The sequence below is a fragment of the Littorina saxatilis genome, linkage group LG10 (genome assembly GCF_037325665.1).
Source record: "Littorina saxatilis isolate snail1 linkage group LG10, US_GU_Lsax_2.0, whole genome shotgun sequence".
Taxonomy (NCBI): Eukaryota; Metazoa; Mollusca; class Gastropoda; order Littorinimorpha; family Littorinidae; genus Littorina; species Littorina saxatilis.
Window position 1 is genome coordinate 21,469,060 of NC_090254.1, and position 72,089 is coordinate 21,541,148.

The 72,089-nt window shown below is 40.9% G+C and overlaps 3 protein-coding genes across 4 annotated transcripts in view; all 3 read left to right on the forward strand.

The window, feature by feature from the left end:
• Positions 1-16,710: 16,710 nt before the first annotated feature.
• On the forward strand, positions 16,711-18,373 carry LOC138977806 (uncharacterized). The gene is made up of 3 exons (XM_070350413.1): positions 16,711-17,112; positions 17,458-17,736; positions 18,179-18,373. The coding sequence occupies exons 1-3, from the start codon at positions 16,711-16,713 to the stop codon at positions 18,371-18,373; spliced, it is 876 nt and encodes a 291-aa protein (XP_070206514.1).
• A 9,046-nt stretch (positions 18,374-27,419) lies between these two features.
• Positions 27,420-49,937, forward strand: LOC138978400 (thymidine kinase 2, mitochondrial-like). The gene is made up of 10 exons (XM_070351130.1): positions 27,420-27,536; positions 29,759-29,808; positions 33,678-33,755; positions 34,816-34,869; positions 35,365-35,454; positions 37,003-37,079; positions 41,113-41,201; positions 46,373-46,452; positions 46,783-46,863; positions 47,545-49,937. Exons 1-10 carry the CDS (start codon positions 27,500-27,502, stop codon positions 47,629-47,631), a joined length of 723 nt encoding a protein of 240 aa, XP_070207231.1. The 5' UTR covers positions 27,420-27,499; the 3' UTR covers positions 47,632-49,937.
• Positions 49,938-57,146: 7,209 nt separating this feature from the next.
• Positions 57,147-72,089, forward strand: part of LOC138978405 (uncharacterized) — a 78,939-nt gene continuing 63,996 nt past the window's right edge. The window contains exons 1-4 of one of the 2 annotated variants that reach the window (XM_070351137.1): positions 57,147-57,480; positions 61,701-61,766; positions 62,214-63,988; positions 67,718-67,778. In XM_070351137.1, the coding sequence (XP_070207238.1) occupies positions 62,377-63,988; positions 67,718-67,778 (1,673 nt within the window). In that variant the 5' untranslated portion in view covers positions 57,147-57,480; positions 61,701-61,766; positions 62,214-62,376. Of the gene's footprint in view, positions 57,481-61,700; positions 63,989-67,717; positions 67,779-72,089 lie in introns of both variants that reach the window. The other variant, XM_070351138.1, reaches the window with a different exon arrangement.

Below are 72,089 nucleotides of genomic sequence, written 5' to 3' on the forward strand. Positions count from 1 at the left end.
TTACTCCAACAGTGGTACCTGCAATGATGGGTTCCTCCGATGACAGACAATATGTCCCAATGAAAAGACACGTTCCACTGTCCCTTTGTCTATCATCTTCAACAAACTCTACCTGTCAACACAGGCCACTTGCAATATAGGGACACTTTTGGCTGGTCCAAAGTTTTTTTTATTTTTTATCTCCATCGCATTTACAGTGAAAACTAAACAAAACAAAAACAGACGTAAAAGGAAAAATGTATAGAAAGAGGAACCTGGAGAAGAAAAACAAGTAAACAAACAAAACAAAACAAAATAAAACTAAAAGCAACAAGCTCAGACAAACAAACAAAGAAAAAAACAAATAGTGGGGCTCGTATGTTGCAGACGCACTCATAAATCATTCACATCTTGCAACAAACACCATACTTTGTGATATTGTTCCTTATAATTATTTAAGGGATTTCAGATACAGAGTCACTTCAGAAATCGTTTTTTTGGTCTTTGATAGGGAATAAAAGGCTGCATTTACAGCAGACGAAATTCGTACCAAAAGCGCTCAGCAGTAAATATTCCCAACTCAGCAAATGTAAAATTCAATTGTTTACCATGCACCAGAAGTTGTCTGCTGATAACACATGCATGACATAAATACTCTTATGGATATTTTTGTGTTCTGGTATTTAATTTGATCGTTTTTAGAATTTTATATATCCGCAGCATGAAAATTCAAGATGGCGGCCTCCGCAACATTGCGTGTTTTGATTTGAGCGAAAACAACGTTTCTGAAGGTAAGTTTTCAAGAATACGCATCCATTCACCAATGTCACATCATTTTACTGTTTAATTCTCCCCTGGGGTCTGTTATTCATCGGGTGAAGCGCTGAAATGCAGAGACTTTGTTTAATCTTGCAATAGCTCATCAGCTGGATTGTGATGCTGATAGATCTAGATCTATCGGTTGAGTAAGGAAATCATGATCGCCACGCTGGTGATTTTAAACAGATTAAACGAACTTTGAATAAAAGGCGAGGAGAAAGAGATTGTTCATGGTATGATAAATGATTAGTCCTGCCTACGTTAAGGACTTCCATAAGGTGGGGAGGGGTAGAGTCAAAAACTGAGTGAGGGTAGGCCAGATAGTAGGATGACCAGCTGGAGATAAAAACACTCCACTCCCCATGTCTTTACAGTGTTGTGATCAAACTTTCAAAGACGGTAGGTAACAGACAAAAGCATACAGTGTATGCTAATCAAATGAGATAAGTGGTTTTGAAAAATGAAGAGGTACCGCTCTTTGAGTTTTACAATTTTGGTTTGTTGCTTGTTTCTCATCCTTTTGCTTATTTGAAGTTGACCGTGCATTGGTGTGAATTTTATTTTTACAGGATATATACAAGAGTTACACCACATGCCGGTTCCTGGGAACAAGCGTTCTGCATTTATTCTGGTGCCACAGAAGGGAGCCGATTTAGTAGTACTACTGTATCAAGGTTTGTTACCTAATACATCTTAACAGTAAGATATTTTTATTTGTATTAATTGGAACATGTTTGCACATCATTTGTAAGCGACCTCTGTGAATTTGATGGGTTTAACGTACGAACCCTCACTATGGTCAACATTCTGTTAGCGACTGTTTGAAGCGAATAAATGTAGCGGTCAGAAAGATTCCAGAATCAGTTGGGTCACTGGAAACTGTGTTTGTTTGTTTTTTTAACCTGAAACAGTAAGAATTATACGAATTCATGAAATACAATTTTCTTTCATTTTGGTCTGTTGTGTGAAGACTTGCTAACCCGGCTTTGACCGACTCTCTGAGATAGTAAACATTATTCAAATACATTCAAATAAAAATGTCACTTTTCATCTTTTGTGTGAAGGGTACCCCAGGCTGATTTCCTGCACCATGGATGTAGAGGAGGCCAGACAGTCTGCTTCTCATTCCAGCTGTGTTGCGTTTTTTTCTCCTCGTGAAGTGTATCGCCACATTGCCAAAGCCATTGGCCAAGAGAAGTCACCCTGTCTGCCCATTTTGCATAGCCTTACAGGCTGTGACACTATGTCGTTCTTCAATGGTATTGGGGAATCAGAAGGCTTGGGAAGTATGGCAAGCATTTGAAGACGTCACTCAAACTTTCTTCAGGTTGTCTGCTCCTCTTTGTAAGCTGAGTACCACTGACAGGGCAGCACAAGAGCTTTTTGGTGTACATTTGTAGGACAAAACCAGCAACGTACTGGGTGTAAACAGTGCTAGACGGTACCTCTTCAGTAAAAAGAGCTGCCAAATTGACCATAATCCCCTTACAAGTGAGGTGCTGCTGCAGGACATGAGATTGAGAAGAGCCATCTACCTATTAGACTTCCAAACTTTGTGGGCTGGCAGTTCAAGGCTGGAAAGTGGGAGTCATTCTGGACGAGCTTTCAAGAGGTATCCAGCGTGTGCCGAGAACTCATGAGGTGTGCCTGCAAGAAGAGCTGTACAACAAAACGCTGCAAATGCTGCTAAGAAGGACTGCAGAGCACAGCTCTCTGCAAATGTGCTTGCATGCCTGTGAAAACTGTCAGCATCTAAACTGTGCAAAAATATTATTGCACCCATTTTCATACCCCAACTCAAACTTTTATTCCTGTGTCTATGCCATTAAAGGCTCGCATCTTCGCTATCTGGCACATTTTTTTTTAACATCATCATTTACGCCGTCAAAATAAGGATACCCTTGACGTGACAAAGAGATGTGACAAAAACTTCGGGTACCTTTTAAAAAGCCGACGACAATTCCTGAGGCACAACTGGGTCACTGTTGTATACGAAGAGAAAGTCAACTTGATCATCCATCCAGAACAGGTTGTTTTATTTCGCCATCTTGCATATTTCTAGTGTTGTGCCCTTGTACCTACTGATGTATGTGTCGATCTCACGGATGAGATGTTTATGTGTCAAATTTGAGGGATACCCAAGTCAACTAAAATCCATGTATTTTAGCAATGACCAAGTGGGTTGCGTTGAAACTTTCAGGAATGTGTGTCTACGCACGAGGCGTAGTTCAACCGTTTGAGTACACTTCCAAATCTTCACGAAATAATATTTTAAAAACTGCCACAGGTTTGTTGGCTTACATCCCACATATTTTTGACTTCGCATGTATATATGACAGATGGTTGTTTCAAGTACTGCCAAAGTTTCTTTTGAGTATAGACACTTGCCGGAATGTGCTAGTTGTGTAAACACATGAGAACAAACAACGTTTTCGAAATACAGCGATTATGAATTTTAGTCGACTTTTGAGTTGATACATTACATTTTTATCAGTTTTATTTTGGGGGTACCCTTATTTGGGCGGCGGTCAAATAACCCATGTAAAGGCCACCTTTTATCTTAAAAGTGTTCCAGTTAGCCAAGTTGAGTGCCCTCAATAGCATACATTGAATATAACAGCACAGGAATGAATGTTTTCGTTTTGGTATGAAAATTGGTGCAATATATATATTTTTGCACAGTTTAGGTAATCCACAAATTCTTCAACCCTGCCACCCACACCGTCCAATCATTCTCTGCACCAACAATACATGTATTGTTTGTTTAAAAATGTGTTTGTGTTAGTTTCTATTGCAAGAGAATGTCTTGTAGCATCAAAAATGCCTAAATACCCTTTTATTGACGGCCATTTTGAAAATTGTAAAACAACTACTGATTTCTGAATTTTTTCACGGTGGCTCTGTATCAGGTTTTGTTAAGCAAAAGCAAATGTCCATTTACGCCAAATTTGCTGTTAATCACATGAAGTGAAATATGCCTAACATGCCCAACCGTTTACACTGGCGGCCATTTTGAAAAATTGTTTAAAAACTACCCATTTTTTTATTTTTCGCGATGGCTCTGTATCAGGTTTTGTTAAGCACATAAAACTCTTCATATTTGCTTAATTTGGTGTTTGTTGCATGATTTGAATGATTTTGCAACATAGGAGCCCCACTAAAAGAACAAGTCGCGTACTTAAAGGCGAAAATACAACATTTAGTCAAGTAGCTGTCGAACTCACAGAATGTTTGTTCGTTCATGGGCTGAAACTCCCACGGCTTTTACGTGTATGACCGTTTTTACCCCGCCATTTAGGCAGCCATACGCCGCTTTCGGAGGAAGCATGCTGGGAATTTTCGTGTTTCTATAACCCACCGAACTCTGACATGGATTACAGGATCTTTTTCGTGCGCACTTGGTCTTGTGCTTGCGTGTACACACGGGGGTGTTCGGACACCGAGGAGAGTCTGCACACAAAGTTGACTCTGAGAAATAAATCTCTCGCCGAACGTGGGGACGAACTCACGCTGACAGCGGCCAACTGGATACAGATCCAGCGCGCTACCGACTGAGCTACATCCCCGCCCGAACTCACAGAATGAAACTGAACGCAATGCAACGCAGCAAGACCGTATACTCGTAGCATCGTCAGTCCACCGCTCACGGCATAGGCAGTGAAATTGACAAGAAGAGCGGGGTAGTAGTTGCGCTGGGAAGGATAGCACGCTTTTCTGTACCTCTCTTCGTTTTAACTTTCTGAGCGTGTTTTTAATCCAAACATATCATATCTATATGTTTTTGGAATCAGGAACCGACAAGGAATAAGATGAAAGTTTTTAAATTGATTTCGAAAATTTAATTTTGATAATAATTTTTATATATTTAATTTTCAGAGCTTGTTTTTAATCCGAATATAACATATTTATATGTTTTTGGAATCAGCAAATGATGGAGGATAAGATAAACGTAAATTTGGATCGTTTTATAAAAAACATATTTTTACAATTTTCCGATTTTTAATGACCAAAGTCATTAATTAATTTTTAAGCCACCACGCTGAAATGCAATACCAAAGTCCGGGCTTCGTCGAACAATACCTGACCAAAATTTCAACCAATTTGGTTGAAAAATGAGGGCGTGACAGTGCCGCCTCAACTTTCACGAAAAGCCGAATATGACGTCATCAAAGACATTTATCAAAAAAATGAAAAAAACGTCTGGGGATATCATACCCAGGAACTCTCATGTCAAATTTCATAAAGATCGGTCCAGTAGTTTGGTCTGAATCGCTCTACACGCACGCACGCACACACACATTCACACATACACCACGACCCTCGTCTCGATTCCCCCCTCTATGTTAAAACATTTAGTCATAACTTGACTAAATGTAAAAAGGGGTAGACGTTCAAGACAGTGACAAGCTCGCGAGAAATGTCTCTCCCCACGTTACGTTCTCTTTCTTAGGTTCTTGGGCTTCTCCGTGTCCTTTTCTGCTGTCGACTGAACAGACGATGACCAATAACTAACTAACTATTCTGCTGTGGACTGAACAGACGATAAACAATAACTAACTAGCTATTCTGCTGTCGACTGAACAGACGATAAACAATAACTAACTAATCTGCTGACGACTGAGCAGACGATAAACAATAACTAACTAACTATTCTGCTGTCGAATGAACTGACGATAAACAATAACTAACTAACTATTCTGGTCGATAAAGATGAAAGAAAAGACGATATGGTCCCCTTGGACCAACAAACAAGTCGCGTAAGGCGAAAATACAATATTTAGTCAAGTAGCTGTCGAACTCACAGAATGAAACTGAACGCAATGCCATTTTACTCGTAGCATCGTCAGGCCACCGCTCATGGCAAAGGCAGTGAAATTGACAAGAAGAGCGGGGTAGTAGTTGCGCTAAGAAGGATAGCACGCTTTTCTGTACCTCTCTTTGTTTTAACTTTCTGAGCGTGTTTTTAATCCAAACATATCATATCTATATGTTTTTGGAATCAGGAACCGACAAGGAATAAGATGAAAGTGTTTTTAAATTGATTTGGACAATTTAATTTTGATAATAATTTTTATATATTTAATTTTCAGAGCTTGTTTTTAATCCGAATATAACATATTTATATGTTTTTGGAATCAGCAAATGATGGAGAATAAGATAAACGTAAATTTGGATCGTTTTTTAAATTTTTATTTTTTTTTTACAATTTTCCGATTTTTAATGACCAAAGTCATTAATTAATTTTTAAGCCACCAAGCTGAAATGCAATACCGAACCCCGGGCTTCGTCGAAGATTACTTGACCAAAATTTGAACCAATTTGGTTGAAAAATGAGGGCGTGACAGTGCCGCCTCAACTTTCACGAAAAGCCGGATATGACGTCATCAAAGACATTTATCAAAAAAATGAAAAAAACATTCGGGGATTTCATACCCAGGAACTCTCATGTCAAATTTCATAAAGATCGGTCCAGTAGTTTAGTCTGAATCGCTCTACACACACGCACACACGCACACACGCACATACACCACGACCCTCGTTTCGATTCCCCCTCGATGTTAAAATATTTAGTCAAAACTTGACTAAATGTAAAAAGCTGGTCTTTCAACAAGCCACCAAACATCTTATAATAACTAACTAACTATTCTGCTGTCGACTGAACAGACGATAACTAATAACTGACGAACTATTCTGCTGTTGACTGAATTGAACAGACGATAAACAATAACTAACTAATTATTCTGATGACGTCATCATGCTCCTCAGTATAACATGACCACACACATTATTTTACGAGAAGTACAATGAAATCTTTCGGCAGGTGGCCCGATCTCTGTCCCGGAAGTCATGGGATCAATTTGACGAAGTTCCAGCGACGGAGTTCCGGTTTGTGAAGAGCCTTAGTGGGTACATGCAACAATTTACGGACATGGATGGTTCTGTGAACAGCAGTCAGCTCCCGCTTGTTGATTGGTTTGTCAGACTGCCCCACATGACCGTAAGTACGGTGTGTGTGTTGGACTGAGGGGGATGGTGTGTGTGTGTGTGTGTGTGTGTGTTGGAAGGGGTGGTGTGTGTGTGTGTGTGTGTGTGGTGTGTGTGTGTGTGTGTGTGTGTGTGCAAGTGAGACAGAGAAAGAGAGTCATTTGTGCAAGGTCGTATAGTATAGTTCACTGATGTGGGATGCGGTGTTATTTAACCGGAACTAGCTTCAGTCGTACTTAGAGTACAATCATCAGTTACCCATCATCATACTCTCATATCATACAGCTCGGGTTAATATATATTCTTTTTCTGATACCATAATTAATAAGTTCAGTTCAGGGTTAATTTCAGTTGCCGTTCTCACTGTCCTAAAGTGGTACCCGCTTATAAGACAGCTAGTCGACCGGATTTTTTTCCCTTTTCTTATATCCGAGGTTTTTCTTGTCTGGAGACCTTGGATAAGAAACATATTTGGTAATTTATTTCTCATCCGATGATCTTCCTTGTGGCATCAGATTTAGACAGTAGGATCTGCGTGTGTGTGTGTGTGTTTGAATGTGTGCACAGACAGCACTGGCACGAACGTACCTACAATTATGAATGTTAATGTTTGTCAGTGCGTGTCTTATGTATTTAGGGGTTTGTTTGTTTGTTTGTTTGTTTGCTTAACGCCCAGCCGACCACGAAGGGCCATATCAGGGCGGTGCTGCTTTGACATATAGCGTGCGCCACACACAAGACAGAAGTCGCAGCACAGGCTTCATGTCTCACCCAGTCACATTATTCTGACACCGGACCAACCAGTCCTAGCACTAACCCCATAATGCCAGACGCCAGGCGGAGCAGCCACTAGATTGCCAATTTTAAAGTCTTAGGTATGACCCGGCCGGGGTTCGAACCCACGACCTCCCGATCACGGGGCGGACGTATTTAGGGGACAGAACTCACATAAAACACTGGGGTAGTCGTTCTTAGTTTGGATCCCGGGCGCAATAACTCATGCGAAGCGATCACAGTAGACACAGTAGATGTCAGAACAGATTTGTTGCTAAGTTGGCCGATAAACACGTGACGAGATCTAAGTGCGGACAGAAGGACAGACAGAGAAGGAAACACTGGTGGAAAAAACACACAATTAAATCAGAGTGAAACCCATACACCCCTTTATTTACATAGGTGGTGATGTTAGGAGGATGGGGGAATGGTAAAGAATGATAAAGAAGTTCCGTTTGGGGTCCTGCTCCAGTGCGTGAAGCTTGCACATGGTTAAGTTTGAGTGTCAAAATCGGCACACATTATGTACTAAGGAGTCATTCAAACCCGCGAACTTTCTGTTTAGGTGCCTGCCTAGCTCTTGAATTTGTCTAGATGATATTTCACCCCAACATTAAATCATATGTAAATTTAACTTGGCTCAGTTCATACTGGTAATTTCCTATATCCGAGGCCTGGCGCGTCCAGGAAAGGAACACTTCCTTTTGTGTAACAGAGGCTTTCTTGTAACCGAGGTTTTCTTATCCGGAGATTTTTTAGTGGAAAAAAAGGATACCTTTGGCAGGGAAAAATGTTCTTTCCTATAAGCGATGTTTCTTATATCCGAGTTTCTTATAATTTGGTTCGACTGTAGTTCTCTTGTGCCTCTGCACCTCTTCCTTCAGAGTCTTTCTGAGGTGGTATGCACGAAAAAGTACCTAACCTACTGGGGCCTGCATGTGCTTGGTAGGATTAGTTGAAATTGAAATGTGATTGATATTTCAACCAATCCGACCCAGGGCTTGTGTCTAATTCTTTTAGTCATGTTCTCGTGCACACATTCAATCTGCTTTCGTTTAGAACAGGGTGCTTAAATGATCTACGGCGCAATCATCATCATCATCATCATCATCATCATCATCATCATCATCATCATCATCATCATCATCATCATCATCATCATCATCATCATCAACATCATCGTCATCGTCGTCGACGTCGTATTCCTCAAGTCTCCGGTAGTGTTAATTTGCTCAGCCTGAGGTGGGGTTCCGTATAAATACCGTTCAGCAGTGAAACTAGGCCATCACTGTCACTGTATGAAGATTATTTAAACCTCTGATTTGAGTCGGTTTTTTTTCTGGTTTGTTTTTTCTCTCACTCAGAACATGGTGTTCAAGTACAACACCAACGGCGACGCACTCAGCGGAAAGACCTTAGTTGACCTAGACAGCGCAGTGCGGAACGGACAGGTCATCGTGACCTACAACGCTGTGCACGTGAATCGCTCGCAGAGCGGCGCGGCGAACCTCATGCACCTCAGTCGCTATCACTATGAGATCAGCAGGAGGCCGGGCACCTATAATTTCCAGTCAAATAGTTACTGGCTCACCCAAAAACATTCCACAGGTATGTTTTGGCAGCTGCTCGTCAGAAGAAAAAAAACTGTTTAAAAAAGTGTTTTATTTGAACAGTTATTGGTACAATACAAAAAGAAACTTTCTATGAAAAAGAACTGTCAAAGTCACATGCATCAACAGACGCATAGAATCACGGAAACAACGACAACATTTGAATCAACTCCTACTTTGCGAACAAAAAAACCCGGGACAAGCGATAAACTCCCACAAAAGAGAATGAAACGGAGAGAGAGGGAAATGGGGGGGGGGGGGGGGGGGGGGGGGGGGGAGAGGCTGATGACTGACTGACTGACTGACAGACAACACACTCGGTGACTGTTCGGTCAATAGCTAAGCGATCTTGGCGACGCCGTAGGTCGTGAGCTCCCATAGATCTATATATTTCAGGGGGGGGGGGGGGGAGGGGGGGGGAGGCTGATGACTGACTGACTGACTGACAAACAGACAACACACTCGGTGACTGTTCGGTCGGAAGCTAAGCGATCATGGCGACGCCGGTGCTCGTGAGCTACCATGTACATATTTTGGAAAGAAAGGGGTGTCATAACGAGCGGACACTCCACAAAGTTAGTTAGTTAGTTAGTTGTTGCTTTTTGGGTCCAGCGGACCATATAGGCCAAATCAGGACCCCACTCCACAAAATGCACATCGGTGTCACTGTGATGATCGCTTCTGAACACCGCTTGACATAACTGAATTTATCATCGGCAATGGTTTGCCAGAGTGTTTTTAAGAGGAGCAACTCGTCCAAACTCGTGAAACCCCCGACAGAGTTATACAGTACTATGGAATCCCCCTGTTAAGACCCCCGAATTTAAGACTTCTCCCTTTTTAAGACCTTCATCTTTCAGATTTTTTGTTCATGATATCTGTAAATGTACCCCACATTTAAGACTCCCTCCTTTTTATATTTAGTCAAGTTTTGACTAAATATTTTAACATCGAGGGGGAATCGAAACGAGGGTCGTGGTGTATGTGTGTGTGTGTGTGCGTGTGTGTGTGTTTGTAGAGCGATTCAGACTAAACTACTGGACCGATCTTTATGAAATTTGACATGAGAGTTCCTGGGTATGAAATCCCCGAACGTTTTTTTCATTTTTTTGATAAATGTCTTTGATGACGTCATATCCGGCTTTTTGTGAAAGTTGAGGCGGCACTGTCACGCCCTCATTTTTCAACCAAATTGGTTGAAATTTTGGTCAAGTAATCTTCGACGAAGCCCGGGGTTCGGTATTGCATTTCAGCTTGGTGGCTTAAAAATTAATTCATGACTTTGGTCATTAAAAATCTGAAAATTGTAAAAAAAAAAAAAATTTATAAAACGATCCAAATTTACGTTTATCTTATTCTCCATCATTTGCTGATTCCAAAAACATATAAATATGTTATATTCGGATTAAAAACAAGCTCTGAAAATTAAATATATAAAAGTTATTATCAAAATTAAATTGTCCAAATCAATTTAAAAACACTTTCATCTTATTCCTTGTCGGTTCCTGATTCCAAAAACATATAGATATGATATGTTTGGATTAAAAACACGCTCAGAAAGTTAAAACAAAGAGAGGTACAGAAAAGCGTGCTATCCTTCTTAGCGCAACTACTACCCCGCTCTTCTTGTCAATTTCACTGCCTTTGCCATGAGCGGTGGACTGACGATGCTACGAGTATACGGTCTTGCTGAAAAATTACATTGCGTTCAGTTTCATTCTGTGAGTTCGACAGCTACTTGACTAAATATTGTATTTTCGCCTTACGCGACTTGTTATATTTAGTCAAGTTTTGACTAAATATTTTAACATCGAGGGGGAATCGAAACGAGGGTCGTGGTGTATGTGTGTGTGTATCTGTGTGTGTGTGTGTGTGTGCGTGCGTGCGTGCGTGCGTGTAGAGCGATTCAGACCAAACTACTGGACCGATCTTTATGAAATTTGACATGAGAGTTCCTGGGATTGATATCCCCATACGTTTTTTTCATTTTTTTGATAAATGTCTTTGATGACGTCATATCCGGCTTTTCGTGAAAGTTGAGGCGGCACTGTCACGCCCTCATTTTTCAACCAAATTGGTTGAAATTTTGGTCAAGTAATCTTCGACGAAGCCCGGGGTTCGGTATTGCATTTCAGCTTGGTGGCTTAAAAATTAATTCATGACTTTGGTCATTAAAAATCTGAAAATTGTAAAAAAAAATAAAAATTTATAAAACGATCCAAATTTACGTTTATCTTATTCTCCATCATTTGCTGATTCCAAAAACATATAAATATGTTATATTCGGATTAAAAACAAGCTCTGAAAATTAAATATATAAAAATTATTATCAAAATTAAATTGTCCAAATCAATTTAAAAACACTTTCATCTTATTCCTTGTCGGTTCCTGATTCCAAAAACATATAGATATGATATGTTTGGATTAAAAACACGCTCAGAAAGTTAAAACAAAGAGAGGGACAGAAAAGTGTGCTTTCCTTCTTAGCGCAACTACTACCCCGCTCTTCTTGTCCATTTCACTGCCTTTGCCATGAGCGGTGGACTGACGATGCTACGAGTATACGGTCTTGCTGAAAAATGGCATTGCGTTCAGTTTCATTCTGTGAGTTCGACAGCTACTTGACTAAATATTGTATTTTCGCCTTACGCGACTTGCTACATTTAGTCAAGTTTTGACTAAATGTTTTAACATAGAGGGGGGAATCGAGACGAGGGTCGTGGTGTATGTGTGTGTGTCTGTGTCTGTCTGTCGGTGCGTGTGTGTGTGTAGAGCGATTCAGACCAAACTACTGGACCGTTCTTTATGAAATTTTACATGAGAGTTCCTGGGAATGATATCCCCGGACCTTTTTTTCTTTTTTTTCGATAAATACTTTTGATGACGTCATATCCGGCTTTTTGACTCACATGCGAAGCAAAAGTGAGTCTATGTACTCACCCGAGTCGTCCGTCCGTCCGTCCGTCCGTCCGGACGTCCGGACGTCCGTCCGTCCGTCCGGAAAACTTTAACGTTGGATATTTCTTGGACACTATTCAGTCTATCAGTACCAAATTTGGCAAGATGGTGTATGATGACAAGGCCCCCAAAAACATACATAGCATCTTGACCTTGCTTCAAGGTCAAGGTCGCAGGGGCCATAAATGTTGTCTAAAAAACAGCTATTTTTCACATTTTTCACATTTTCTCTGAAGTTTTTGAGATTGAATACCTCACCTATATATGATATATAGGGCAAAGTAAGCCCCATCTTTTGATACCAGTTTGGTTTACCTTGCTTCAAGGTCAAGGTCACAGGAGCTCTTCAAAGTTGGATTGTATACATATTTTGAAGTGACCTTGACCCTGAACTATGGAAGATAACTGTTTCAAACTTAAAAATTATGTGGGGCACATGTTATGCTTTCATCATGAGACACATTTGGTCACATATGATCAAGGTCAAGGTCACTTTGACCCGTATGAAATGTGACCAAAATAAGGTAGTGAATTACTAAAAGTGACCATATCTCATGGTAGAAAGAGCCAATAAGCACCATTGTACTTCCTATGTCTTGAATTAACAGCTTTGTGTTGCATGACCTTGGATGACCTTGACCTTGGTCAAGGTCATGTAAAGGTCAAGGTCAAGCATGTGAGTCATATGGGCTTTGCCCTTCTTGTTGTAAAAGTTGAGGCGGCACTGTCACACCCTCATTTTTCAATCAAACTGATTGAAATTTGTGTAAAGCAATCTTCGACGAAGGCCGGACTTCGGTATTGCATTTCAGCTTGGTGGCTTAAAAATTAATTAATGACTTTGGTCATTAAAAATCTGAAAATTGTATTACATTTTTTTTTTAATATATAAAACGATCCAAATTTACGTTCATCTTATTTTCCATCCTTTGCTGATTCCAAAAACATATAAATATGTTATATTTGGATTAAAAACAAGCTCTGAAAATTAAAAATATAAAAATTATGATTATAATTTAATTTCCAAAATCGTTTTAAAAACTATTTCATCTTATTCCTTGTCGGTTCTTGATTTCATAAACATATAGATATGATATGTTTGGATTAAAAACACGCTCAGAAAGTTAAAACGAAGAGAGGTACAGTAAAACGTCCTATGAAGCACAGCGCAACCGCTACCGCGCCAAACAGGCTCGTCACTTTCACTGCCTTTTGCACTAGCGGCGGACTACGTTCAGTTTCATTCTGTGAGTTCCACAGCTTGACTAAATGTAGTAATTTCGCCTGACGCGACTTGTTAAAGGCAGAGTAAGCCTCCCGTAAACCATCACAGATACGGTCAGGCTTTTACACACAGTACAAACACCATTTCATTTAAACACTCACCAATTGAGAACATCCTAGGTGCCCTCCGTAAAGAGCGAACAATTTTCAAAGAATTTATTTTTGCGTGGTTTATCTTACCCCTGAGCCATCGTGAACCCGTGTGATCCAGTTTTCCCTTTTCACAATGCAGTCGTCATAGTTAGTCATTTGAATGCGACTCGACGTGAGCTTATCTACAATAGCACGTTTTTTTATGCACGAAACAACGGCTGTGGTTCACAAGAACTCTAGCGATGGCTTTTGACTGTTGAGAGGAACGGCGATTTGCACTGATAAACCGGCCGTCGTCTGCTACGACCCTTGCGTGACCCTGCTTCCGGGCTTTTCTTTTTTTAAACTTTCACAACTTCGAATTGTTCTGATCTTGTCTTGATGAAAAATGATTAAAGAATGTTTGTGTAACAAGCTGTCAATTTATTATTTAGATTTTAAAAGTTAGGTCTAGCGCAAAAACGAGGCGCCGTTGTTGTTAACGGAACAAGTCTACGAAAATAAATTCTTTGAAAATGTCTCACGCTCGACAGAAAGCAGCCAGGATGTTCCCGTTCGGTGAGCGTTCAAATGGAAGTATGCTTGTACTGTATTTAGACGCTCGGGGAGCTCTGTGATGGTTTACGGGAGGCTTACTGTGCCTTTAAGACCTAATTTTCTCCCCCAAAAAATAGATCTTAAAAGGGGTGTTCCACTGTTTCAGGAAAACGTCTTTTGAGTAGATGTGGCAGGAACTGTTGTTTTCCCAAACTTAGCAAACTCTCTCGTTCCTGGCGGCATAATCACAAGGATCAATTTCTACATCGCATGAAACACCTTCACTAAGGCTGGCTCCATGTGTGTCTTGAGGGCCCCAAAGGGGGGGTATCATCACGATCACGGGAAGGGAAATTTTCGCTTTCACGATCACAGTTACCTTGATTTTTGTTTTCACGATCACGAACACCAGTGGCAAATCACGGTCACGGTAAAAGTCGCATGTACAGAAAGCACGTGTCAAAGTAAACACAACCACACAGTAATTCGCTCCTCTGGATCTATTGTTTATTCAACACAAAGTGACAACTGTTGCACTTTTTTATAATTATTTTTTGAATTCTCTTTCATACACACATAGAAATACATATCATGATTTGTAATCAGTAACAAGAATGTTGTTTTCATTGGGTTTTTTCTCTCTCTCTCTCTCTCTCTCTCTCTCTCTCTCTCTCTCTCTCTCTCTCTCTCTACACTCATACACATTCAACCCCCACACCCTCACTCACACACATGAATATTATATACTTGCACAATTTCACATTTCCAGAGCTAAATCTTGTAAACCCATTTTCTCAAAAACTATTGGGTGGATTGAAATTAAAGTACATGTATGTGTGATGGGTTTTTTATTTTCAACTTTGCCGTACAATTTGAGGTACACCATCGCCTGGTTCCATGGCCTTGAATAAAAAACAGGAATGCTACAGGCCAAAAACGGTTTTACCTGAAAGAAGCGCGCAGTACCAGTAGCGAAGCCACAAGCCTGAGCCTGCGAAGCAGGCGAGCCAACTAGGGGGGTCCGGGGGCATGCCCCCCCGGAACTTTTTTCAAAAAACGGTTAAAATCTGTGCAATCTGGTGCATTCTGGGCATCATTTTAGGGGTTGTAATAGTGTTGTGATCTTGTTAAAAATCCCATTTTAGCCTCCCCCCACCACCATTCAACACACCTCCAAACTGGTGAAAACAACACTACTGTGCGTTGGCTTCATTGAGACCGGCGCCCGGTCGCGTTGCGCGATATTCACACGGATCGTTTTTGTGGAAATTTTTCAACTTCACCGGAAAAGATTTGACTTTACCGGATTTTGAAAACGGCTTTATCGGATTTCCGGCAATTACCGGAAAAGTAGCATGCCTGACAAAATCCCCAACGAACATGACTTTGATCGTCTTTGACATGAGGATCAAGTGACCCAAACTGGCGCGTCTCCCCGCCATTGTTTCTGAATTTAACCCATTGTTGATATTAAAGTTTACAGGCGCTAAAATAAATCCAAGCTTAATGCAAAGAAGCGACAATTAGAATCTATGCCAAACGTGTCCACGTTGCTGGGATGAAAAACACATTTTTAGTTTCGGTTTTGGCTAAACGCAGACTCGATCTCGAGCCAGTCGAGGTCACACTGAGCGAGTGACAGCCGGACGTGGCAATGTCGACAATGTCAATGATCTCACTCAAACTCAAAGATCTTGAACAAATTTCAAGATCTTTGCCTACATTCAGAACAGTCATAGAGCAACATAGATCAACATACCTTGGTATTTCGTCTTCAGAAAGACCGACCCGTAGCCTGACCTTTCCACCAAGGAAGGCATTCTCGCCGCCTGCTTTGGTCTGGCTTGAATCCACAAAATATAACAGAAGTTCGATGACAGTACCGCTGCACGCCATTTTTGATCTTCGAATTCGAATTTCACTCAAAACTTTTGCACGAAGCCCTTCCATTGGATGAAGTTTGGTAGACTTTTGCAATTTGCCTTCTGATTGGATCTCTTTTTGTCAGTGTGTAATTGGTTCTTTTAAAGGGAAGCAATCGCTCTCAAAATCATATTTCTGAATGTGTTGTTGCTTCCCTTTCAATCGGGGTTGGCTCCTTACCGAATAGACAAGAGGATCATAGAGTGTAATACAGCTGTGAAAAAATGTACGTTGAAAATAAAATGCTTTGCAATAATGCCCATCACGATCACGAAAACAAATGACGATCACGATCACGAGACTTGATTTTTTTTTCATCACGGATCACGGGCAAAGTCCCATCACGATCACAGAAATGGAAATTTCAGCAATCACGGTCACAGAAAGGTCAAAAAACGCCAATCACGATCACGGTTTTAAACCCTTTGGGGCCCTCTGTCTTTCTTTTGTGCAAATTCGTAATGTATAACGCGCTTAGACTTTAAGTTTTTGCGAAGCGCCTTTATAATTTTTTATTGTTTTATCACAGTCAACCCCAGCATGGCGACCTCTCAACAACGACCGCCTGCCTATAACGACCGTCGGAAGGGAACCCCGGCGATTGTTTTGCAAACTAATTTACCTCTACATAGCGACCACCTGCCAATAACGACCACTGTTGGTCAGTCTCTTGAGTGGTCGTTATTAATAGGTTCAACTGTAATATTTAATCAGTGTATCAGATAAACATTAATGTCTTTTTAGCACCATGCCGTTGAGTGCCCAATACTGTGTCTGTTCAATGACAATTTCAGATGGCAAGGCCACAACACACAAGTTCAAAATAGCAGACAACATCTTCAGAGATGCCCCCCCATTGACCAACAGAGCGGGTGAGCTTCACCTGGACTCCTGCTGGCGAGCGGCAACGGGAAGTAGCCACAACAACAACAACAACAGCAACAACAACACAGGTCAACTCATCTCGGCCATCCTCAACGGCCACGCCGCACGCGTCATCGTGGATGACGTAGCTCTGACGTTGGACCAGGTGTCAGTTGCCGGAGATGTGGTGGTGTTCGGCGCCTTGCAGTACCTGGACCCTGTCGGGTCAGGAGCGTACACACGGGACTCCATGGTCGTTCACGTGGTGGCCACCTCACAGGGACAGGTACGTCCTCTTCCGTGCAAGGTTTCATCAGGTTGTAAATATCTGAAGCCGAACTGACTCGCTGCGCCAGGCAGTTCCCTGACGAGAAAGAACTAACCCTATGTCAGTCGGAGTGAAGAAGTTCAGTTGATCAGGGTTGTGGCTTGGAGTGGGTCGGAAGAAAATACGGGTCCAAACTAGGCATTTAAGACTAACGACCATAATTCGTTCTTGTATTACCTACTTTGAGTAGATGTATTGAAACAATTGTAATTTTGTCGGTTCAGACCTTAACAATTCCCAATATTGCACTGAAACGCTCACTGCATTGCATTCATTTAATTCATTGCTTCGTCCATATCTCAGGTGTTCACATGCAAAACGTTACCACAAGACGGCACCCCTTTCTACAACACAACCTCTGCCGGCACAGTCACGTGGTTTGTGGACACGCGTCAGCAGTCACGTGTCTATTCGGTGACGTCACAAGGGGAGGTTCTTCTAGGACAGGAGTCAGAGCTCTACGCTGCTGCTGCGAAAGGAGCCACGGTTCACGTCGGCATCGTGTTCTCGGAACCGAACCACTATCTTCTCATGCCCGTCTCCATTTTGAAGTTGACTTCCGACGATCACGTGGTGGCGCAGGTAAGTTTAGGCAAAAATGATGATTTCAAACTCCAAGGCTCGTGTAGTTTTTGGTCCATGAAATTCATCAACAAGAACGCTGAAGCGAGATTAACCATTCAGTCAAGCAAATGCACGCTGAAATACGTCCGCTTTCCTTTCACCTTCCGAACAAACACACACACACACCACACACGCGCGCGCATATTACTGAGAACTAAAGAAAAAGGACGGCACTTGCACTCGAAGAAAGATAATATATCTGAATCCACAGAGGGTTTCAATAAGGCCATGAATTGCACATTTTTTCAAACCTATAATCAAACAAGTTGCATGAAGCGAATATGAAACATTTTATCAGTCGGTATCATACTAAAAGTTCAAAAACTCTTTCCTCTAGCACCACGTGCATATAAATATATATATATATATATATATATATATATATATAATGTTCCAACAGGTGGAAGGACTGTCACGCCTGCCCATCATGGAGGGACGAGTGACACCTTGGCTGGACTGTGGACTGCGGGCCCTGCTGGTCACTTCACAGGGAACGGTCAGACTGTACGAGTACAGGCATCGGGAACCAGGAACTCACACCAATCTGACCGCCTTGACCATCCACTGGTTTGTCGACTCTTACGCAGACAACTAGATGAAGGCAAACTTGCGTTTCAGTTGATGTCCTGTTCTTGTTACCTTACGCTAGCTGTTAATTCTGCTGCACCCACTCATGTTGATGCTTCCCCTGCCTGTACGTTTTTATATTTAGTCAAGTTTTGACTAAATATTTTAACATCGAGGGGGAATCGAAACGAGGGTCGTGGTGTATGTGCGTGTGTGTGTCTGTGTGTGTGTCTGTTTGTGTGTGTGTGTGTGTAGAGCGATTCAGACTAAACTACTGGACCGATCTTTATGAAATTTGACATGAGAGTTCCTGGGTATGAAATCCCCGAACGTTGTTTTCATTTTTTTGATAAATGTCTTTGATGACGTCATATCCGGCTTTTCGTGAAAGTTGAGGCGGCACTGTCACGCCCTCATTTTTCAACCAAATTGGTTGAAATTTTGGTCAAGTAATCTTCGACGAAGCCCGGACTTTGGTATTGTATTTCAGCTTGGTGGCTTAAAAATTAATTAATGACTTTGTTCATTAAAAATCTGAAAATTGTAAAAAAAAATAAAAATTTATCAAACGATCCAAATTTACGTTTACCTTATTCTCCATCATTTGCTGATTCCAAAAACATATAAATATGTTATATTCGGATTAAAAACAAGCTCTGAAAATTAAATATATAAAGATTATTATCAAAATTAAATTGTCCAAATCAATTTAAAAACACTTTCATCTTATTTCTTGTCGGTTCCTGATTCCAAAAACATATAGATATGATATGTTTGGATTAAAAACACGCTCAGAAAGTTAAAACAAAGAGAGGTACAGAAAAGCGTGCTATCCTTCTTAGCGCAACTACTACCCCGCTCTTCTTGTCAATTTCACTGCCTTTGCCATGAGCGGTGGACTAACGATGCTACGAGTATACGGTCTTGCTGAAAAATGGCATTGCGTTCAGTTTCATTCTGTGAGTTCGACAGCTACTTGACTAAATATTGTATTTTCGCCTTACGCGACTTGTTAGCATTCCAGAAAGTCAGTGAGAAGGACCTTAGAGAGATTATTTTGAAATCCAAACCTACAACTTGTCCACTTGATGCATTGCCCACACCATTACTTGTTGAAAACCTTGATCTTCTGTTGCCTGTTCTCACCCAGATTGTTAATGATAGCCTGTTGTCTGGTGTTTTTCCATCATTGTTCAAAACTGCACTTGTGAAACCGCTCCTTAAGAAATCCAATCTCGATGTAAATGTCTTAAAGAACTACCGCCCTGTTTCTAACCTTTCATTTTTGTCAAAGATCATTGAGAAAGTAGTTTTAAAGCAGCTGTTAGTGTATTTGAACACTCATGATCTGATCTCGCATTCTCAGTCAGCATACCGTCCTTCTCACTGTACTGAGACTGCCCTGCTCAAGGTGACCAACGACATTCTGTCTGCTCTGGATGGTGGTGATGTGTCTGTGCTCACCCTACTGGACCTCTCGGCAGCGTTTGACACAATAGATCATGTCACGCTGCTGAGCAGGCTCCAGACCCTGTATGGCATCTCTGGTCCAGCGCTGGCATGGTTTGAGTCCTACCTTACGGATAGAACTCAGGCTGTGCTTGTCGATGGCCAGAGATCAGCCCCAGCCCCCCTTGTTTTCGGTGTCCCTCAAGGCTCTGTACTTGGCCCCGTCCTCTTCATTATGTATACCAAACCCTTGTCTGCCCTCATTCAAAATCATTCCGTTTCAAACCAGTCTTTTGCTGATGATACCCAGTTGTATAAGCCTAGTTCCCCCGCTGAGACACATGCCGCCATCCAGACCATTCAGACCTGTATCTTAGATGTTAAGTCATGGATGGTAGAAAATAAGTTAAAACTAAATGATGATAAGACAGAGGCACTTCTGTGCATGAAAAAGTCCACTAAGTTCCCAAATTCTCAACCTTCGTCTGTCCAAGTAGGCAATACCGACATCTCTTTCTCTTCTTCAGCTAGAAACCTCGGCTTCACCATCTCCTCAGACATGACACTCAACAAGCACATCTCCAACATCTGTAGGTCCGCATACTTTGAACTCCGCAAGATCGCAACCATCCGCCATACTCTGTCCGTTCAAACTACAAACACTCTAGTCTGCTCTCTTGTTCTTTCTAAACTTGACTACTGTAACTCTCTTCTCTCTGGCTGTCCACTCTACCTCCTGCACAAACTACAGAAAGTTCAAAATTCTGCAGCACGCCTGATCCTCAAAGCACGAAAATATGATCATGTCACACCACTTCGCCGCACACTCCACTGGTTACCCATCCAAGCCCGCATTGAATACAAACTGTCCACTCTCTGTTTTCACTTCTTCTCTGCCTCATCTCCTGCTTATTTCTCTGAACTTCTCACTGTATACACTCCTGCTAGACAACTCCGCTCCTCTTCTGATAGCCGCACCCTAGTCATCCCACACACAAAATCAAAAGCATATGGACAACGCACTTTTGCATTTTGCGCATCTACTCAATGGAACTCTCTCCCCTCTCACATTCGCCACTCTCAGTCAGTACAGTCATTCAAGCGAGCACTCAAAACTCACCTCTTCCAGAAACACAACTCCTAAAGTCGCAACATTTTGCCATCCTGTTCTGTAACGGTTCCATCTCTATTCAGCTTGTTATTTTTGTCTTTTGTTTTAAATTATTATAAATATAATTTTTCACTGCAGTAGTCCTTTAACTTTAACCCTTAGCTGTAAGCTAGATATGCACAAGTCATGTCGGTGCCACATAATGCTGACACACATGTTCCTGTGCATAGTTTATGGATAACGTGTAGTTGGGAAGTTAAGAGTAGAAATAATTAGTATTTAGTGTAGGAGGAGGGTTGGGGGTGGGTAGGGAGGGGGCGGGTATGGTTTACTTTGAGCAGGTCGGTTTCAGTTTTAATAAACAATTCTAGAGAATTGTGTATCTTATATTTGAGTCTTTCGTGTTTTAGACATTGATGCATTTAATAGTTTTAACGAGTTGCCTTTTGTTTTATCATTCTGGTGTTTATCTAGATGTGCTGTGTATCTTATAAGAAGTTCTTAAAAGTTCGAAGTTATTTTAGCATATAGGTTTTTTATGGTCTTAACAGTTAACATGTATTACGTTATCATTAAGATTCATGCTTTGTTAGCACTAAGCAGTTGTTTTAATCAGTCTGGTTTTCTCTTGTTTTCATCTTATGAACATTCTAAATGTTAGACTAACTTATTGTCTTGTACAGAATAACAACTGTGTGAATGGTGCTATACTGAATGAAAGAGTGTGACATGAAGTTCTTGTACATCATTGTAAAGAGTGTGAATGACGTTTTAGTTTAGATGTCAAGCGCTTAGAGCAGGTCTTTTTAACGAAAGTTTTTGATTTAGCGCTATATAAATGTTCTTATTATTATTATTATTATTATTATACTAGCTTCGTCCAAAACAAATAGAACTGCTGACGATCCAAACTTCGGCTGTGAATTTTTCTCCGTCCGTGATCAGTGTTGTAATCTTTGATTGTACTATTTGTCTTCGCTGTCCTGTTTTTCATTCGCTGTATCGATTGCCATGCAGTAAGATTTGCTTTCTCATTTATTGTGTATTTTCTTCAGTCGTACCCACACGCGCGCGCACACACACACACACACACTGACACACACACACACGCACGCACCGGCGCACGCACCGGCGCACGCACGCCGCATTGAGTAAAGTTCCCTCATGTGAACGGGGACCGTAAAAGTCTTCTGTTTCGATACACCCGGTGTCAGACTCAGAAAAGTACTTTTTACCGACTTTTGAGATGTGTCATGTCCATCTTATGTAACTAATATAGTTAATAGTGCGTTGATCTTTAAGTTCGTTGGGGGGGAGGGGGGGGGGGGGGGGGGGTGTGATCGAGGACAGAGGACTCTTGCACATAGTGTAGCCCTGCATTCGCTGATTAAGGATTGTTACACCGAATGTGAGCGCAAAGTCTGGGACTGTGTCTGCACTGTGCAGTCAACCTAAACGTGCTGATCTCTGCAGTCACGGCATGAGATTTGAGTCTTGAAAACGAGATGTTTGGGTCCGAGTGATTTGTTTCACGGTCTAGTAACTCCACTTCCCCGTTTACTTCTACTGGTCAAGCTCAATTACTTTTTGTGGTATTGTTCATACCTAACTGGGAATCTTATTGAGAACGGTCAACCCGGCTGCAAGTTTTACGATTGATTAAAAAAAAAGAAAAAAAAAAGATTAATATGCTGCCTGTGTTTGACGAACCACATCTAGACGGGTACTGGCTGTCTGATTGACTGACTGACTGACTTATTGAATGACTATGTGAGTTTCACGTTCTGTTAGGATCAGCCGGCCTATTTTGGGACTGATGTACATGTAATATACTACGTGGAAGGACACTGGACGGACAGACAAGGAGAGGTAGCGTGATATCATTACGGGGCTGAAATGTCGACTCTTGCAGCACGCGCAGTGAAGAAAACACATGACATTTTAGTTTGTGATCACTTGTCTGGATGCTCTCAAAACAAAATGTAAATAGGCTTTGCATGTTTGTTGATTAAAAACACGTTGTAGTTAGTGGCATGTTCTTTTGCAATTCATTATGTTTTTACATTTAGTCAAGTTTTGACTAAATGTTTTAACATAGAGGGGGGAATCGAGACGAGGGTCGTGGTGTATGTGTGTGTGTCTGTGTGTGTGTGTAGAGCGATTCAGACTAAACTACTGGACCGATCTTTATGAAATTTGACATGAGAGTTCCTGGGTATGATATCCTCAGACTTTTTTTCATTTTTTTGATAAATGTCTTTGATGACGTCATATCCGGCTTTTCGTGAAAGTTGAGGCGGCACTGTCACGCTATCATTTTTCAACCAAATTGGTCGAAATTTTGGTCAAGTAATCTCCGACGAAGCCCGGACTTCGGTATTGCATTTCAGCTTGGTGTCTTAAAAATTAATTAATGACTTTGGTCATTACAAATCTGAAAATTGTAAAAAAAATTATTTTTTTTATAAAACGATCCAAATTTACGTTCATCTTATTCTCCATCATTTTCTGATTCCAAAAACATATAAATATGTTATATTTGGATTAAAAACAAGCTCTGAAAATTAAATATATAAAAATTATGATCAAAATTAAATTTTCGAAATCAATTTAAAAACACTTTCATCGTCGGTTCCTGATTCCAAAAACATAATAGATATGATATGTTTGGATTGAAAACACGCTCAGAAAGTTAAAACGAAGAGAGGTACAGAAAAGCGTGCTATCCTTCTCAGCGCAACTACTACCCCGCTCTTCTTGTCAATTTCACTGCCTTTGCCATGAGCGGTGGACTGACGATGCTACGAGTATACGGTCTTGCTGCGTTGCATTGCGTTCAGTTTCATTCTGTGAGTTCGACAGCTACTTGACTAAATGTTGTATTTTCGCCTTTCGCGACTTGTGCTCACTTTCCAATACTTGTCTGCATAAAGAGCAACGGGACATTCAATCAATCTGAATTGATTTACGTTATTACCTTTTGACACTGACTTTGCTTTAGTAAAACTGGTTTTTACTTTTGTACTTTGTTTTTGGTCTCCCTGTGTGTGTTTGTGTGTGTGTGTTTGTGTGTGTGTGTGTGTGTGTGTGTGTTTGTGTGTGCGGTGTGTGTGTGACGGTGTGTATGTGTGTGTGTGTGTGTGTGTGTGTGTGTGTGTGTGTGTGTGTGTGTGTGTGTCAGTGTGTGTGACGGTGTGTGTTTCAGTTTGTGTGTGTGACTGTGAGGCAACTTTAATTTGTCGGCTGTTATGATAATTTTTTCACGGTGCCTATTAATGTAATTAACTGAACATGCAACATAATTTGACATCGGTCACTGAGCGTGTTCAACCTTATAAGATGCATGGTGTGGACTTTGCTTAATGTGGATTGAAAAAGCAACAACAAATAACAAAAACAACAACACATCGCATTCTAGTTGTGTTTGTTGTATCAGTCAAAACCACTATTGATAAACTCGAATTTCTAAAATTCTATTTTGGATACGTAAATAAATCAAAGGATTTCACATGAAGAGCTAAGAGTGATATAGAAACAATATATAAGAACGCAATAAAAGTGACAGTCAGATGCCGGACTGACAAACTGGAACTGAAGGGACAAAAACACAAGTCAAGCATGAAACACAAACACTGAGCATGTAATTAAACCGGTAAAAGTGATACGAGATGTCTAAAGCTTAATTGTCACATTCAAGGTTAGCTATCCATTTAACCACAGAAATGTTTTTAATACCCCTTAACTTGCTTAATTTTTAACTCCCGGTGACCCATTTCAACTTGACTCGGTCAAAACACATGCCTCTGTCTGAGGAAAACTAATTAATAGGGACATGATATTTTTAAAATATATAGTTATTATGATAGTTCAAGAATCGCTTTGGCGACAAATGAAAAAGAACAAGGAAGCTTCCAGCCCTTTTTATTATATTTAGTCAAGTTTTGACTAAATATTTTAACATCGAGGGGGAATCGAAACGAGGGTCGTGGTGTATGTGTGTCTGTGCGTGTGTGTGTGTGTGTGTGTGTGTGTGTAGAGCGATTCAGACTAAACTACTGGACCGATCTTTATGAAATTTGACATGAGAGTTCCTGGGTATGAAATCCCCGAACGTTGTTTTCATTTTTTTGATAAATGTCTTTGATGACGTCATATCCGGCTTTTCGTGAAAGTTGAGGCGGCACTGTCACGCCCTCATTTTTCAACCAAATTGGTTGAAATTTTGGTCAAGTAATCTTCGACGAAGCCCGGACTTCGGTATTGCATTTCAGCTAGGTGGCTTAAAAATTAATTAATGACTTTGGTCATTAAAAATCTGAAAATTGTAAAAAGAAAATAAAAATTTATAAAACGATCCAAATTTACGTTTATCTTATTTTCCATCATTTGCTGATTCCAAAAACATATAAATATGTTATATTCGGATTAAAAACAAGCTCTGAAAATTAAATATATAAAAATTATTATCAAAATTAAATTTTCGAAATCAATTTAAAAACACTTTCATCTTATTCCTTGTCGGTTCCTGATTCCAAAAACATATAGATATGATATGTTTGGATTAAAAACACGCTCAGAAAGTTAAAACAAAGAGAGGTACAGAAACGCGTGCTATCCTTCTTAGCGCAACTACTACCCCGCTCTTCTTGTCAATTTACCTGCCTTTGCCATGAGTGGTGGACTGACGATGCTACGAGTATAGGCCTACGGTCTTGCTGAAAAATGGCATTGCGTTCAGTTTCATTCTGTGAGTTCGACAGCTACTTGACTAAATATTGTATTTTCGCCTTACGCGACTTGTTAGATTATGTGAGAAAAGCGTAGAGTCAGACTGCTTGTCACGTCTGTCCACTGTAACTTATTTATGCTGTTTTATTGAAAAAACCTTAAAGGAAATTGGTCTCTCTGGCCTTTGGACTTTTCAAGAAAATGTTCAATACTCAAGCGCATGGTTTAAAAAGAAAGTAAAAAGAAGCTTGTATGACCAGTATATCCATAAATGGTTTACAGAAATTAGAACAAACAAGTCGCGTAAGGCGAAAATACAATATTTAGTCAAGTAGCTGTCGAACTCACAGAATGAAACTGAACGCAGCAAGACCGTATACTCGTAGCATCGTCACTCCACCGCCCGTGGCAAAGGCAGTGCCCGTGGAATTGACAAGAAGAGCGGGGTATTCGTTGCGCTAAGAAGGATAGCACGCTTTTCTGTACCTCTCTTCGTTTTAACTTTCTGAGCGTGTTTTTAATCCAAACATATCATATCTATATATTTTTGGAATCAGGAACCGACAAGGAATACGATGAAAGTGTTTTTAAATTGATTTCGAAAAAAAAAATTTGATAATAATTTTTATATATTTAATTTTCAGAGCTTGTTTTTAATCCAAATATAACATATTGATATGTTTTTGGAATCAGCAAATGATGGAGAATAAGATAAACGTAAATTTGGATCGTTTTATAAATTTTTAATTTTTTTTACAATTTTCAGATTTTTAATGACCAAAGTCATTAATTAATTTTTAAGCCACCAAGCTGAAATGCAATACCGAACCCCGAGCTTCGTCGAAGAGTACTTGACCAAAATTTCAACCAATTTGGTTGAAAAATGAGGGCGTGACAGTGCCGCCTCAACTTTCACGAAAAGCCGGATATGACGTCATCAAAGACATTTATCAAAAAAATGAAAAAAACGTTCGGGGATTTCATACCCAGGAACTCTCATGTCAAATTTCATAAAGATCGGTCCAGTAGTTTAGTCTGAATCGCTCTACACACACACACACACAGACACACACACAGACACACACACGCACACACGCACATACACCACGACCCTCGTTTCGATTCCCCCTCGATGTTAAAATATTTAGTCAAAACTTGACTAAATATAAAAATATGTATCGGAATTATCGAATGTTTAAAGATATTTTTGCATGTGAAGACTATGTCAGTTGTCACACACCCGCCATATCAGCAATGTGTTTCAATGATGAAGTTTAGAAAATTAAACAACAATTTGCCTGTACAGAAAGAACGTTATCTTAATATCCCGAGGTCAGAAAGAATTTGCACTAAATGTGTATCACAAGACATAGGTCAGTGATGAATTCCATTATTTATTTGTCTGTGATTTTTTCAAAGAAGAAAGAGCTACACCTTTCTATTAGAAAAACCCAAATACTTAAATTTTAAAAAGTTGTTTGCTACTAAGAAAAAGAAATTGCTAAAGAATATTTTGGACTTTATTAATAGAATTTGTAACAGTTTTTCATAAAACATTTTTTATTTTATTTATTTTTTTATTTATTATATCAGCATATATCATTATTGTATTGATTGTATTTATTGTTCAAAATGCCCGCATGGGTTATGGACTAATAAAACTTGAACTTGAACTTGAACTTGTTATAACCGCAAGGCCTACAGCGGCACACACAAACGCATGCCCCCAGAAGATGCATGGGAGCTCACTCTGGCACCTTTGCAGCAGACGACTTGATTGGCGGATGTTTTGCTTTGGGCGCCATATCCAACTCCAAGGGAACTTTTACACGATCGCTTTGTCAAACAGTCAGTTCATTTTCCACGATGCTGAATCCAGACATATACTCCTTCGCAAACCTGGGTAAAGTTACAGTCTAAACCATTGGGTTTTTTTAATTATCTGTGCGAGTGTCCTATTGTGTATAATTTTATAAACTATAATATCGATGTAAAATCTTACAGGAATAAAGTTGACTGTGTCTGACTGTGTGAACAGAAACAACAAACCGCAGTTTTGGCGTTCAGCCGCGCGGAGCTGACCAGAACAATGCACTGAGACTGAGAGTCTATCTTTCCAAGTGGCGCTTGGTTGCTTCAGCAGCCAGAAATACTGTTATTATAATACGATATAATACGATAACGATACATGCACAGTCAGACGGCGACCTCACGAGTAATTTTCTACTGTTGATTTGTAGAAGTCCCTGAAGGCTGAACTTCCTTCTTGAAATTCTTTGACACTTCCTCCGCGCACAGGCAGAAGGTATCGTCCACTGGACTACTACTATCACAGAAGTCTTTCTGTGATAGTATATAGTCCAGTGGACGATACCTTCCGCCTGTGCTCCGCGTAGGGGGTCCTATAGAGAGAACACTGGTAGTAAGTACTGCTGATGGGGTCTATGTCGACCAAAAGAGTGGGATTCCCTGTAGGTGGAGTTTTTCAATAAAACTTGCAAACCATACTCGAATTTCTAAGAAATATCAAAAAAGATCAAATTCTACCGATGTCGCCAAGCATCACGTGACTTTCACTTTCAGCGATATCAGCGACACGCTACAGGAACTTAATCCTGTGGTATTTCCTGTATACAGGGAATCCCCCTCCAGGAACTCCACCTACAGGGAATCCCACTATTTTGGTCGACATAGACCCCATCAGCGTAAGTACTGTCCCCCATTCCTCAGTAGCGAGTGGGGCGGGGAACATCAGGAAGTAGTTTTTTTTTGTGACATTCTCGCCGCGAGGAATACCCCTATGTTTTGACAATTGATAGTAGGCGAGCATGCCTTGAAGGTGCTTGCTGTGCAGGGGGGGGGGGGGAAGGCTACACAGCTACCTATGCAGATGACTTGTTAATTCTTGCTGAGCTAGCCCACAAATCGTTTCATAATTATAGACTCTCACTGTCTTGCATAGCTCATTTGCCTGCCAATCATGCATATATAATATGGATTGTGACATCAAAGGACAGTCTTACATTTTTTTTCTCTCAACCCTAGTTTTTTAAATACTCTGGAACAAAAATTAAAAAAATCAATTCAGACTTTACAACTTGCAAAGCCACTCTTCTCTGACATCTAGGAGACACAGCTCACACAAGTTCTGACCAATAAATAGCCACACATGCCTGTGTTTAAAAAAGAAAAAAAGACTTCACCTGACTGTTATTTCCAAAGATCATCATTTCATCCGGCAGTTAACTCATTGTCTCCCAGGTACGGATATATCCCAGGCATGGGAATTGTCCGCCGAACGGCGGATTTCCGCCGATTTTTTTTTTTTTGTTCCGCCGAAAATGCAAAAGTGTCCGCCGAAAAAATACACCGGTTAATTTGGCCTTTGCGCAAAAGCCCGCGAAAACTTTCCGTACTTTGTTCACGCATTGCTACCGCCCGCCTCAGTTATTGAACTTTTATGTTTGAAAGTAAACCAGATTGCACAGATTGTGTTACAAGTTACATTGTCCTGTTTTTCTCAACAGATCAATTTTTTTTAAAATTTAAACCATATAATACATGTATATATTTTTTTTCTTCAAAAAAGCAAAAATTGGTACATTTTTGTACTAAAAACTCTGATTCTAAAAACAGAATTTAATGGCAAACTTGGAGCTCAGATGGCACCAGATTGCACCATCTGGGTTCTTTGGAGAAAAAATGTTCCGGGGGGGCATGCCCCCGGACCCCCCTAGTAAGGCTAGGCGCTTCGCGCCGTCGACTTGACGCTTCGCGTCTTCAGTTATAAATTTTTCGCCTTTTTTACAATTTTCAATTCCCATGCCTGATATCCGCTCAGACTGTTACTGTTAGCTTCAGTCGCTTCCTGTAACGTCCATCTAACTTCTGCATTCCAGCGTGTTAATACACAGTTACTACAATTCTGACTCGTGGACAATTTTGCCCAATTGTCAGCACAAAACAACCGCTCATTTGCTGAGAGAGGCCAAAGACCTAGATTATGATAATCATTGATATTCTTATTAATGGCTTCATGTACATCAATGCAGAGCCACAAGACCTCCGGGCTTCCAGTTCCAAGTTTCATTTTCACTTTGTTGCATAAGATTTTCTTTTTTTCAGGAGGGCTGTCAGCAAAACCTGATAATGGAGCCGGCACAAGAACATTCAAAGTATGTTTTGTTTTTAAACCACTGTAAGATGCTTTCTATGGTGGTTTGACCTCAGGGGACATTCTAACAAGAATAACTTTACAAAGCATGTTTGGTTTTGTAGACCTGATTAAAAGATTGTATATACAGTGGAACCCCTCTTGTAAGACCCCCCAATTTAAGACTCACTTCTTTTTACATTTAGTCAAGTTTTGACTAAAAGTAAATGTTTTAACATAGAGGGGGAATCGAGATGAGGGTCGTGGTGTATGTGTGTGTGTCTGTGCGTGTGTAGAGCGATTCAGAGTAAACTACTGGACCGATCTTTATTAAATTTGACATGAGAGTTCCTGGGTATGATATCCCCGGATGTTTTTTAATTTTTTTTCGATAAATGTCTTTTATGACGTCATATCCGGCTTTTTGTAAAAGTTGAGGCTGCACTGTCACACTTTCATTTTTCAATCAAATTGATTGAAATTTTGGCCAAGCAAGCTTCGACAAAGGCCGGACTTCGGTATTGCATTTCAGCATGGAGGCTTAAAAATTAATTGATGACTTTGGTCATTAAAAATCTGAAAATTGTAATTAAAAATTTTTTTTTAAAACGATCCAAAATTACTTTTATTTTATCCCAGCGAAGCTGGAGGTATCCCGTGAACGCTATACTGTAATCGACTTGAGAAATGTGCACACCGAATAATACATGATAAAGAAGGATTCTTTGTGCCCGGCTACGTGCCACAGTTGGAGATGGAAGTTCACCAAAAATTGGGACCATACTAACAAAAATACGGTGGGTGCAATAGTCGCCCCCATTTTTTCAGCAAACGCCACCCAAGGCCGTTTTGGACGGGTAGAAATTCCGTAGTTTCCAAGTCTATGGATAAAGCTCGCGTAAGAAGAATACGTCACGGTCGAAAGTCTTTGACGTCAATTAATGCATCATGACGTCATGCCTCCCTGAAGTCTTTCTCTCTCGCGCAGTGTGTGTGTTTGTGTTCATTTTGTGCACATGTGTTAGTGTTACTGTGTGTGTGTGTGTGTGTGTGTGTGTGTGTGTGTGTGTGTGTGTGTGTGTGTGTGTGTGTGCGCGCGCGCACGCGTGCATGAGTCTGTACTCGTGTGTGTGTAAGTGTGTGTGTGGGCATAAGTGTATGTGTGTGCGTGTATGACAGTATGTGTGTTTGTTTGTAAAGGTGTGTATGTCCGTCTGTCCATATGTGCGTATGGGTGTGTGTTTTGTGTGTATGAAGTTTTTTTGTGAGAGAGTGAGTGAGTGCGTGTTAGTGAGTATGTGTGTGTGTGTGACTTGTGGTGTGGTTGTGTGTGTGCGTGGGTGTGTGTGTGTGTGTGTGTGCGTGTGTGTGTGTGTGTGTGTGTGTGTGTTTGAAAGAGAGAGAGAGTGTGTGTGTGTGTGTGTGTGTGTGAATGTGTGTGTGCATGAGTTTGTGTGTATGTTTGTGTGTGTATGAGTGTGCATATGTGTTTGTTTGTAAAGGTGTGTGTGTCCGACTGTCTATGTACGTATTTGTTTGTTTGTTTGCTTAACGCCCAGCCGACCACGAAGGGCCATATCAGGGCGGTGCTGCTTTGACATATATAACGTGCGCCACACACAAGACAGAAGTCGCAGCACAGGCTTCATGTCTCACCCAGTCACATTATTCTGACACCGGACCAACCAGTCCTAGCACTAACCCCACAATGCCAGACGCCAGGCGGAGCAGCCACTAGATTGCCAATTTTAAAGTCTTAGGTATGACCCGGCCGGGGTTCGAACCCACGACCTCCCTTACCACTAGGCCAACCGTGCCGGTCTATGTGCGTATAAGTGTGTGTTTTGTGTGTATGAGATTTGTGTGAGTCAATGTGTGTGTGTGTGTGTGTGTGTGTGTGTGTGTGTGTGTGTGTGTGTGTGTGTGTGTGTGTGTGCGTGCGTATGTACAGTGTGTGTGTGTGTGTGTGTGTGTCTGTTTGTATAAGAGAGAAAGAGAGAGAGAGAGTGGGTGGGTGTGTGTGCGTAAGTGTATGTGTGTGTGCATGTGTGTTTGTTTGTAAAGGTGTTTATGTCCGTCTGTCTATATGTGCGTATGGGGGTGTGTTTTGTGTGTATGAAGTGTGTGTTAGAGAGTGAGTGAGTGCGTGTGAGTGAGTGTGTATGTGTGTGCGTGTGTAACTTGGGGTGTGTGTGTATGTGTGTGCGTGTGCGTGTGTGTGTGTGTGTGTGTGTGTGTGTAAGAAAGACTGAGAGAGAGGGAGAAAGAGTGTGTGTGTGTGAATGTGTGTGTGCATGAGTGTGTGTGTATGTTTGTGTGTGTATGAGTGTGTATATGTGTTTGTTTGTAAAGGTGTGTGTGTCCGTCTGTCTATGTGCGTATTTGTTTGCTTGTTTGCTTAACGCCCAGCCGACCACGAAGGGCCATAATTATGAGGGCGGTGCTGCTTTGAGATATAACGTGCGCCACACACAAGGCAGAAGTCGCAGCACAGGCTTCATGTCTCACCCAGTCACGTTATTATGACACCGGACCAACCAGTCCTTGCATGCACTAACCCCATAATGCCAGACGACAGGCGGAGCAGCCACTAGATTGCCAATTTTAAAGTCTCAGGTATGACCCGGCCTGGGTTCTAACCCACGACCTCCCGATCACGGGGCGGACGCCTTACCACTAGGCCAACCGTGTATGTGCGTATGAGTGTGTGTTTTGTGTGTATGAGATTTGTGTGAGTCAATGTGTGTGTGTGTGTGTGTGTGTGTGTGTGTGTGTGTGTGTGTGTGTGTGTGTGTATGTGTGTTTGTTTGTAAAGGTGTTTATGTCCGTCTGTCTATATGTGCGTATGGGGGTGTGTTTTGTGTGTATGAAGTGTGTGTGAGAGAGTGAGTGAGTGCGTGTGAGTGAGTGTGTATGTGTGTACGTGTGTGACTTGGGGTGTGTGTGTGTGTGTGAGTGCGTGTGAGTGAGTGTGTATGTGTGTACGTGTGTGACTTGGGGTGTGTGTGTGTGTGTGTGTGTGTGCGTGTGCGTGTGTGTGTGTGTATGTGTGTGTGTGTGTTCGTGTGTGTGTGTGTTTGAGAGAGAGAAAGAGAGAGAGTAAGAGAGAGGTTTGTCTTTCGCTGGGGTATGCAGTGCCTTGGCGTTGCACATCTACTTAATTCTTCATGATGTTCTGATTCAAAAAAACATATAAATATGTTATATTCGGATTAAAAACAAGCTCTGAAAATAAAAAATATAAAAATTATGATTAAAATTAAATTTCCGAAATCGTTTTAAAAACATTTTATCTTATTCCTTGTCGGTTCCTGATTCCAAAAACATATAGATATGATATGTTTGGATTAAAAACACGCTCAGAAAGTTAAAACGAAGAGAGGTACAGTAAAGCGTGCTATGTATTGCAACAGGTAAGGGGGAATAAAACGTTCCTGTAGTCCTTTAAATTCCTGCATAAAACTGTTTTATTTGAGCCTGTTTTTCTCTCATTCTATTTGTGTTTTTTTCCGTTTGTTTTAAGAAGAGAGCTCTTTCATAGTTTACATACCTATACGTGTAGACGAGTTGTTGACAAAACATTCAATTTGCAGCTAGATAAAGAACTGCAGAAGACAATACCGCATCGCTCGGTGATCATAATCAAAATATGACAGTACATATATACAGTGGAACCCCCCCTTTTAATTAAGACCCTGTTTTCTTAGACTTTCTATTCATTTACCTCTGTAAATTTACCCCCAATTTAAGACTCCCTCTTTTTTAAGACCTGATTTTGTTAGATTTTTGGAGGACTTAAAAGGGGGTTCCACTGTACTTTCCAAAAATTATCCAAGCTCCCCTGTGTATTGAGCTAAAATAACTGAAGTGCACATTTGTTTGATTTACCAGAGAGTGGCTGTGGAAGGCAACATTGGCTGTGGTAAGACAACATTCTTGGAACACTTCAGATCCAATCCTGGTGTTGAGGTGAGAATTTTTCAGTCATACTCTAGATAAAAATTGGTGACTATCAGAACAGAACAGAAACCAATAAATTAAAGTATCAGCATGCTGTGCTTGGCATATATATGTATCTGGCAGTAATGACTAAATGCAAAGAAAGGGGGAGTGAAAACTACACTTTAAAGAATCGGACAAGTGATTCGGAAAAAATGTGCACCCTGAAAGTGGCGAGCCATGGCGAGTAGAAACATGTAACTTGCGAGTGGAAATGTTCATGCCAAATGCGAGTAAAGTTGCTAAAACAAATTGTTGGTTTGGCTAGTAAAGTTTGCTCTCAGGCTAGTAAATTTTCAAAAACACTAGTCAAAGCCTAGTGCACCATTTGTTGAACTTTCAGAGCTGATTTGTGATAAATAAAATGTAGTATTTGATTTTAACTTTTAGTGAGGAAGAAAGGTTTGCTGTGCCAGCAGAAGGTTATAGTTATAGGTAGTACTTGAGTATTTTTATTTTAGTCACCACTGGCAGCCAAGTGGGCAACTTTTTCTTCAACCCTTAAAGGCTGCCATATTCGTAGCGTTCATTAATTAATTCATATTGTTTACATGTGCCAATAATGTTATAAAACTGTACCTAAGGGGATATTATAACGATTGGCTGTAACTTTCGAACACAGAAAAAATTATTTCAGTATTGCAAAGTGGTGTTGATAGTGTCGAATGTAAACAGAAGTCTCAAACGCCATCTTTGGTTTACGAAACGTCACAAAGTGACGTCAACGGTCTAAAAATAGCCCAAGTCCTGGAGAACTGTTGCTAAACAATGCAATAAAGAATTAATTATTTCTCGTAATTGGTAAGGACTTCAAACCTAAAACTTTGCAGGAAGCTTAATTTATACATCCCCGCAACGATGGGAAAAGCCCTGGAAGTAATTAAACTAATTAGATAGGACTATGTCAGCCTTTAATCAATCACTCTCACACACACACACACACACACACACATGTATACACTCTCTCGAGCTCGAGCTCGCTTATATTTTTTCACTTAAAAAAAATTCATAAAGAACTTTTACTTTGCAGGTCATTGCTGAGCCGGTGGAGAAGTGGAAGAGCGTGAATGGTTTCAACTGTTTTGTAAGCACACTTGTTTTAAACACTTTTTAGTGTTGTGTCCTACTATAATAGATCACCACTTGAGTGTCTTCATTTTTGTACAACTGTCAAATCACCTTGGATAGTTTCTGACTGAAGCCAGTGAAGGTTTCATTTAATTTTCTATATGTATTTGTAACTTCTTTGTACAAACCTGTGTGCTTTAGTGTGACCAAGCACGAGAGTTCTGGTTTGTTCAAAATTGATTTTTGTGGATTTGGTAATTGAAGAAAGTTTTTAGAATTGAAACCCTGACAGTCAATGCCATGTGTATTTTGGTTAATTGGTACACTGTATAAAAGTTTGCGTTTTTGAAACTACTTGTTCCATTTTGTTCAACATTGTCGGAGGGGCTGAGAGCTCTCAACCTTAAAACTAAAAGTGAAATTTGTTATTTTTTCACATCTTTCAGGGTGCTATTGAATGAACGTGTCTCTTTTCTGACAAAATGTATGGTTGTGTGCTGTCCTTCCTTAGGACCTGATGTACAAAGACACTGTGCGGTGGAGCCTGGCCTTCCAGTCATATGTGACACTCACCATGCTGGAAAACCATGAGCAGGAAAAGGTAAGCAGGGCTAACACCTTTCTGGTTCTCGTCGAAAATCCGTTTTTTTTTTAGTTTGGTTGGTTGATTGAGGCAAAATGTGTATTATTTTATAATTTATTAACATACATTTTGGTACCAGGAGAGGCTGTTCTTCGCCCCTGCCGCCTTGGACCCTAGCCTTTCTGGTTTTTCACTTTTTTGGGGGTGTTAGCCTTGGGTAAGCGATATGATGCTGGGCTTTTTGGTCACTATCATGATAAAGTTATATATCAGGAGAACCTTAAACTCTGTACAACTGTCTGTTTGTAACAACTAACATGCTTTTTGACTCACATGCGAAGCAAAAGTGAGTATGTACTCACCCGAGTCGTCCGTCCGTCCGGAAAACTTTAACGTTGGATATTTCTTGGACTTTATTCAGTCTATCAGTACCAAATTTGGCAAGATGGTGTATGATGACAAGGCCCCAAAAAACATACATAGCATCTTGACCTTGCTTCAAGGTCAAGGTCGCAGGGGCCATAAATGTTGTCTAAAAAACAGCTATTTTTCCCATTTTCTCTGAAGTTTTTGAGATTGAATACCTCACCTATATATGATATATAGGGCAAAGTAAGCCCCATCTTTTGATACCAGTTTGGTTTACCTTGCTTCAAGGTCAAGGTCACAGGAGCTCTTCAAAGTTGGATTGTATACATATTTTGAAGTGACCTTGACCCTGAACTATGGAAGATAACTGTTTCAAACTTAAAAATTATGTGGGGCACATGTTATGCTTTCATCATGAGACACATTTGGTCACATATGATCAAGGTCAAGGTCACTTTGACCCTTATGAAATGTGACCAAAATAAGGTAGTGAACCACTAAAAGTGACCATATCTCATGGTAGAAAGAGCCAATAAGCACCATTGTACTTCCTATGTCTTGAATTAACAGCTTTGTGTTGCATGACCTTGTATGACCTTGACCTTGGTCAAGGTCATGTAAAGGTCAAGGTCAAGCATGTGAGTCGTATGGGCTTTGCCCTTCTTGTTAGGTTGTGTCAGATGGTTGAAAAACAAGAATGTCAATGCATCCATGATTTTCATTTATGTGTCATACTCATAGGAGCACAACTTATGTTCTCATAATTTGTTTTTACTGTTGCCACACCTCCCTCTACCACCACCACCACCACCACCACCACCACCACCACCAAAAACATAATGGGGGGAGAGGAAAAACAAGTCTCAATGTGGATTGTCTCCTGTGCTGTCTTTTGACTGCATTGATTAACCACTTGACTGCCAGAAGAATTTATAATCATATAACATACAATGCATGACAATAATACCAAAACTGAGAAAATAGTCTCCACGGCAGGCAATCATCTTGCTACAAATGCAAAGGGCAATATACAGATACACAGCAGTTGTTTCCCTTAACAGAGTTGATATTTTTTTCATAGCCAAGTGATATATATATATATATATATTGTGGCAGTCAAGGGGTTAATTCAGAATGAGCTGTTACTCTGTACTATTCTGAATGTAATTTTTCCATTCATAATGTGTGTCCTTTCAGAGACAAGGCTGTGTGAAGATGATTGAAAGGACCCTCTACAGTGCTCGCTACTGCTTCATCGAAAACTTGAACCAAAAGTGAGTACTATTTAGTCTTGCACTGTCTTTTTTTTAATTCACCAATGAGATAGAAGCAGTGCTAGCCGCTCACTGTGACAGCCGTGCTTTAAGTATAGTAAATAAAATTAAAAAATAAAAACCTTTAACAAATCAGGCCTTTGAAGGGAAGGAATCTTTAAATGGAGGTAAATTTAATCAATCAATCAATCAATGAGTCTTATATCGCGCATATTCCGTGGGTACAGTTCTAGGCGCTCTGCAGTGATGCCGTGTGAGATGAAATTTTATACGGCCAGTAGATTGCAGCCATTTCGGCGCATATTTACCTTTCACGGCCTATTATTCCAAGTCACACGGGTTTAGGTAGACAATTATTAACTGTGCCTAAGCAATTTTGCCAGGAAAGACCCTTTTGTCAATCGTGGGATCTTTAACGTGCACACCCAATGTAGTGTACACGGGGGGAGGTTCGGACACCGAAGAGAGTCTGCACACAAAGTTGACTCTGTGAAATAAATTTCCGCCGAACCTGGGATCGAACTCACGCTGACAGCGGCCAACTGAATACAAATCCAGCGCGCTACCAACTGAGCTATATCCCCGCCAGTGGTTATGAACAGCAAATCTGAAAAAGCAAAGTCTTAAAGCGGGGTTCCACTGCAATGAAGTGTTTGGAGCGTTTAGTGCTCCAGCGCTTGAAGGTAGCCACTGATGCTAGTCTTGACCCTCACCAGTTTGCATATCGGGCCAACCGTTCCGTGGACGATGCAGTAGCCTTAGGTCTACATCATATTGTTGAGCACCTGGAGAAGTCTGGTAGCTATGCTAGAGTTCTTTTCATTGACTATAGCTCTGCCTTTAACACCATTGTTCCACATAAACTGTTCTCCAAGCTCACTGGCATGTGTGTCGAGGAATCCCTTTGTAAGTGGGTTCTAGATTTTTTGTTGGATAGGCCTCAGGTTGTAAGAGTAGGCAGCAGTACTTCTAGCTCAATCACCTTGAACATTGGTGCCCCACAGGGGTGTGTTCTCTCCCCACTGTTGTTCTCCCTCTTCACCAACGACAACGTGAGCCATGACCCCTCAGTAGTCATCCTGAAGTTCTCCGATGACACTACTCTGGAAGGCCTGATCAGTGTCGGTGATGAGTCGGGGTACCGAGCGGAGGTTGCGAGAGTGTCGGGCTGGTGTGTGGCTAATGACCTTGACCTTAACGTCACCAAAACCAAGGAGATGGTCTTTGACCGTAGGAAGAAAAAGACTCCCCTCTTACCACTCACCATCAGCGGTGAGAACGTAGAGCAGGTTGATTCCTTCAAATTTCTAGGGGTGACCATCTCCAATGACCTTAGCTGGGCTGTTCATACTGACCTTTCAGTAAAGAAGGCCCATCAGCGTCTCTACTTCCTGAGACAGCTGAGGAAGTTCAAAGTGTCCTCCTCCATCATGTCCCAGTTCTACAGGGCTGCTGTAGAGAGTCTCCTTACCTTTTCTATCACGGTTTGGTACAGCAGCTCCTGCCAGTTTGAGAAAGAAAAACTGGAGAAGGTCGTTAGGGCTGCCAGCAGGATCATTGGCAGAGATCTCCCCTCTATAGACTCCCTTCACATCCTGCGCATGATGAGGAAATGTAGGTCCATCATGCAAGATCCCACACACCCGGCTGGTCATCTCTTCCAGCCTCTGCTCTCGGGGCGCAGGCTCAGAACCCTCAGATGCCGTACGGCAAGACTCAGAAACAGTTTCTACCCCCAGGCTGTCCTGGCTTTTAATAACCGGTAAATGAACTCTACAGACTGTGACACGTTTTAGGATGTTCTAGGAGTATGGTTTTAGTAGCTGACATTACATACTGTGATATATAGAGTGGGTTTTAGCATGGTGACACCACTGTGACGCGATGAAGCCAGACTATGTTTTAGCAGCTGGTTATATTACCGGAATACACATCTAGTATGTTTTAGTAGTTTTAGTCGTTCTTTAACCACTGTGATGTGTTGGAAGAGTTTATTTTTATGTGCTGTTTTAGAGGTACATTTTATCAGTATGGAACATGTTCAGTTCTTACAGTAGTTGATAGTGGGGGGGGGGGGGGGGGGGGGGGGGGGATCCTATCTTATTCTGCGTACTTTTATTGTGGTTCCGATAGCTCTTAGAGTTTCATAGTTCTCACCATGTCTGTATAGTGTATGTATTAGTTACTGTGATACCAAATTGTCTTACCCATGTATGTATGATGCTATGCGCCAGTGATGTATGAATGCTATTTATTTTTGTTTTTATCACACAGCAAGCTGCTTTCCTCGTGTATTTTTTATGTTCATTCATGTATTGTACACTTGGCAATAAATTATCTATCTATCTATCTAATAGGCTGTTGTGTGGAGTTTTCATGTGAACCAAATGTGACAGGGAGACTACCGTCGCCCTTCACAGCAGACTCTGCAGAGTTGTTCGCCTTAGAAGTTGCGAGCTATTTATAGCTCGCAAGGCAACACCTGTGGATTGTAGAGTTCTGTTTGAGATGGGGTCTGGCGGCTTTTGTCTCTGTGTACAAAAGCTGCGCCAGCCTTCTTGTCATCCAACACAGCTTTTGTAATCCCCAGCGATGGCATGACTGGGAAATTTAAACTGTGCAACAGAAACTCGATCTTATCAGCTGAGCTCCTTGCCATCTGCATGTCGCTTGTTCATCTCAATCTCAAGAACACTCCTCCTCAAAAGATAGCTATATTCTCTGACTCCAAAGCAGCCATTGAAGCATTAAGATCTAACAAAAGATCAAAAAGACATGATCTTGTCATTGCCATAAAGGAGCTGGCAAATAAAATTATAAAAAAAGGAAGCGAGATTAACCTGGTCTGGTGTCCAGCACACGTGAACGTGCCTGGCAACGAGAAAGCGGACAAAGCCGCTAAAGAAGCTGCCCAAGGCATAGGCGCCTCCGAGGTAGACCTGCCATTGTCTGCTTCTGAGATCAGTAGCCTTACAGACTCTCTTCTCTGGAGAGAATGGAGGAACAAATATATGCACAAGGCTATAAGCTCTGGCTGGCTCATTCGGGAAGCCCCATCAAAACAGATGAACACCTATAATGCATGCCCACGTGTAATAAAAAGGATTAACCGCCTAAGGGCAGAAGCTGGGAATTACCAATTTCTAGAGCTTAAATGCACCTGTCAATCCGACCTCACCATTGCTCATTTGACTTTGGAGTGTGATTTGAACTCATGCCACTTTCAACCCCTGACTCAGTTTATAAACTCAAATAGAAATATTCTGCCAAATACCTCAAAGGAAAAATTAAGCTATCTTTTAAGTTTTAATAAAGACCTTGGGTGGCAAGGTCCCAAACTTATCGCTGGACTTATGCACACGCACCCACTTGGTCCCTGGATATGAAGAGACGTTGCTGCGGCTGACGCCATTGCTTCTCATACAGCTACTATATATTTTTATCAGAACTTTTAAAAATACCATTTTATATCCAAGTATCTCTTAACACCATTTTTAATTAGATGAGCGAGAGTGTGCGGGGGGCGGGAGGGTGGTGAACCACTGTACATAAAGGGAAAGTTTGTGTGCGTGCCTGTGTGTGTTCTTAATCTAAGACAAATGTCGCCAATGTTTTTACAGAGTGACGTTAAATAAACGATTTTATCATCAATTTTATCTCTGTGTATGTTCATGGATTCCTTTGCGAATGCATAACAGTTTTTATGGGGCTTAGAAATAAGCTCTAAACTTCTCAATCCTGTTTGATTGGACTTCGCCTCCAAAGGTGATTGTGGTGTTTCGGCACTCGGTTACACAAACTTTGCAGCAGTCTTGAAGTCAACCTTTAGCTTGTGAAAAGTGTTTTTCCCGTAGATGATTCACTAAAGTTTAGTGCTTGCTGCTTCCTCTGTCCAATGTAACAACAGAAGCAAGAAGCATAGCCAGATCAAAGGAGGAAAAAGAAAAGAGGAAATCGACAGGAAAATAATGATAAGAAGAAGAAGCTGTGAAAATATGCTCCAGTACTATTTTATTTATTTATTTTCTTGCAGAGGCCTGATGACTAACATGGAACATTTTGTGCTGAAGGAATGGCATGACTGGATCGCAGACAATGCTGATACCGGACTTGATCTCATTGGTGGGCACACATCTTTTCTTTTCTTGCATGGAGGCAACCTCTCAAAGGGAAGGGGTTTTTTGATTAGTGCTTTTGTGAACAAGAAACGATTAACAAGTGGCTCTATCCCATCTCCCCCCTTCCCCCGTCGCGATATAACCTTCGTGGTTGAAAACGACGTTAAACACCAAATAAAGAAAGAAAGAAAGGGAAGGGGGGGGATAAGCTTGATTTGAAAACATTTTACAATTCAAGCTTTTGCTAAATGAGGGTGTACACTTGCAGGGTTTCATTTACTAGTGCGCCCTGCGCCATTGGCGCAATAAATCTGAAAATGTCCCATCACTATTCCCTTCAGTGCGTTGAAGGGCACATTGAGATTACGTACCACTGCGTCACCAAATGTACACTTTACATCGGATTACACACACACTTACACAGATAACACGATATAGCGGCTAATTCTCAGATGGCACCATATTGCACCCTTTTGCATCTTTGGTCAAAACACGTACAGGCCTCTTTGGCGCTTGCCTTAGACTATGTCCCATCGGAATTTGGTTGAGTGGGACAAATGTCCCATTGCCTTTTTCTCCCAGGCTAAACCCTGACTTGTCATCTGCCTCTTGTCTTCTGTTTTTTCAAAGAACGACATGGTGTTGCTCAGAAAATGTTATGACTGACTGTGAGTGACACAACCCGTACGAAACGTTCTTATAAGAAATTGGACCCAATTTCATATAAGATTCTTATAAGAGTCTTGTATGACAATTTCATATATGTGGCTTATAGGTATTTTAAATGCAAATGAGGTAAATTCTTATAAGAAACTTATATGAATCATATATGAACCTATAACCTGAGCTCATATAGGTCTCTTATATGAATCTTATATTCTCTTATAAGAAAGCTATAGGTCTCTTATATGAAATGTTCATATATGAGACTTATAAGAATCTTATATGAAACCTACATCTCCCTTATAGGATTCTTATATATGTCTCATATATGATATTTATATGTCTCATACTAGACACACGACCTTGACCTACATTTGTGTTTACAAGGGAAATAACACCTGCTTAACCCAATTTAACTGTCTTGACTTTGAATTATAATGAATCCAACTACAAAATACCTTTTGGTTCAGTATATATACATATTTTTACTGAAGTTGTGTTTATTTTGAGGGCAAAAACAAACAGATCTCTAAATCACTGGTCACAAGAAGAGGAGTAAGACATGCATTGTCCTCTTCAAATCCAATACTTTGAAACTTGAAATTATGAACAAGAAACAACAAACAAGTTACAGCCACAAATAATTTTCTTGAATATGCACAGCTGTCACAGTTTCTTGTTGCTTGAACCAAAGTAGTGCTGGTATTAACATGATTTGATCACCTGATGCAGAACCAGAACTGTAAAGTAAAACAAATAATGGAGGGAAATTCTGGATTTTGAATAAAAACACAAATCTGTCAGTGTCAAGCTGTTGGGTTGGTTGGGCTGCCAGCCACCCACAAACATCAGCATGACATAAACATTCTCTTCACATATTCATACATCAAGTCCAATTATTTCTGTAAGAACTTTGCATTTTAGTCCTGCTCTTTCACTGATTTTCTGCTAAACATCCTCACAGAGCTGCTGTCACAAAGATGGCCGTTCAGTCAGGGGGAGATAATGCTCAAGGCAAACCATCCACTTCCATGTTCATATATGAAACATATATGAAAGCCAGTATTGCCAGTAATTCAGCATTGTCCAATATTTTTTCTAAGTCCTGAATTCTCCTATGCAGAAACTAAGTGATGATTTATATAAGAGTCATATAAGATTCATATAAGAAACATATAAGAGAACTATAGGTTTCTGGAAGTGCAGGTTCTCATCTATGATTCATATATGATTCTTATATGAATTGGGGTCTTTTTCATGTAAGAGACTTATAAGAAACCTATTCCTACAACTGACATACATAGCTTTTTACTTGTCATATATGAAACTTATATGTTTCTTATAAGAAACTTATAGGTTTCTTATATGTCTCTTATATGTTCATATATGTTCATTTCGTACGGGAACTTTGAGGAGTGATGCACCTGTCAATCAAGAGATCATTCTTCAAAGGTTGACCTTGTTTATTCTTCAAGTTAGACAAGAAGAGTTCGTCTGAAGTTTTTCTCAAATTGTGCATAAGGCATTGGTCACTCTAGTTTAATTGTGTTTCAACTTTCAGCTGTGTTAACTTGTGGGAATAAAAAACGATCTTTGGAAATAACTCTTTCAGGATATCCAATCCAAGCGAGTGGAAGATGCGCCTCTGAGAATGACTCGAGTTAAGCAAACAAAAACATGCCGCTGACCAGTTAAATGTGCTCTCGTTGGATGGAAAGGGAATCAGGTTAATATTCCCGAACCTGGCTACAGAGAAAGGTCCTTTGGGGCCATGTGAGGCAACACAAATGAAGTACAGTGGAGTCCAGCTATAACGAACCTGGGTATAACGAAATCCCTCTTTTAACGAACTGCCATTGATTTCCCGGCAGACAGCCTTCTATTTCTTACTTGTTACTTTCCGGCTACATCGAACCTTTTGAACTCATTTGCATAACGAACCCCTCTTTTAACGAACACGTTTTCATCGCCCCAGAGCCGTTTTGTTTCTAAAAGTCACAAGGCTACAACGAACTGATGTCAATAATTGTCTCCAAAGACAAAAATACACAAACACAAGTGCACATCGTGTGATGAGCGAACTCCGAACAAACTAACAGCGGGAGGTGCACAGATCAAACCAAAACCGAAAGTTGTGGTGACGTCATGACATTTTGCGATGTATGTCAGTGAAGCTCGTGCACATGTGGCCTGTCTTGCTAAAAACAATGGCTGACGAACATGGTTTCGAAATCTGGAACTGTTTTTTTGTTTTCTCCGATCCGTGACTGAGTGGCGCGATAGAGAACCACGTGTTCATTTGAATCAATACTCTCCTCAGGCAGTGAATTCTCCTAAATTGCTCAACACTGTGGACAGTCCGGAGTGCAGTTATGTTCCGTGAATGAGCGAGTCAAAGTTTTATCGTGAAAACTGACGCTTTTCGTGCACCTCCCGCTGTTAGTTTGCTAGAGCTCTCTATGGATTTCTTTCTTTATTTGGTGTTTAACGTCGTTTTCAACCACGAAGGTTATATCGCGACGAGCTCTATGGATTATATTATGAAGCTGTTGAAAACATGCAGAGATTGTACTCTCCAAGGAAAGATCGATGGGACGATCATTTGAAAGTGAGTGGGAAAACTTGTCTTGAGACCATTTAGGGTTGAAAACTCTACAGCGAATTACTGATATAACGAACTAAAATGTATCTCCCTTGAGATTCGTTGTACCCGGACTCCACTGTAGGAGGCGTCGGCTCAGACCCCGGGAAGAGTTCTCTTTTTATATTTAGTCAAGTTTTGACTAAATATTTTAACGTAGAGGGGGGAATCGAGACGAGGGTCGTGGTGTATGTGTGTGTGTCTGTCTGTCTGTCTGTCTGTCTGTCTGTGTGTGTGTGTAGAGCGATTCAGACCAAACTACTGGACCGATCTTTATGAAATTTTACATGAGAGTTCCTGGGATTGATATCCCCGAACGTTTTTTTCATTTGTTTGATAAATGTCTTTGATGACGTCATATCCGGCTTTTCGTGAAAGTTGAGGCGGCACTGTCACGCCCTCATTTTTCAACCAAATTGGTTGAAATTTTGGTCAAGTAATCTTCGACGAAGCCCGGACTTCGGTATTGCATTTCAGCTTGGTGGCTTAAAAATTAATTAATGACTTTGGTCATTAAAAATCTGAAAATTGTAAAAAAAAAATAAAAATTTATAAAACGATCCAAATTTACGTTCATCTTATTCTCCATTATTTTCTGATTCCAAAAACATATAAATATGTTATATTTGGATTAAAAACAAGCTCTGAAAATTAAATATATAAAAATTATTATCAAAACTAAATTGTCGAAATCAATTTAAAAACACTGTCATCTTATTCCTTGTCGGTTCCTGATTCCAAAAACATATAGATATGATATGTTTGGATTAAAAACACGCTCAGAAAGTTAAAACAAAGAGAGGTACAGAAAAGCGTGCTATCCTTCTTAGCGCAACTACTACCCCGCTCTTCTTGTCAATTTCACTGCCTTTGCCATGAGCGGTGGACTGACGATGCTACGAGTATACGGTCTTGCTGAAAAATGGCATTGCGTTCAGTTTCATTCTGTGAGTTGGACAGCTACTTGACTAAATATTGTATTTTCGCCTTACGCGACTTGTTTTTTTTTGTGAGGGACTCGCTCCCTAGAATCGACTTACCCGGAGGATCAGCGATCACAGCAAATAGCAAACTCCAATGTAGTATGTTATGCATGGTTCCCCCGATACAATGCATTTCTCTTTTGAAAATATGCACATCGGAGCTGCGATTTGCTGCGGAAGGCCTACAGTGATAGCTGAACATCTCAGGCAAAACACATCAGTGATCACAGACAGCCAGCGATCATTGCCGATACGAATCATGAACACTAACGTGTATATTGTATTGATAGTATACTGCATAACTTACACATCAGAATTATTTGGTGTAATCGCTGGTCTTGACTGGTTGGCGGTGTGTTGTTTGCCTGACTTTCAGGGGCGCAACTCTTCCACAGCGCTTAAGAATCCTCACAAAGTTCCTGAAGATGTCTTTAGTCACATTTTTTGGGATATAAGGCCAAAAAAAAAAAAAGGTCTGTTTACGGTAACATAGGCCAAAAAAATAGGGTCGGTAGGTCGGGATTTTTTTTGTTTTTTTGGTTTTTTGTTGTTGTCCAAAAAACCATATTTTTACGTTATTTTGCCCAAAAAACAAGATTTTTTTTTTTTCCAAATGCCAAAAAAAAAGTCTAGGGTCGCGCGAAAAAACTAGGGTCGGTCGGGTTACCGTAAACAGACCTTTTTTTTTTTTGGGGCCTAATATGAGAAGATTGTGTCATAGGAAACAATAGGCAGATGCAAAGGAAGAAATCAGCAGTATAATTTCCTCTTTTTTTTAAATTGATTTTTTGTTCTTCTCGTTTTTGAATTTGTATTTCCTGAACTGGCATTACTGTTACTATCTCGTAGTTTAACCGGTTCAAGCATGTATGTTTGCTGTGTTTTCAGTGTATTTAAGGGCCTCACCAGAAACTTGCCACAAACGCATCGAAGCCAGGAATCGATCTGAGGAATCTTCTGTTTCCTTGGTAATCTCTCTAGCTCACCATCTATCTATCTCTCTCTCTCTCTGATTCTGAAAAGTACATCTGCTTTGCAGCAAAATTGATAACCAACTGCTCATTTTCTACCTCCCACTTTTTTTTTTCGGGGGGGGGGGGGGGGGGGGGGGGTAAGACTGGTTCCTCTTAGTCTACTTCTTTTGTGGACCTTGTCAAAAAATCATACGATTAGCAAGATTTGTAAGATTTTGTAACCATAAAGTAATTAATATTATGAGGCTGCTTTTGGGATTTTTTTTTAATCTTAAACAACAGTTTTTGTCCTGCCTGGTTTATTGATGTGGCTAATGCTTTCAGGATTACCTAAATGAGCTACACAAACTGCACGAAGACTGGCTGGTCAACAAAACCACAGGTGTTCTTCCTGCGCCAGTACTGGTGAGTATTGACAAGTTGGGAGATTATCTGGTGCCATGAACCCTTTTGGCCACATTTGTTTTGCCAACTGAACTATTTATGGACAATCTATGTTTAGCTCAGTCGGCAACATACAGGTGATAGAATTAGTCATGACGGCATTGTAAAGTGATCTCAAGAGTGCATATTTGCGAGATGAATTGGGCGTCATATAAACCGCTCAGATAGTTATCTTGAAGCTAAGCTTTCTGCGAGTCACCATGTACTAGACTCGGTCACTTCAGGTTTTTCTGGAGCTCTTTTGCTGTATCTCCCCTACAACTGCTATTTAATCATTATTCTGATATTGACGCGTTCAGAGCCAGAATAATCACAACTTCAATATTTTGACAATAATCAAAGCTTTCCTGAAGGGTTGATGAATGCGTTTCTCCCACAGCCTTAATAACACCAACAGATTTATTTCCTCCTCCGCCGGTTCTAAGCCAAAGTTTTGGATTTTGCCGGCGTTACCAATGCAGATGCAGAATATTTGAAGCTGTGTTCAGCAAACTATATGGCAACTATATTTTGTTGATGACCTTTGATGAAGATTTACTTCCTTTAATTTTTATTTCCGGCTTTTGTTGTTGGATTGCTGTTGCTGCTAGTATGTCAACATCGTTAATTCCATGATAATGTTTGTGTTGTTTTTTCCTGCAGGTAATTGATGTGGATGAAGACCTGAACGAGGTAGTGAAGAAGATAGAAGATTTGACACCGCAGATTCTTCAACACACTCAGAGTTAGCAGAGTGTGAGAGGAACTAACACAACAGATTCTTCAACAAAGTGTGAAATCCAACAATTCACATCCTAGTGGAACAACGTGCATCAACTGATCTCCACAGCAATATATGCAAATGTAGTGCACATGCTTAGATTGTAAAGAGGAAAGAGACTACAGTGTTGACAGTGACAAAACCATGGTGGTTTTGGTCCTTGTTTGCTTTTGCATGCAGGCCGGCAAACACCCTCAAACTCACTGAGTTCTTCATGTGAAATTTACTTGACATCTAAATTAAAAATCTGGTATGAAATGAGTGCTCAAACTAATGATCAGTTTTCATGAAACAGCCAAAAGTGAAAAGCCTAGAACAGACCTGGGAACCCATACAATTTCACCGTATTTTGTACGCACAATTGTCTAGAATAGGGTCAGTGGGAAAAAAATACGAGAAAAAATCCTATTCTACTTTTCTTTTCAAGCGCATCCCGAAGCCAGTATTTTGACACATGATCACAGTTTTTGTCAGTAAACATTGAAAGAAGAATTTGTTTCAAGTGTATTGGTAAACTTAATTAACGGTGCGACGGACGCGTGTGAAGCATGTTGGAATCATGTATGTTCAAATGCTGCGTGGAGTACGCTACATTTTCTGAAAAGACACCAAGTTTGTTTGAGAGTACTACAAGTGCAAAACAGGAGTTCCCAGGTCTGCTAGAAAAAACTAATTATATCAGTCATCTTGTTTAAAAAAAATCTTGTTTTAAAAATCTGGTTCATATCATCTAAAGCATTTTTTTCATCATAAATTGTAAATAGTTTATGTTACTGTGTTCGAGGAATACTTTTTAAGTCGGTCAGATAAGTATTTTTTTCAAACTTAACAATACTGGTGCGGTTGCAGTGTCGACTGAATTGTGATCAGTACTGGACTTAAATGTTGTGCCTTTTGTCATTCCATGACTTGTATCCTCACATGTTAACCCTTAGGCTGGTTGTCACGACATATGTCGCACTACTTTACGTACACTGTCACCTGGTTGTCACGACATATGTCGCGCTACTGGCTCAGTCTGTTTGGTCGGTTCCGATTACCTCCCATAGTTTCGAAAACCTATATGACCGTTTTTCTTTATTTTTCTCTCTGTTAATTCACCAGTGGCTTTGTAACATGTGTTACAGAATTGCACCAGTGTAAGGGTTAATAATGGGGTTCTACTGTACCAATGTATCTTACAAAGTTATAGTTTATTACCTAGAGGACAGAGAGGTTTTAAGGTTGTGCAGAGTTCATTAAAATCATAGAGATAATTAGGTCCTACGTTTCAAAGTCAAACAAGGACTTTTTTAAAATAATGAAAATAATTGTACTTTGTATTTGTGTGTGTGCATGTTCCGTTGTGATATCTCTTCACTCAGGGTTAGTTTTTAATGCATGTATTCAGGTGTTTTGTTTGAGACATCTTGTTCCTTACAGAGAGTGTGTGTGTGTTTTAAATTGTGTTTTTTTGAACACCTTTCTTCTTTTTTTGTTCATTTACACGGGTACCTTGTTGTATTGAAACAAAATATGGGCGGGGATGTAGCTCAGTCGGTAGCGCGCTGGATTTGTATCCCGTTGGCCGATGTCAGCGTGAGTTCGTCCCCACGTTCGGCGAGAGATTTATTTCTCAGAGTCAACTTTGTGTGCAGACTCTCCTCGGTGTCCGAACATCCCCGTGTGTACACGCAAGCACAAAACTCAAGTGCGCACGAAAAAGATCCTGTTATCCATGTCAGAGTTCGGTGGGTTATAGAAACACAAAAATTCCCAGCATGCTTCCTCCGAAAACGGCGTATGGCTGCCTAAATGGCGGGGTAAAAAACGGTCATACACGTAAAATTCCACTCGTGCAAAAAACACGAGTGTACGTGGAAGTTTCAGCCCACGAACGCAGAAGAAGAAGAAACAAAATATGTCAGCGTATTGTGTAGCCTTGTAATGAAAATAATGTTATAGATTATACTTGCCTTAAAGGTTCAATAAGGTTTGTGATGTACGATTGGCTGCCATGTACATGCATTGTTATATGTTAGTATTTTGACACTATTTTTAAGTGTTGTGTTAATTGTTATGCATATTTTGTTTTTGTTAAGACAACGAAAACAAAATAACAGTGACCCCTTTTAAGATCACTCATACCTAAATCAAAAAGGTGATTATGTTTCAATTAAAAGATACCAGTAGTTTTGTTTTTGTTTTGTTTTTACATTTTATTATATATTTAGAGAGCATGAATGGAACACTGGAGCTATCCAAGTTATTCATTTACCATCGTGTTTTACCATTGATTTTTGGCTCACGAAGTGTAGCCTATGCGATCGTAACTTTGTCTGTCTGTGCGTGCGTGCGTATGTGCGTGCGTGCGTGCGTGTGTATGTCTGTGGTAGAAACTTTAACATTTCGTCATTTGAAGACGTCACATTATGGCGTAAGAGGGTTAGACGTCACGCGAAGGAATGTCTCGGTCATTGTTATTTTGAGCGGGCCGAGACTATTTGGCAGTCGTGTCTGTAAGTAGGCTACATGCAGACAGACAGATCTAGATCTAGTGTCTCTCTTTCTTGCACAGTGTCACCAATGCTTACTGTGTGTGTGTGTGTGTATGTGTGACCATAGATGTGTATTATGGTGTGACGGAGTGATTGAGTTTGTGTTACTGTTACTGTTTGTCGATTTCTTACGTGAGCCTTGAAGGCTTCGCCTCTTGTTAATGTTGAACTAGCAGTTAAGCCCGGCTTCGCCCGGGAGTAAGCGGAGCCCTGTAGCAATTTAAGACGCTCGCTATCCCATTATCATTAGCTTTACCTCCTTTGTTTGGATACAAAAAAAGAGTTATCTCCCTTACCTTCTAGAAATTTCCGGAACTGTCCAGTTAATTTTTGACTCACATGCGAAGCAAAAGTGAGTCTATGTACTCACCCGAGTCGTCCGTCCGTCCCCCCCGGCTGGCCGGAAAACTTTAACGTTGGCTATTTTTTGGACACTATTCAGTCTATCAGTACCAAATTTGGCAAGATGGTGTATGATGACAAGGCCCCAAAAAACATACATAGCATCTTGACCTTGCTTCAAGGTCAAGGTCGCAGGGGCCATAAATGTTGTCTAAAAAACAGCTATTGTTCACATTTTTCCCATTTTCTCTGAAGTTTTTGAGATTCAATATCTCACCTATATATGATATATAGGGCAAAGGAAGCCCCATCTTTTGATACCAGTTTGGTTTACCTTGCTTCAAGGTCAAGGTCACAGGAGCTCTTCAAAGTTGGATTGTATACATATTTTGAAGTGACCTTGACCCTGAACTATGGAAGATAACTGTTTCAAACTTAAAAATTATGTGGGGCACATGTTATGCTTTCATCATGAGACACATTTGGTCACATATGATCAAGGTCAAGGTCACTTTGACCCTTATGAAATGTGACCAAAATAAGGTAGTGAACCACTAAAAGTGACCATATCTCATGGTAGAAAGAGCCAATAAGCACCATTGTACTTCCTATGTCTTGAATTAACAGCTTTGTGTTGCATGACCTTGGATGACCTTGACCTCGACACATGTATTTTGGTAGGAAAAATGTGTAAAGCAGTTCTTAGTGTATGATGTAATTGCTAGGTTTAGGTCATGTAAAGGTCAAGGTCAAGCATGTGAGTCGTATGGGCTTTGCCCTTCTTGTTCATTCTTCATTTCTTCCCCTCATAGGAGCAATAGCGAGTCTCTAATATCACTGGCATGATGTGCTTGCTACAGGTGAACAGTAGGCACTGAACTGGTCTTGCACCATATAGGCTGTATTCAATAAATGGGAGGTCCGTAATCTGAGAAAGGAAACAATGAATCAAGAAACTAAAACCCAGGTGCACATCTGCGGCACCTAGGGAGTGTACGTGCACACTATCTTGTTCCTGCCTCTTGCCATCTCGGAGGTATGGCGACCACAGACAGAGTTGTGGAGTCGGCGGTGGTGGTGGTGGTGGGGGGGGTCGGATCTGGGGATTGAAAGGGGGGGGGGGGGCAAGTTTACTTTTTTTTTAGAAGAGCCAAGCCACAACTAAAAGTTTCTCTCTTCGGGGGGGGGGGGGGGGGGGGGGGGGGGGGGGGAGGCGGAGGAGGATTGGAGGGCTGGCAGCGCAGCGGCGTCGGCAGTGGTGGTCAGGTGCACATCTTCACAGTCACAGGAGTGCACATGCACGACATCGTCTTCCTGCCCCCTCCCTTCTCGGAGCTTTGGCGATCACAGACAGACACACACACACAGACAGACAGACAGACACTCTCTTTTATTTATATGTATGTATAGAAATCTTGATATTTATTCACTGATAAATGTTAGCAATTTTAACCTGTGCAACTGTGTATATTACGTTTTGACTTTTAAAGTGTTTCGTTCTATTTTCCGTTTCTACAAAAATGAACTTGGGCATTAACATTAATGACAATGTATGATATTCGGTCAACTTCAGAAGCATTAAGTCTGTGTGTCCTTGAGTTTAAATGTCCGAATAAATTCAGCTAAAATTTTTAATTGCTTGTTTTAAGATTTTTTTCTGTTTCCATCCTACCCAATAAGTCCACCTTACAGAGAGAACTATTGAAATGTTATTTTTTTCTTTCACACACACACACACACACACAGTACATGCCCGCACATAATTATACACAAGTGCCATGCCAACAGATGTTGCCTGATATTCCTCACATATAAAGCATGCCATATTATCACACTATAACAAGCAAAAACGGTCACTTTTTCTGTTAAGAACAAGTAGTTTTGTTAGCAAAAATGTCTGGGGGATGAGAGCAAAGGGGCAGTAATGGAGGAAACTTAACGTAGGTTGCTTCCCTTGGAACCAAAATGACCCGATCTAAAGATCGATGCCGAAGGGAAACAATACTAATCTAATAGATGAATTCAACGCACTTAACGGAGGTTGCTTCCCTTGCTTTGAAACTCGTGGCATTCTTTCTTTATTTGGTGTTTAACGTCGTTTTCAACCAACTCGTGGCATTGAATTTGATGAAACGCAATACAACGTAAAAACAGTTCTTTCAAAATATGCAAGAAGTAAAAAAAAATCTTGAAATTTAAACATCACACGCAAGTCTTGTCAATGTTCACTTGAAGACATCGAGGACTCCTCATTGATGTTCAGTTGAAGGGCATCAATAACTTCCGACGATTACCCTTAGTCAAGCGGGGTTAATTTTACTGACTCTTTTCAAACAACATGAGGTATAGGAATTGTCCGCGGATTTCCGCGAAAAGGAAAATACGTTTCAGCGAAAATAAAAAATTGTCCGCGGCAAAAAAAAGGTAAATTAAATATGTATACTATTGTCTCTCTATCCATTGTTTGCTTACACAAGAACTATCAAAATATTGGTCTAAAATGCTAAAATTCGTTTTCCTTCCGGGGGGGCTTTGCCGCTCTGGTCCCTTGGGCCTGCCGGGGCATATGCGGCCCCTGTACCTTGGCCTATTTTCAGAGTTTTTTCTATTTTGGAATTCCCATGCCTGAACATTGACATATTATCACAAATAAAGATCCCGGGTTTAACGGAAAAACACAAGAAATTGAAGAAAACAGATAACAGCGGCCAAACACATTGACGCACATACATACACACGTGAGGCACTACACACGTGACAAACACTGAGATTCGTATTGATCATGGGCGAACTCACTGCAGTCACGGCATCAGTCCCTACTTGAACTGACTCACTTTATTCCTTTGACTGTGCATTCTTTGAGTTAGCCGCAGGGTCATAAGCATATTGCATCAGTCCGGCAATGATTAGGCCGGCTCCGCTCACATAATTATGTAACTTCAGCAAGACCGACGACGCACTGCAGATTATCCCAGCCCGCTGCACGTTGCATGAAAGGAAACAGGCCAAGTACTCGTCATAATCCCTATCGCGGCATAAATAATAGGCCGTGCGTCGTCTGTGCCGCTGAAACTGCGCAGGTATATTCTGCCCATTAGGAAGACAAATATCAAATATCATATAAGGCCCGGCCGCGCCGCGGGCACCTCTGTCCCTAACATTTCAGTTTAGTACCGCTGAACTTGAAGAAAGTCGTAAGAATGCTCATTTCTCCTCAAGCCATATCAGTGTGTGTATGTCTTTTAAGTGTAGCTTGGGAAAGAAGGGTTGAAACTGAAAGACACACACACACACACACACACACACACACACACACATAAAAGAAAGATAAATACATTTACAAAATCTGTATAAAAAAATTGTTTTAAAAGGCTGCATCGTGATAGCTTATTGCGGTTTAGTTGCTGACTCAACGGTCGATCAGTGATGCAATCCCTCTAACCCTTCCCGGTATAATGTCCAAATCAGGTCGGTATTACAGCAACCGCTGTCAACGTTCAAATTCTACCACACGGCACACACACACATACACACACACACCGATTGCCCAGTCTTAATGCGGTCCCTGGCCACAACTTGATGCACATGTGACCGAAACTGCAAAGTACGCAGTGAGAAAATAAAACAGATACTATATATATACTATATGACCGTTGAACAATCAAACTTAACTCAATGAAGAAGTACTGGTTAAAGGAGGAAGTTCGGTGGCCTTTGTACGGTACGGTAATATAGGGCTACAATTAAAAAAAATCGTTCTAAACACACATTCAGTAGGGGGCGTACAACGGCCGCCGCGACCACAGAATAACTTGAACATGTATATAAAAAAAATATATATATATGTATAAAAAGTAAAGGTATTCCCATAACCATCTGGTCGTAGGGGAGAGAGATGTTAGAGATCTCAACTTTTCTGGGGCCAGCTTTATGAGGGCGGTGCCCATCTCCTCTCTCTCCCTGCTTTGCCTTCCCCGGCCCCGAATAGCGTCAGGTACCCATTTCCAGCTGGGTGGACTGGAGAGCCGCGCTCGAAAAAATCGGGTACATGTATTTGTATTTGCCCGGAGTGGGGGATGAACCACGCGTAAGAGGCAAGCGCTCTAACCACTGCCGGACTGCACTACTCCGACTCTCACATATTAATATATACATATATATATATATGATCGGTTAAACCGCCAAAGGATACGCAAAAAAATCTTTTTAGTACAAAAAAGCTAATACATTTATAAAAAGACTAAGTAAACAAATACAAGCACAAAGCGACGGGGCATTAACATGATCCAGGAATGAACTCAGTTAACCCATGAGAATACCGGTATTCCGGATTAAGAAAATACTGAACAAATATAAACTGACTTAACTTGTAAAGTTGTGTTATTTAGTAAATGTTTTCCCTAAGATAAACGAAGCCGGATTCGAGCGAGGGTGGTGGTGGTGTACGTGTGTGTCAGTGTGTGTCACAGTGTGCGCCGGTATGAGTACTGTGTGTGTGTGTGTGGAGTGATTCCCAGAAAACGACTGGATAAATGTTCATGAAGCTTTACAAACAAATTCTTCCAGATGATATTCCAATTTTGTGTGTCATCTGTGTGTGTGGTTTTTACATAAGACCGGCGTCCTTAAAGTTGACACATTCCAAAAATCATGTAACATCCTGAAGTATGTCCAGACTCTTTTTTTTCCGCTACACTGTCGTTTGAGAATTTTTTTACTTTGTTTGGGGGGGTCCGATCTCCACCGAAAACCTTAGTTGCAGCCCAGGCACGCGACAGCCGTCGGAAAGGAGTCAAAGGAGGGGACTTGAAAGTCGATGGCAGCCCGGGGCACCGGCTGCAGGGCTGGGGTGCTGACTGCACATCAACGCACGCCGCTTGTGCGTCAGTACGGCACACGCCCCCACTGACACACGCACACACACACACTAACTGACACGCACACACACAGACACACACACACACTCACACACTGACACTGACACACACACACACTGACACACACACATACCGTGCTGACACATGACACACACATTGTGACCCGGTCCGCGTCACCGGCACCGCTGACACGCCGCGGATCATCATGTTGTGTCCTTTCTGTGGCTTGACTCCTGACAAATAGATCGGTCAAACTGTGACATGCTTTGCCATTTAGGGTCAATTTTATCTGAAGCAGTCTGTTGGTTACTGAGAAAAATGTAAAGACGAGAAATGATTGACTCACGGAATGAATCGCTGTCACAACTTAACTTGAGCCGGTTATCCGCAGCGGAACGAGCTCTTGCCTTTCACAACCTTTGAATGCGGAGCTCTGTCCGGACGATGTGCAGTTCAGGAAATACATCAGTACGTGACGAAAAAGATAATGAATAGTCAACATAGATTATGAACCTGGTTGAAGAAGCCCGGCTTGGAAGAGTTTGAAAAGTTGTGAAGCTATGGGTTCATATAGCGGCGCGACGGCGGCGCGGCAGCGACGCCGCAACGGAGGCGGCAGCTTTCTTTTCTTTATTTGGTGTTTAACGTCGTTTTCAACCACGAAGGGTTATATCGCGACGGGGAAAGATGGGATAGAGCCACTTGTCAATTGTTTCTTGTTCACAAAAGCACTAATCAAAAATTTGCTACAGGGGCTCAACGTAGTACAATACTATTACCTTACTGGGAGAATGCAAGTTTCCAGTACAAAGGACCCAACATTTCTTACATACTGCTTGACTAAAATCTTTACAAAAATTGACTATATTCTATACAAGAAACACTTAACAAGGGTAAAAGGAGAAACAGAATCCGTTAGTCGCCTCTCAGTTACGACATGCTGGGGAGCATCGGGTAAATTCTTCCCCCTAACCCGCGGCAGCGGCGGCAAAACCGCGAATAGAAGCAAAACACGCGTGTTTTTATACCACTATATACGACTCGTGCGGCAGCGGTGATATTTTGTTCGCAAAAACTGGCAATTTCTGCTGCTAGGCATTCGCACCCAAAGTGGGCGTGGTTTTAGTCATTCCCGCAAATCAGTTAATATTCAAGCACACCCGACCTACACAGCCAGATTTATAAGTCTTCAGTGTTGACTGTTCAGTTTTCGTCAGTTACATGTAGCCTATTCCCCAGCCGCGTGGACCGACTGCACATCCGATCGTCCGGCACCAAGAATTCCTTTAAAAGGTTGAAACTTTGAAGGCACCGGGTTCGTTCCGCTTCTTTATTCTGAGCGTTAAAAATAAAAAGTGGGTTTTTTCAGATTTAATTTCTCGTCTATTCATGTTTACGATCTCGTCTGTTCACTAACATAAGTAAGTCCAGATATTATGACAAGTGTCCGTCCTTCTTGACAATAATCCTGTGCGGGTATAAGAGGAACACAAACATAGAAAACAGACAGACGAAACACACACGTACACACAGATTGAAAATAAGTCGCGGAAATAACTTGCCGCTAGCCAAGCGCGTCTGCACCCAAGCACGACTGCCGCCGCGGCCGCTTCGAGCACAAGCACACCGCACACACAGCTATTCTTTCTTAGCTTTTACATGTACTTGTATGTTGTTGACCCCAGACATACATCACAGACAGCTCTAACCCATTTCCTTGATGGAAAATATTCGCTTTTATTATCTCTAGCCAGGGAAACCCCGGTTTTCCTCGGCAAGAGAATCGATCGTTTGTGCTGCTCGCGACAAGGTCAAGATAGCTTGTGAATGAAGCGATTGTCTCGCCATTTCTCTTTGGCTGGCAGAGTCACGGAAGTGAAGATAGGCAGCGCCCCACAGCGGAGGAGGTGGGAATAGCTGCCGGGGAAAGAACTTGTGCCAGCGCACCTGTAAAGTGTCAAATTGTGACTCACGTCAACAAAATAGTATTTGGAGCGCCTTTGTAGTGGGATCGACCTCAGTTGTGTCATTTTCAGATAATCGTCTGCTTCGATAACAACTGGTAAGCAAATCACGCCCAGGTTTACAACGTAAGGCGTTGAATACTGTTGCCTTGACCGATCGCGGAAGCGAAGTGTCTCTCAGTCTCATTTCTGTTTGCATAGTTCGTCTGCTTGATTTGAAGGTGCGCGTGCGATTTGATTGAATAGGGAAGCATTCATCCTTGTATACCCTAGTCTGTTGACATGCCGCCGCTGTGAGGTTGCTTTGGGCAAAGTTTGCGCCGTTATGTGTTCTAATTAAACATGGCTGTCCAAGGCAGACGACAAAATTCGGCGAAAGCGATAGCCATTGACAGATCTCTCTAGTTCTTGAGTTTGCACGTCGTCGAAAGTGAGATTAGTTTAGAGCGACAAGTGTGACTACAGACACCTCAGATGCGACTGTTTGCAAAAACTGTGATAATCGCAGCTGTAAACTGACCTCAGTCTCTGACAATTTTCAGTCAGCCTTGATTACTTCGGTAGAAGAAGAAAGACTGTCAAATGATTTATGACTGTGGGGCGGTGTGTCATCAGAAGTATCCTCCTCGCTCAGAGGTCTCACAACCCACATGTGTTCATAGAGCAATTATATTGAGAAAGAAACTTTTTATGGGGAAGGACTGCCCTTATGACCTAACAAAGTTTGAATATTCAATAAGATAGTGTTCTTATTAATTGTTCATTAGTGAAAAGTGGTGTACTATTTTGTCCAGTTTGTACTGGTACAGAGAGCTCTGTCAGTTGAGGTGGCTAAAGAGTATAGACAGGCAAACTTAAAACTATGCTGAACAAATGCTATACACACATTAAATTGATTAATAATATATATCACATTCACAATCTTTGAAACTCAATAACGATAAGATCATGCACTTGTTTGAAATTATTTCACAGAATAACGTATTCATGTACATGTAGTACTAGTAGTATTAAAGCCATATGTACTCGATGACTATACACGCTAATTGCTTTACCAACAGCTGGAGACAGACTAAATTAAGTTCCCTGCAAAATATTGTGGTCTAGGATCCCTTAAATGTTGAGATATTTGAATTTTCATTTTGATCTGGATCGTCCTATTTATAGATTTGGCAACACATGTAACGTTGATGCAAGGGAGAGAACACCGCGGCTTTGTTGACATCCTCACTTTTTCAGAGGCTAGAACAAGCTGTAATGCATGTATTATGGTCCGCGCATGGTGACGTATCGTCATTATATGGTCTTATGGTGCGTTTGACATTGATTGTGGGCAAACTACACTTTGTAAACACGGGAGTGCGTTAGTATGCCTTTAATGTACGAGTAATATTTTACTGACAACTAAGTTACGACCAGTCATTTCTAGATGCTAGGGGCAAGGTATCTTCAGTATAGTACTACAGTGGACATTGGAACCCCCCTTTTTATTAAGACCCCCCAATTTAAAACTCCCTCCTTTTTAAAACCTTGTTTTCTCAGACTTTCTGTTCTTAATCACCGTAAAATTACCCCCATTTTAAGACTCCCTCCTCTTAAGACCTGATTTTCTCAGATTTGTGTAGGTCTTCAGGGCCGGATCTGGGGGGGGGGGGGGTCCTGGGTTCCGGAACCCCCCCCCCCCCCCCCCCCCCCTGGCCATCCGATGTACCTCTTAGAGAAAGAAAAAAAAATATGTGGTCTTTTTAAGCTCTTCCCCCAACTCCCTTAGTTTATTGGTATGGGCTACTGTTAATCAATGTTATGCCTTTTTCAAGCCGTAATTCGACTCAGAAATTCTATAGTTACGGCATGACGTCATTTTACTGTCGTAACCCGCTCACTGCAGGCTTCGGTTACACCTTTTTCACGAGTCGTAGAGTCACTCGGCCAGACTTTGATTACAGGGCGGCGTGATCCTACCTGGACATTCTCTAGTTACGACATGACGCCATTTTACTGTCGTAACACGCTCACTATTATTCATGTCCCTTGTTAGGACATACTTGTATGTACTGGTGGTTGATTTTCCAGATATCCTCTCAGTGATTGAGGCTTATAATATGAGGCTCAGTGATTATAGATTTCACTGTTCCTTTAACGGGTTTATTCCGTATTTTTGGAATTGTCTGTACTAATGGTACAGGTGAATGTGGGGAGTGAAGTAGTTGTTTGTTCAACCCATCCCGTTATTTTGTTTCTCCAAACAAGGATTGAATCATTTGTGGTGGAGTTTCCTCCATGGTGTGTACTAGGATGTACTGTACTGAATGTTGGGTTATATTTTCCCCGTATGTGTACTATGCGTACAGGTTAATTGGAGGGAAAATGTAGTGGTTGTTTGTTTGCATCAGATGGTTTCGTCCTCCATTGATGCAGGCATAGTCCAACTCGCCCAACTGCAATGCTTCGTTGAAAGTCTTTCTGGGGGCTCGTTTGCGCTGCACCTGCAGGGTTCGCGACGACCGAACGTAGAGCTGGACGAACGCGTTCGTTTCAAAGTCCGAGATAACTTTTTGCAACCTGTTGAAGTACTCGAACGTACTTCCTACTGTCAAAACTGCTTCGCTGTGAAGTCCGCTATCCATGACTAAAGTAAACCGGCCTGCATACGGGTAGAAACGCACAACCACTACTAATGAACTGTTGAACACGTCTGTCCTCACTCGACCCACGCTTTAAAATGGCCGCCCAAATGGATCAAACCGGAAGTAGAGCGCGGCCCTGGCGGGGAAATGCTTTGTGGCGTAATCAAGGCAAAGAAGGGAAAAGTTACGGGCGGCGTAAGTGTAGCCACTGCGTAGTTTATTTGGTCTTCTAAAACTATTTCAAATTATGAACAACATCAAGTCGACAACGGCCTGCCCTCCCCGTTATAAGTCCATGATCATAGGCCACAAGTCAAGTCACACGCTACATTATCACTAGTATTAATAGTATCAGAGAATCGATTGCAACAAGATATCATCTGCGCTATCGGGGAACCGATGTTTCGGAAAGGGACTGTACCGCACACTGTGAGATCATTGAGTGCTCGCCCCTATACCTTTCCCACTTCCGCGTGTTTTGTTACTGTTGAAAATGTGTAATTTTGATTCCCAGTTGCAAGGAAAGACCAAAAAATGACCCCCAGACCCCTCAGCGGCCCCTGGACCCCCGCCCTCAAACAAACTTGGTCCGGCCCTGGTCTTGAAAGGGGGTTTCCACTGTAATACTATCAAGTACATTTGAGGATTACTAGCTTGTGTGGCAGTATTAGTACTATATTTAGTCTAGCCTCAGGAAGATAGGTACAAGTGTTAATATAGCTGCTGCAGGCAGTACGTTTTTTAATAACTTTATTCTTTTGTTTATTGGAGATTAGGGATGCTTTTATGTAGTTGTCAAAGTCACTTTAAATAATTACATCTTGATGTATTAGTACGTATTAGTCAGCGTGTGCTTCTTTGCACCTGTATACATGTAGTGTGTGAGTGTTTTGTGTGAAACAGTGTTTGTTATATATTCTTAAACCACTATTTTCCTATAATGAATGTGCTGTAAAGTTAAACCAGTCAGTACCACAGAAGAGTAAAAACGCACATTTTCATAAAAATTAGTCTTCTTTTTTTTTTTAAACTTACAAAAAGTTTTTTTAAAATTTACAGTACATGTAAAGACATAGTTGTTTTTTTTATCAGTAACTTTATACATGAAGTACTTAATTGTAACTTAAAATTCAAAAAAATATTAATTATTGCACCTTGTCCTTGTTATCACTTCTGTTATCAACTTTATTCTTTTAGCACAGTTAAAATAATTTACAAAATTTCTATTCAGGTTATAATTTTCTAATATTTTGTATACCACCTGAGTATTTTTGTGACTTAGAGTATGTAGACACTTGACAGCCCAGACTATTTATTATGCTGAGCTAACTGAAACACATACATGGAATTCATGTTTTGACGTGATAATTTGTCATTTACAACTGTATGCATATCACCGCTAATCTGTTACACCTAAATGAGCCTTGCATTTCGAAAAGGAGCTTTGAGTTTACTGGTGTTGGTTCTAACATGATGAAGCTAGGTAAAATTTGCACTTTTATTTAAAATTCTACAAATTTGTATTGAATACGTTTGACTATTTTTGCATCGTTTCTTATCACTGATATCACACAGTTTAGATCGTAATCACATCTTAAGTTAATGTACTCTCTTGCTTATATGCATTAGTGGTAACTAATAATTTTTTATGCTTCCCTTGCACTTTCTTAGAATGTCTTTTCCACTTTCAGCACCAAAGGAGGCAGTGGGAATACCGCTGGCACAGCCGTTGTCACTGACGTCATCAAACAAATTCTGTATGCAGTACTTCAGTCTTGAACTTCTCACATAATATACTGTACTCAAGAGTTGTTAAAAAAGCATGGTGGCATGAGCAAGTGTTAACTGACTCATCTGAAAAAGAAAAAGACAATAGTATCATATTTCTACTGAAATTAATTCACATATTGTTATACAAACTGTGAATCAGATACACATGCTGTCTATAATCTAGTTTGTTATCTAGCTGCACCAGTGGTTCAGTTCATATAATCTCACATACATGTCCAAGACTTAATTGTTGTGAGAAAAAATGTAGAATGAATTGTAATTTGTCCTATAACATTAACAGTGGTTAATCGTGAGTCATGTCCATAATACTGACTGAATATTAGATTAAAACTAACAAGTCCACCTGAGACTGACCCAAAGAACAGACTGCTGTGACTTCAATTCATTATAACTTATTCTTGTCTGGGTAAAAGTCGTTTCAGAGAACTACCACTGCAACCATGTGACCCTCGGGAGAGCAGTAAAGGCACATATCAGGATGTGCTATCCTGACACATTTGATTGAAAATGCACATTGCAACAACAGGAATATAAGTTATATTGCCAGAAAGTATCTAAACTCTTTCACAAGCAAAGATGGAGAAAACACCATTCGGAGTGAACTTGAAACGGACTGGGGCTGACCCAGTACGAGACAAAGGCTTCTCGGCGTCAGCATCTTCGGTGACCACTTCTCGTACCGCACGGAAAATTTCCTCCTCAATTCACACACCTCTGAAACCAGCAAACGTGAACGATCTGAAGGCAATGTTTGACGACAAAAAGGGGGGTAGTGGGGCTGGCACTGCATCATCTTCAGGAGCTTCCAGTCCTCGTTCTGGAGCTGTAAGTCCGCGATCGGGGACGACCAGCCCTCGGTCTGGTTCATCTAGTCCTGGACATGCGGGACTCTCAGCCAAAAAGACAGAGTCTAGTGTTCTCTCCAGTACCAGGATTTCTTCTGCTACGTCTACTTCTGGTGGTGTGAAAAGTTCCGTTCTAGACACCAAATTAACCTCAAAGACATCTTCAGGCCTGGACCGTACAAAAGTGACGACAAACACGCCAAAGTCTGGCACAACTTTCTCCAGTAGCGTTGGTAGTGCGTCCTCGGTGTCTTCCTCAAGAGATAATGCATTTCCAAGCAGAATAAACATCAACATCAAGTCTTCGAGCACATCTTCCTCATCATCAAAGATTGGTGATCGGCCGTCTTCTGCGGGCAGATCATGGAGTCCTAAAGGTGCCGCAGGGGACTCGAAACCTGTTGGTCAAGGATTACGAAACACAGGGTGGAAAAGTGTCGAAAAAAAGGAAGAGAGTAGGGTTGAAATTCCTGTTCATCATGTTGTTACCACAAAAAAATCAACAGGCAGTGCCTTTGACAAAAAGAACAAATTTGAGCAGCTGTCTTCAGCTGCATCACAATCTAACAAACCATTAGGGAAAGGTTCAACAGCGGCAGTTACAACTACGGTGAAAACAACAGAGAAGAAAAGTGGATTATTTTCGTCATCATTAACGTCCAACAAGCCTTCCAAAGATCAGAACAATTCCACAAAGAGTTCAGGTGGAACTGGAGGAATTATTCGAGAAATACCAGTGCAGAGGATTCCTTCTGATTCAAAGAAGACAGGAAAAGGCGACATCAAACCTTCGTCTAGTGAAGCGGCTGGCAAGCAGTTCACAAGAGGGAATAACCTGCAATCTTCCTTTGAGAAAAAGAAATTTGATTCTAAAGCAAAGCCAGAGAATGCGGAAGTTGCTGCCTCTAAGGTGCTCGGTGCTCGTAAACTGAGCAATGAGCGGTTTGAGCGGCTCAAATTCGACTTTGAGCGTGGCGTACCCACTGAGAGCCAGGAGAGGCGAAATTCAGATAACGCAGACCACTTAGAACTTCAGCTCAAAGTGAGGGACCTCCGAAAGGTGAAAGTTGAGACAAAAACAAGCGCAGAGGAGGAGAGGTTGAAGAAAGAAGAATCCATTTTTGACAAGGGGATGAAGGTGTCAGACTTTGTCAAGCATATCAACACTGTACATCCACCATCTGGCGAGGATGAGAAACCGGTGAGAAAGTTTCAAGCAGGCGGTCCAAAATCTGCAAGTCAGAAGTCGTCTGAACCTGAGCAGGGAGGAGAGAATGAGTACATTGAGATGCCTGAAGAAGGGGCAGAGGATGGCATTTACGAGTCAATGGGAGATGAAAAAGGTAATCAATCATTAGTCCTGTTTGCAATTAGTATGACCTTAAAAAATTGCATGTTGAATGTGTTGTTGTAAGTGTGTGTATTGTACTTAAATTAGTCAAAAGTATTGGCATGAATTATGCAGCCATCCTCTTGGTCCCAGAACTATGCCCATGGATGCATGCACCCCAATCGCCAACCTCTCTCCCTATCCCACCCCTTAAGTATAACGTTTTTCGGATGCTTTTAGCTAAAAATAAAATTACTGAGGTTTACTCAAACAGAATGCAACACTGATTTACCCTCAAGTGGAAAATAAAGCTGTAACAAAGCTTTCAATTCTTCATTTAATTTCAGAAAATGCGCTGCTTTAAAATTCATATTCAGTGTAACTGTAAAGTGTACTTTTTTTCAGAACTAAATCTTCAGTCAAAAAGTTATTTGTGGAGGTAAAATTGTGTGCACACGCATTAGCTGAATCTTATGACTGTTTGTGTTACTCTGGTAGAAATACACCTATAAAAAAATAAGTGTAACAGAAGATGGATGAGACTTGATAGGGCCAACACTCGGGCAAAATATTATATCATGAAACTTGGTCTTTAACTCTTACCTCCACCTTGTCTTTGCAACTTCGCTTATTTTTTATTTTTCACCGCTTCAACTACTTCTGACTCATTTGAGTTTAGAAATTTGTAAGGCACAGGGGTTTTACAGCAAATCACCATAGCATGTTCCGCACAGGCTAAATGTAAAACCGTATCGAGAGAAGATGTTAATTTTTTGAAACGACCCAAGCACTGGGGGCTGCAGACGAAAAGAAGTCTATTTTCTATTTTATTTAGTTTTGACTTTTTGTTGTTGATCTCTCTCTAATTTGTCTCTGTTTTCTTTGATGATTATATGATGAGATGTCAGTTTACTTTGCATGCAAACATCACACATTTTTCCCTGTCACAGGTACAGTGTATTTAGTACAATGTTGATAGTGTAGTCTAGATAGTACAATGTAGATGCTTAACTATTGTGAGTTGCTTGTTTTGGCTTCATTAGGTTTCTTAGTCATAACCGTTGCTAATAGAAAGCCTTTACGGGATAGGTTAGACACTTGCGCTTTAGACACATTGCGCTTTAGTACTGGAGTATAGCTTGTGGGAGTAGGACTAGGAGAGACTGCTGTTTAAAAAACAAACAAATGAATTATGCTAAATCGGGCAATACTTTTATCACTTTCAATATCACTATGTAAATTTGTAGAAAATTGTATTGTGCTTGTTCAGTTCTACTGTGCATGTATGTTATTGTTAACGTAGAGATAAGAAAGAAATAAAAACCCTGAGGAACAAAAAAAGTGAAAATAAAACTGAAAGTGGCACATAAAACCGTTCAGTTTGACGTCATGTGTTTTAGAAGTTCCTGTTGCGCTAAGAAATGAAGTTGCAAACTTTAGGCCCTATCAGTTGTCAGAGGGTTATAAAAAAAATCATGGTGACAGGTTTGCATCCAGCCACAAGCTGTCCCTCAAGTGTCAAACCGCATTGATATGAGATGACATTGACAATGACATTGCTCAGGACCTTAAGACATCGTAAGCTTCCCCAAGAGCTGTCTGTGTCAGCTGTATTGAGGTTTAAGGGTGTGTCACAGCCAAGGTTCATACAAGTCTGCATCCCTCTAGTGTTATACAGGAAATAGGATTTCTGTATCATTATCGCCTGGCTGGCTAAAGTCTGACTCACTAAGTGACAGTGATAGTGTTAAGACATAAGAGCCATCAGTTTAAAGTGTTACTGTCACTGTCATTGTTATCGGGCGGGGATGTGGATCAGTCAGTAGCGCGCTGGATTTGTATCCAGTTGGCCGCTGTCAGCGTGAGTTCGTCCCCACGTTCGGCGAGAGAAGTTTATTTCTCAGAGTCAACTTTGTGTGCAGACTCTCCTCGGTGTCCGAACACCCCCCGTGTGTACACGCAAGCACAAGACCAAGTGCGCACGAAAAAGATCCTGTAATCCATGTCAGAGTTCGGTGGGTTATAGAAACACGAAAATACCCAGCATGCTTCCTCCGAAAGCGGCGTATGGCTGCCTAAATGGCGGGGTAAAAACTGTCATACACGTAAAAGCCGTGGGAGTTTCAGCCCATGAACGAACAAACAAACTGTCATTGTTAGAGGCTACAGATTGTGGTCAGAAGAAAATTGTGATCTAATTATTCCTACTGTCCTTAAGTTCATTAGACATTACTAAGCGCCAATGCACTGAGAATTCAGCAGAAACAAATGATTTTAAAATGTAAAGATAATTTTTTTTAATGTTGAGGTTAAGATTTGATTTTACCTTTTAGTGGCAGTGCTGTTGTATTTGCAGTGAGAATGTAGATTGGGCAAATATTGGAAGGCAGAGATCAGTTAAGTTGGTTTCTTTTTAAAATTAAATTGTATGGAGGCATTTGTTAACTTGACTGTTAAGATCCTAATTCACATTCATTACATACAACATTTTAGATTTGGATCAGTAGAGGCCTAAAGCCAATGTATGAGTCCTATAAACTTAAAAACAAGTCGCGTAAGGCGAAAATACAACATTTAGTCAAGTAGCTGTCGAACTCACAGAATGAAACTGAACGCAATGCCATTTTTCAGCAAGACCGTATACTCGTAGCATCGTCAGTCCACCGCTCATGGCAAAGGCAGTGAAATTGACAAGAAGAGCGGGGTAGTAGTTGCGCTAAGAAGGATAACACGCTTTTCTGTACCTCTCTTTGTTTTAACTTTCTGAGCGTGTTTTTAATCCAAACATATCATATATATGTTTTTGGAATCAGGAACCGACAAGGAATAAGATGAAAGTGTTTTTAAATTGATTTCGACAATTTAATTTTGATAATAATTTTTATATATTTAATTTTCAGAGCTTGTTTTTAATCCAAATATAACATATTTATATGTTTTTGGAATCAGAAAATGATGGAGAATAAGATGAACGTAAATTTGGATCGTTTTATAAATTTTTATGTTTTTTTACAATTTTCAGATTTTTAATGACCAAAGTCATTAATTAATTTTTAAGCCACCAAGCTGAAATGCAATACCGAAGTCCGGGCTTCGTCGAAGATTACTTGACCAAAATTTCAACCAATTTGGTTGAAAAATGAGGGCGTGACAGTGCCGCCTCAACTTTCACGAAAAGCCGGATATGACGTCATCAAAGACATTTATCAAAAAAATGAAAAAAACGTTCGGGGATTTCATACCTAGGAACTCTCATGTCAAATTTCATAAAGATCGGTCCAGTAGTTTAGTCTGAATCGTTCTACACAAACACACACACACACACACACACACACACACACACGCACATACACCACGACCCTCGTCTCGATTCCCCCCTCTACGTTAAAACATTTAGTCAAAACTTGACTAAATGTAAAAAGAAGATTGAAGGGGAAAAAAAGGTCAACTATGTTGTATCAAGATGATTAGAAACCAGAGCATTTGGGAAAGGAAGGGTAATTATAGAGAACAGCTATTGTGTGAATCTATGTGATGAGGAGCAGTCAATCAAATCAATTTATGATCTTTTTTTTATGAAATACATTGTACATGCAGGTGTGTTCAATTTCTGTAGTGTGTGTGTGTGGACGTGCACGCATACGTGCAGGTTTACTTCCATCATATTTTGCAATTGATTTGTTTTATCATTTTAGTTTTACTTACTATGTGCTTTGCAAGGTGTTTGTTTGGCAAATTGTAGGTGGAGAGAAAGACAAGGATTCAGGACCAAAGGCACCGGAGCGTCGCCATGGAGTTTACAGGTAATGTTTGTTTAATATTATGTGCACATTTTTTTAATACTTAAACATCTGTCCATGAATGGATGTGTGAGTGGGAATTAAGACATAAATGGCACATTCTAACAATAGTAACATACAAGTTCAATTATGTATACATGATGTGAAAGAATATCTTGTTGTTTGGATGTTGCAGAAGTTGTTTTACATCTACTACTACTAGAATTTATTCTCGATATTAATTGAATTTAGTGCTGTACATTCAAAAATAAGTGGCCTGTGTTAAGTATGAATCGTGATTCATTACTCTGTGAATCAAATTGCTGAGATACTTCAAACAGGACAAACCTGTGACGACAAGGAAATGAGGAAACCAATCAGTTAAAACTGAAAAATGGGAAAGTTGAAGCTACATGTAGTACTGTATAGACTACAGTAGCTAATACATTTTACCACTTATGGGCCTGGCTCGAGGCTGTTTTACTTTTCCCTGACCAGTGCTTGTTACATGATGTATCATGTGTGCCTCTCTCTTGTGCACACTGCCCACTGCACGCTCTCTCTCTCTCTCTCTCTCTCTCTCTCTCTCTCTCTCTCTCTCTCTCTCTCTCTCTCTCTCTCTCTCTCTCTCTATTAATTATCAGTCCAACATTTTCTGCAGTTACTAAGTTGCAACTGTTGGTGTTACTTGACAGCTCTTGTCTTCAATTTTCTCTGCTTGTGACAAAACAACAGAAAAGATGACAATTTTGAGGATTGCATCACAGCATTTTATGGCAGATGGTTTGGGGTGTGTCCGTGTAGAATTAGGGGCTTAAACTAACCAGAAACTGTTATTCTACTCAGTGAGACGACAGTAATTACCATTAACATGCAGCCCACAAAATCCATACTTGCTGATCGAAGCAGCCACAAGGGTCCTTTCATGTGGACTCATCTTCAGCAAACAGTGTCTCTGGCTCACACTCTCTGGGGCTTCTCCATCATACTTCCACTCACAGTGTCAAACCCTCTCCTCTAATCTCCCCTCACCACAATAACAACCAGGGAAATTGGACCAACCCCCTGTTATCAGGAGACTGTCTGTAACCTTGACTCAGACCCCAGCACTTGTCAGCCACCCTTTCACTCACTCCTTGGTGGATTCAAACAATCCTGCATGGATGGCCTGTGTTTGGTCAAACGTGAGGCCTTTGATGAGGAAGTGGGGCGGGCTGTGTTGGTGGTCGTGCTGAGTGTGATTATTGACAGTGATCATGGTCTGGAAAGTGAGTGGTTTTTGGCTTAAAAGTTATTGGTTGTGAGCACTGAATGACTGATGTGAGCAGTGCAGATGCAAGTTTTTGCTTGATGAAATTCAGATTTTACATCCTCAGTGGCAGCAGTGGCCAAATGGGGACATGTATTGTTAATACATGTATGTTACCAGAGTTTTTGTTTTCAGAATAATAACAGGTGTGATGAGGTAAACTTGAAAAGATATGGACTGCCTGACATCAAAGCAGGTGTATTTGTGACTCAGCAGCTTATATTGGTGGAGCCTTTTATTTTCAGTGGTTCACAAGACATAATTATGTTGCAAGGGCAGCTAGGGGCAACTTAATGTGCTTTGATTTTTTTGTTCAAGAAAGACTGAAATGAGAGTATACGTAACTGCTACTTAGCTGAGCCTATTCTTGAAATCTGAAACTTTTAAGTGGCTGGCGGCAGACTTTCTCATTTTCTGTATGAATTAGTGCAATGTGTTTGTGCATGTGTGTGTGGTACAGTGTGTGTGGTTGTGTGTGTGGTTGTGTGTGTGTGTGTGTAGTGAAATGTGTGTGTGCCTGTGTTTGTGAGTTGTAAGGTTACAGCAGCCTTAGAGGCGTAGGGGTTGGCGTAAGTGTTACAGAAACCTATAAACTAAAATAGAAAGCAATCACAGGGGGCAGTGCAGGTTTATCTGGGACTTCAACACATGTTCCCTTGACCATAGACCTATCTAAATATAGGTCCCTGCCTTGACCTATTTCTTTGCAGAGCTTTGTTTACATTTGCAACCAAGTTCACTTGGTGTTTTTGTCATTGAGACTTTAATGTAACACTAGATATGTTCTGTCTGTCAACTATGTCTCTCCTTAACTATGACAATAACAGTAATCTTTTCTTCGGCATATAGGTCTACAGTTGCTTATGTGAAAGATAACAGGGTTGTACACCCGCACGATTGCAGCATTTGAACAGAACATTTTGGAAGAAAAAAATTAAAGTAGCAGCTCATAGCTGCACCCATTTGTAGCACCCAAGTAAAATTGATTGATTTTCTTTTTTTTCTGAGAGATTGTTTACTCATGATTTGAAATATAAAACTGCACACTGTATGTGCATTTACTCATAGACTTTGTAGATCTGTTTCTCTGTATTCTGTCTACCTTTTCTCCTTCCTATTAAGCTATTAATCCTCCAATGATACTTGTGAGGGAAAAAAAAGTGGTATTCATAGGCAATTTTATCTCTTCTTAAAATCCTTGAAGCTCCTTTAACTCATCGAGAGGTTTTCCTGTTGTTATTAAGGCAAGGGCAAGCAAGGGAAGCTCAGCCATTTAAGAGAAAAAAAGCTCCCCAGAGCTGCATGCTGTAGCTGTCTCCTTCACAGACCAACACACAAGCGCAACATTTCATCGTCTCAAAAATTCATCCCCCACAATCCTAAACACTGCAGTGAGTAGCTGTCCCTCTCACAGACGATTAGAGAAGGCCAGCGAGGCCAGATCAGTCCTTAACGACCCCCTGGCTCAGAAGCCGACTCTGCAGGCAGCCATTATGTCTGAATGCCCTTGCTGCCAATGATTTTCTCAACCCAAGCAGAAAGTGGCCTTCAAAAGGGAAAGTTTGCCTTTCTTTTTTCTCCCTCTCTGCAAGGGGGAAGGAAGGTCCTCTTTCGCTCCCTGACCCTCTCTGTCTGAGATCTCTTGGAGTCTCTCTCTCTTGTAGTCTCTCTCTCTCTCTCTCTCTCTCTCTCTCTCTCTCTCTCTTGCTCTCTCTGTCCATTGCTGCTGTGGAGGGCCTTGTACAATGATCCCCCTATCAGAAGGATGGTGCAGTGTGGATCTTGCCTTAATGGGCTGAAAGAGGGAAGGACTGTGATTGTGTGCGGCTTTAACCCTTTTACACTGCCTCCTGATCCTTGTTTGGGGTGTCATCCTAGTGGGCGAGGAAGCCATACAAGGTGGCCTTTTGTTGATCCATGTGGTTTGGGTTGCTTTTTTCTCCTAGCAGCAAGTGGTCCTTAAAAGGGAATGTTTGCATAAAATTCCTTCTTACCTTCTCAGAAAAAGGGAAGTTCCTGTTTCTGTGTCTGTGTGTCTCTCTCTGTCTCTGCCTCTCTCTCTCTCTCTCTCTCTCTCTCTCTCTCTCTCTCTCTGTCCTGTTTGTCTGTCTCTGTCTGTCTGTCTCTCTCTGTTTCTCTCTGTCTCTATTTTTCTGTCTGTGTGTGTCCTGTTTGTCTGTCTCTCTGTCTGTCTCTGTCTGTCTGTCTCTGTCTGTGTGTGTCTCTCTCTCTTTCTCTCTCTCTCTCTCTCTCTCTCTCTCTCTCTCTCTCTCTCTCTCTCTCTCTCTCTCTCTCTCTGCTGTATAGGGCATGTTACAAGTATCCCCTTAAGGATGCTAAGTTTCACTGCATGGAGAGATTGTTGTTGTTGTGTTTTGTCTCATATTGGTTATCAAACCCTGAAGAAGAAATGTTTTCCTGCATGTCTTCTTCCTGTGTTCTTCCTCAAACTGCCATCGCTCTTGCCTTCAACCCTATCACACACACAGACAAAACAACCACAACATTAAAAAAAAAAAAGCCTTGGTTATGATCAACTGAAAATACCAGGTTTGACGTACTTTACATCAAAGATATTGTGTTTGTCCATGTTCATTTTGTTCTGTTGTTTAACTGATGAACGGTGGTATTTGTTCTATAGCAGTGGAATCGGCTATCTTCGTGGCTGGGCCCAGAAATTGTAAGTAAAGCCTGTTACAGGAATGCTGCCTGTAAAATAAAATCGCATGTCCCTCAAACCCATGGCTGGTGGGAATAACAGCTTTGTTCTAATTTAAAGTAAGATTTAGTCCGAATAACCCCCTCCCCCCCCATCTCTGCCCACCAACCCCTCTCAACCTTTCTTTATGCAGCCATTTTGTTATGAAGTACTTATGTGGACTCTTCCCATTTGCATTCTGGGAAAACAGACTTTCATCAGTATAACTTGTAAAAAATGATAAAAAGCATGAGGTTTTCGCATCCCAAGCCACTCACTTTTTCATACCGATTGACTGCTAGATTTTATTTTACAACAAAGGATTGGT

Excerpts from the sequence above, each read along its gene's own strand:
- LOC138977806 (XM_070350413.1), top strand. The coding sequence starts at position 16,711 with ATGCCGTTGAGTGCCCAATACTGTGTCTGTTCAATGACAATTTCAGAT. Across the intron at positions 17,113-17,457 it reads TGGCCACCTCACAGGGACAG|GTGTTCACATGCAAAACGTT; the intron begins GTACGTCCTCTT and ends TCCATATCTCAG. Across the intron at positions 17,737-18,178 it reads ACGATCACGTGGTGGCGCAG|GTGGAAGGACTGTCACGCCT; the intron begins GTAAGTTTAGGC and ends ATGTTCCAACAG.
- LOC138978400 (XM_070351130.1), top strand. The coding sequence starts at position 27,500 with ATGCTGAATCCAGACATATACTCCTTCGCAAACCTGG. Across the intron at positions 35,455-37,002 it reads AAAACCATGAGCAGGAAAAG|AGACAAGGCTGTGTGAAGAT; the intron begins GTAAGCAGGGCT and ends GTGTCCTTTCAG. Across the intron at positions 41,202-46,372 it reads TACCGGACTTGATCTCATTG|TGTATTTAAGGGCCTCACCA; the intron begins GTGGGCACACAT and ends CTGTGTTTTCAG.